The sequence below is a fragment of the Ceratosolen solmsi genome, unplaced genomic scaffold (assembly GCF_000503995.2).
Source record: "Ceratosolen solmsi marchali unplaced genomic scaffold, CerSol_1.0 scaffold47, whole genome shotgun sequence".
NCBI classification, from domain to species: Eukaryota; Metazoa; Arthropoda; class Insecta; order Hymenoptera; family Agaonidae; genus Ceratosolen; species Ceratosolen solmsi.
In genome coordinates this window covers 3528599-3600687 of record NW_011948419.1, presented here as the reverse complement: position 1 = coordinate 3600687, position 72089 = coordinate 3528599, and the positions used below count along the sequence as shown (strand labels likewise).

Here is a 72089-nt window from a genome sequence, read left to right as displayed (position 1 = left end):
AATAAATGAACTTGGTTGTATCCGGTCCCACTATAAATGCTTTCGCGGCTACATTTGCGCACGCAAACGCACTCGTCAAAAACTCACCTTCCACGCTTTCTTCGTTCTAACCGAGTGTGCTGTACTTTTGGATTCCTCGAAATTGTAAATTGCATCTCGCTCAGTCGACTGTAGAATTAAATACAATTACGGCAATAAGTTGAAGAGAAAATAAAGGACTTCCGATAAATTGTAAAAGAATTTTTGTAATTTTTCAGTTGTCTTCAAAACATAATGACAATAGAGAAATAGAGGGAGAGAGAGAGAGAGAGAGAGAGTCAGCCAAGTGATGATGATGGACGTAACAAGACGATGAAGTTCCATGCTTTTACTCTGTAATTTTTAAGATTTTCATTCGAATATTCATTGCAACTAGCCATTCAAAATATATAGTTCAGTTGATTCATAATTAAATCACTTTAAATATACGATGAAATTATTCGTTTAAAGTTCTCCAGGCATATTTCACATACCTAGCAGAAACTCCCCGTACGTGTATATTAAATTTCAACTTCAAGGTAATTAAAATTTTTTTAGAAATACTAAGTATAATAGTAACGACTACTCATTTTAATAATACACGGACTTTCAGCAATTGTTATAATTAAACATTTAAACTTATTTTCTTAAAAAACGCAGAGTATATTTAAAATGTTATTTCTGCTAATACAAATTAAACAAACGAATGTTTGTATTATCTCTCTTTGTCTATTATTCTTACAAGTTACATTCCTCTTAATGAAATATTACTTTTATCACGGTTTTTTACCGTGAATTTGTTTAATAATGAAATATATCTTTAATGTATATCAGACATTACATTTGAAATTTGAGTGATGATAATTTATGAAAATATTTTCATTATATTGATATTTTAAAAGAAGAATTCAAAATGCTAATCGATATATATATATATATATATATATATATATATATATACTGATTAACTTTGACATTATTTGTCTACTGATATATATTACATATTTTTTTCGGATCAATTTTTAAGACATTAAATTCTGATTTTATGGACATAAATGTTGTCTAAGATTAAACTTTATATTAAGCTTTAATAAAACAGCTCCTGAAACGATAACGTAGAATAATTTTTCATACATTATGTTAAACGACGAATTCATAATATTAGTAGGATCGATAAATAAAATATTTTATTCATTATTAATTTTCAATTATATTAGTATTGAATTACGAGTGATATTATGCTAAGAGAAAACTGGACTTATCATCTATTTAACAAATATAAATGATATTGAAATTAGATAAATTTATCTTTAGCCATTAATAGGAAATAAGAAAGCCACTATAGGAAATCACCTTAATTGCTAAAATTATTTATGAAAATATTAATTAATATTTTTTTCATCAAAATTATGTATTTTATTTTTTCAATAAATCAAATAAAATAATATCTAAATCAATTGCCATTAAGACTTAATATTTTAATTTTATGAAATACAAAATATTCTTAATTAAATTGTAGTGACGATACTGTAATTGGAGTTGACGAACTTTTTATTATTAGCGGACGAAAAGAATTGTTACACAATGCTGAATTTCTGGTATATTTGTAGCTAAGTATCGTAAGTAGATGTAATTTACAATATGTCGTAGGTACAATATAAAGGTCTAATTTAATCTTGTGATATGTTATCAGGAGTAACATCGATTTTCTAAATAAAATAGTTTCCGTTATCCAATATCAGAATTGAGATTAAGATAATAATTATATTGTACCGACTACACAGATTCAAATTTATAAACAAAAATTGAACGTCGTCCAAAAAGTAAATGAGATACGTGAAAAGAAAAGAAATGCTTTCATTTTATTGATATTAAGAGATTATGTCGAACAATTATGCATGAGATGGATAGGATTCGTAAAAATATAAAGATTGGAATGTGAATTGAAATGATCGTCGAGGGATCCCATATGCCACAAGCTTCTTGTAAATAGTAAAAATTAAAACATTTTTTAAAAATTCAAACAAACATAAATTTTCGCACGTGCTGTAATTTTTAAATTGATAATTAATAATGTTATTGCTTTCTATTGTTTTAATTAGATATATAAAGATAGATTAGTAATTATACAATTAGTTTAAGAGATAAAATTATAGTAATAATATTTCTTACAATGTTTTTTAAATACACTTTCAACGTTAATATTGAGCTAATATTTATTTGTATGACAGAATCGCATTTACGATATTTTCATATCTACGAATCTAAAAATTCTATTACAATCTCACTCACACATTGATTATCTATGATGTATCGTACAGAAATTTTATACATTTACTAAATATATTTTTAATGCTCTGAATAATGAATAATGCATAAAGAATTACCCATAAACGTAAATGTTTACACTCTATCAATTATTAAATACACTTCCATTCAATTACAACCACTAATTTATTTATTCACACATATACAAGTATAGATTTAATTTTTTATGGAGTGTGCTATATTTTGACAAAAATACATGTTTTATAAATATCTTACAATCTATTTTAAAATTATAAACAAATTATAGAGTTTTATTTTATTAATATAGTTCTTACCTTCCTCTTTTTATATAGAATATAAACATAAATATTAATTAACGAAATAGTGTTTATTTTAAATTTAACTATCAAATCGCACAATTTAAAAGCTTATGTAGAGATTTTCGTGTTCTATGTCATAATTTAGAAAAAATAATATCGTTAAAAATTTAATCAGATCAATGGTAATTGATTAAATAGTTTATTCATAACGAGGATTATGAATTTTTATTAAAATTAATTTCATTAATTATTAATTACATTTTTCAGATATATAATTATCAACTGCAACAATGTTGCTACATTTCATGCTAATACCTAAATTATATATAAAAATTTTTTAATTCATTCCTAATAATTAGAAAATATGTTCATTATTGTATTAAATATTAGAATATTATTATTATACTATTTATTAATAAAACGTGCAAAAAATAATTGTATATTTGTAATAAAAAAAAAGAAATTTCGATAATATTCTGTGCTTCGATAAAAAATAATTGTAGTGAACAGAACGTTTTATGTCGATAAATAAAATTTTTTTCTATTATACAATTTTATACTTAGTTATTATTTTCTATTATTTATTTTAATAAAAATATCAAAATCAGTTCAACCTTTAGGCTCATAATAATTAATTCTTTACCTTAAATTTTATATTAACATATGATACATAATAATTAAAATAAATAAACATTATACTATTAATTTTGTTAATGTTATTATAATGATAAATACAAATTTTGCATATATGTGCACAATATTAACTATTTTTTTTAATTTTGTGATAAATCATTTACTGTAATTCTTAAATAATAGATGATACATATGCACTCATGGGTACGTATCAAAAGAGAGAGATAGAGAGAGAGATAGAGAGATAGAGAGAGAGAGAGAGAGAGAGAGAGAGAGAGAGAGAGAGAGAGAGAGAGAGAGAGAGAGTGGATCGACAATAATAATTTTAAAAATTGCGATTTTGTTTTGGCCAATTTTAGGTTGTTTGTGTAAATGTAACAATAGATTCTGTTTCACACATATATATCGATGCATTCTTTCTCAATTGCTGTACACAAGTAAAACAACCAAAAACAAGTGATAACACGAAACGATCATTTCTGAAAGACGTGCGATCAAACGTAAAATCCTAAATCTTTATTACATAAATGCCTGCCTGTTTGTCACTCTCTCTTTCGCACTCTCTCTCCCTATCTCTTTTACACACACACTCTCTCTCTCTCTCTCTCTCTCTCTCTCTCTCTATTTCTCTCTTTCTATCTCGCTTTTTCTTTCTCTCTCTGAAACAAAAATTAATAAACATAAATATGCTCCTTATGGTATATATTACAGTTAAAAAATTTTTTTGATTAAACTTAAGATACAAATGATTCATGAATAATTGGATTTATAATAAATTTGAATTTTAAACTGCTGTTACTTAATTAGAAATCGTATATACTATGCATTATTGCATCTACAAAACGTTAGCCATTTATTGAATATTATCGAATCGGCATCCAAATTTTTTGTTTAATATGTAATCCTATTTATTTAGAAAAATTTTTTTATTTGAACGTATTATTACTTCAAGCGTTCCTCCAAATTCAAAGTTTTTCAATCTTGTCTGATTTTCCATTTACTATGAATGATACATAATTTAATACTCACACAAATTCTTTTATTTGGATAATAACGATAGTATTAAAGATAATTTCTGAAACATAAAACGAGAGAGAGAGAGAGAGAGAGAGAGAGAGAGAGAGAGATTTCATCAAATAATCCGCTATACTACTATTTGATTTTAATATTCTAAAAAAGAATGTTTTATCTGGAAATCACTTACCTACTACTCCTAATATAGTCAAATATTATTTAAAATAAAAAATATACAATTATAGAATCTATTAATTCTGAATTATTAAGAATATAATATAATCAATATCCGAGTACTAGATAATATTGGATTTTTCAAATATAAAATCTAGTTGTGAAATATATATAGGCGATAGGTTTAATTGATAAAGAAATTTAAGATATGAAATATATTTTTTTTAAGAAATTTTACTTTAAAAGCATCATTAATGCCCATGAATTGGTGAAAAATCTCTAAGGGATTATTATCCCAAACTATATGGACACTTTTCATTAATTGTGTTAAATTAAAAACTGAAAAAAAAAACAAAAAAAATATAGAAATATGTATGTTTTTAATCATATGCATAGTATTTATAATTGTTACGTAATGTTTTTACCGAGAATATATATCCTTATAAAGTTATGATATATTATTTTTGCAGGCTGTTTTCCGAACAAGTTGTATTGGACGAATAAGTCCCATGTAACACGGTAATACATTCACATCTGCATTGCGACTAAAATTTATAAACAATTCAATACGAAATTCCCAGGTTAGTATAAATGAAAAACATCTATCTGACTGATGTCTCGGTAACATACATAGTTAACGGAGGTCGTATGGTACATATCGATATATGCATATACATTACCGTAAGTATTCGCTCTTGCTGGGCTTATCCACGCTGTAACAATATTTTTATCAAATTAAGTTTGAATACTTTCGTGAATATATTATTCATGTCGGAGTTTTTAATAAAGAAGTCAATAATGATAATTGGCATTAATTGTTAAACGACTGAAGTATTTTGTAATGCTGTGGTACTTCAACGATACATCATTCTATTAGTTATGGACAATTCAATGCAATTCTTCATTATTCTTATTAGTGGAAGATTTTTAACGACGTACAGTCTTAATACGTGCATTGATTTATTAATAATTTCAAATCATTCTAACAATAATATTGCTTGCGATTTGTAAGGCAGTTTATTATAGAAATAGAATCCATTAATTATGAAATAACATTTGGCAATACAATATTATTTATTCGAAGTTATTCATTATTTTTCCTTAAAAATTCGTTCAATTTTCGTTTAGAATGATAATGAAATTAATCATGAATTAAAAATTTTAAGGAAAAGATTTCGCTATTTAGCTTAAATAAGAATTTTGTGTTAATTAGTAAATTAATTCATTGGAACAATTTAAGAAGAAATTAATGTTTAAAAGTAGTATTCCCATTCATTAATCCCTTTATATATTATTGAATTTATTTATTCGATATTTTTCGATCTATCACTACTATTAAAATCTATAGAATTTTATGAAATAAATAGATAGATGATTTCCTAAAGGGTTTTATTTTAGGTAGTGTTAATAATTATTAAAAAAAAATCTTTTTATTTATGTAAAATAAATATTTTAAAGGGTTTTATTTTAGGTAGTGTTAATAATTATTAAAAAAAATCTTTTTATTTATGTAAAATAAATATTTTATCGAATATTTATGATAAATACTGTTGATTGTTCATTGAGTCGATCTGGTAAATCATATATAATTTAAATTCCGGTCTTCGTAAAAAAATGACATAAAACAAGTAATGTTGAATAGAATAGAATATTCAGCTCTTAAAAGATAATAATCTATTTTATGTATTATTGATGTAAGATGTTGAAGAGACGAAGACGAAGCGAATAAGTCTCTCTCTCTCTCTCTCTCTCTCTCTATATATATATATATATATATATAATTACCTATAATTACATTCATGTAATCATATAAATATATAATTACCTATCATTTTTATTCCTATTAGATGTATAATATATCAGGCTTATATTCTTACGAATTTATGCTTTTGAATAGTTAGTTGCAAAGTATGAATATTTAGAAAATAATTTTAAAAAATGTTAACTTAAACGGATCTGTATGTGTGAAATTGTTAAGAAAAAACACGAGAAAGAAATTAAATATAATATTTAAATTATTCTTATTACGAGGACAATATTATAAACTTCGACGTTTTTGAATGAAATATAACTTTCAAATTTTAATATCGTTAAGCGATATAAATAATATTTTTCTAAATATTCTAATGAAATCGTAAAGCCGACGCATGAGATGAGACATATTTAATATTTTGTTTATGAAGTTGTAACATTCAAAATGAATTATAGACTAGGATTTTACAGCAGAGAGTGAAAAAAAAAATGGAATAAAAGCCAAAGGCAGTGTTACGCGCGAGTGGACATGAAGTACGCTCGAGGAGTTTTGATTTTCAAGTTTATGTAATAACGAAGTAATTAAAAAAAAACGCCTCACCCAAGGTAATTAATTACTCTGTTGTCACTTTATCAGGCTTTTATGCCTTTCGATTCGCGCCTCGAATTGTCATGCGCAACACTCATCCCCCACCTCGACCTCCTCGACCCCCTCCCCGAGTAAGCTACCCCCAAAGTGCCACGAGTCAACCTTTATGGTTATAATAGGCAAATAGGCCCTCTCTTATAAACAGTCTCCTTCTCCTTCACGTCCTCCTCTTCCTCCTCTTCCTCCACCTCCTCCTCCTTCTCCTCCTCCTTCTCCTCCTCCTCCTTCTGCAGCGCCTCATCAGCTCCGCGAGTCCGCGGCAACCGCCCCAAATAAACGGGCGCCGCCATTCTAGTCGCTTCTATTCGTTTTATCAGCCCGGGTGTCCTGACGCACGATTGGCTTGGCTCGCGGACAGCGACCCCTCCACCGGAGAGAGAGAGAGAGAGAGAGAGAGAGAGAGAGAGAGAGAGTAGCGAACGGCCTGCTAAAAGAGAGGCACAGGCGCTATTTAGAGCTGAAAGGAGGTTAAGGACCGCGCGATCGGTAGCCGATCGGCGTTCACCAGAGGCGGCCCTTCGGAGCAGGAGTGCGCGAAGTAGCCTGCGGGTACGCATTGGCTGGGACAGTTACACATACCTCGGAAGGTGCACGCAGCCGGACGCAGGCTGAACGGCGTCAGCAGGATCAGCGTCGACATGATTCACCGAGGTGCATCCAGTAGTGGCGGCTGCGTTCGCGGCCGCGGCCACGGCGCCCAGGTAGATCTGGCATCGCTGTACGATTATCCACGGCGAGCCTCGCTACATTCTCTCCTCGACGTGCGCTCTCACTCTCTCTCTCTCTCTCTCCCTCCCTCTTCCTCCCTCTTCCTCTCACACACTCTCGCCGTCCCCCTGTCTCACTATATATATATATATATATATATATATATATATATCTCGCTCTTCCACTGTCTCTCTTCCTTTTATCAATCTCCTAGTCAGTTCTCGTCCCTTGCCGCCGTCCACCCTCTAACGACCGAGACGCGCCGCTCGCGTCCACCTATCCGGCCCGTATCATCGTGCGCGACGCCGACACCACGAGGACTACGACAGGGACGAGCGCCGCGCTTCAACGCTCGAAGCCCAACCTAACCTTAAACTCTCGCTCCCACGTTCGCAGCTCGCGCTCGAGCACTGCCGCCGGCGATCCGGTGCACGTCGCACGACGGCTACCGACACCACCACCACCACCACCACCACCACGACCGCTACCACCACCACCACCATCACCACCTCCACCTCCACCTCTAGCACCGCCGCCGCCGCCGCTCGTTCGCTCACTCACTCCCTCACCCTCCCGCTCAGCAAGTCGTGCGTGCGCGCGCGCTCCGATACGTGGGCGGTGCAAACTATGGAGAGAGAGTGAGAAAGGACGACGGGCGCAAAGGCCGCGCGAGCCCACAGAGGCTCTTGTCGGCGAGAGACAACGTGTGGCTGAGAGACACTGGCGGTGTAGTCCCGTCGAAGAGTATCCGCGATCTTAGCCCGACGAACTCCCGCAGTACCGCTGCTGCCGCGCTGCCGTTCGGTAATTCCCGAATGGCCTATGTATCCGCGTGCACGCACCCGTTCACACGTACAAGGCGATTCACGCACACGTGCATTTGCGCGTATATATGCCGGGAGAACGGCAGCGAACAGGTCGCGATCAACGCGCGGCGAATGAGGACGACTCCCCCTTACGCCGCCCGACCCCGCTCGATCGCCTGTCCTTTATATATATATATACTTCTCTCTCTCTCTCTCTCTCTCTCTCTCTCTCTCTCTCTCTATATATATATATATATATATATAATTACCTATAATTACATTCATGTAATCATATAAATATATAATTACCTATCATTTTTATTCCTATTAGATGTATAATATATCAGGCTTATATTCTTACGAATTTATGCTTTTGAATAGTTAGTTGCAAAGTATGAATATTTAGAAAATAATTTTAAAAAATGTTAACTTAAACGGATCTGTATGTGTGAAATTGTTAAGAAAAAACACGAGAAAGAAATTAAATATAATATTTAAATTATTCTTATTACGAGGACAATATTATAAACTTCGACGTTTTTGAATGAAATATAACTTTCAAATTTTAATATCGTTAAGCGATATAAATAATATTTTTCTAAATATTCTAATGAAATCGTAAAGCCGACGCATGAGATGAGACATATTTAATATTTTGTTTATGAAGTTGTAACATTCAAAATGAATTATAGACTAGGATTTTACAGCAGAGAGTGAAAAAAAAAATGGAATAAAAGCCAAAGGCAGTGTTACGCGCGAGTGGACATGAAGTACGCTCGAGGAGTTTTGATTTTCAAGTTTATGTAATAACGAAGTAATTAAAAAAAAACGCCTCACCCAAGGTAATTAATTACTCTGTTGTCACTTTATCAGGCTTTTATGCCTTTCGATTCGCGCCTCGAATTGTCATGCGCAACACTCATCCCCCACCTCGACCTCCTCGACCCCCTCCCCGAGTAAGCTACCCCCAAAGTGCCACGAGTCAACCTTTATGGTTATAATAGGCAAATAGGCCCTCTCTTATAAACAGTCTCCTTCTCCTTCACGTCCTCCTCTTCCTCCTCTTCCTCCACCTCCTCCTCCTTCTCCTCCTCCTTCTCCTCCTCCTCCTTCTGCAGCGCCTCATCAGCTCCGCGAGTCCGCGGCAACCGCCCCAAATAAACGGGCGCCGCCATTCTAGTCGCTTCTATTCGTTTTATCAGCCCGGGTGTCCTGACGCACGATTGGCTTGGCTCGCGGACAGCGACCCCTCCACCGACGCAGGCGCGCGGCTTACTTAAAACCCGGCGACGAGGCACCGAGGAGTGCAAAGTCCGTGCGCCACGTGCCTGATCATGGAGTCAGCGGGGACACGAGCGAGCCCACGTGCGAGGATGCCGCGTATTGTCGGCCTGGCCTGGATGGCAATAACGCTCGTCGCCGGGGCTTGGGGCTACGCCACGCACGAGTGGCTGGGCTCGCGGACAGCGACCCCTCCACCGACGCAGGCGCGCGGCTTACTTAAAACCCGGCGACGAGGCACCGAGGAGTGCAAAGTCCGTGCGCCACGTGCCTGATCATGGAGTCAGCGGGGACACGAGCGAGCCCACGTGCGAGGATGCCGCGTATTGTCGGCCTGGCCTGGATGGCAATAACGCTCGTCGCCGGGGCTTGGGGCTACGCCATCGGCGGCTCCAGTGACGGTTACTGGGAGCGGAGGGCGAGCATCCTGCTCGAGGAGGAGAGCGCGATGATCGGCGGCGATCTCGTGTTCGAGGAGAAGGAGAGGCTGGTCAACCAGATGCTCATGAAGGCCAAGCACAAGGAGATCGATGACGGTTCGTCAGCATTGATTTTTCGATTACGCTCCTCGACAGCGCATCACGGGAGCCAGCCAAATCTCGAAGCCGGCCAAAGGTTCGGCGGTGCGCGCGCGCGAATCCCCAGGACAGTCCCAACAATTGGGCCCTTAAAATTCATAAAAGTTTGACGGGCCGCGGAGCTTCGCCTCTATGATTCTCGAGGAAATTAACAAACACTACCGGCATTTCGCCATTTTTCATCTAAATACCCAATTGCCGATGTTATTATTCGACCACTGGTTCGCGCAAATTCGTGTTTTGATTCAACGTGCGCGACATAATAATCTTCCTACAAGACGATGCGAGATGTGACGACGCTTTGACCGCTTAATGACCGCAGCAAGCGTGACGTCACGTGCACGCGAATGTACATTATTAAATGAACATTTTGTTATATTGCCCGACTATGTTTCCCCAGTTTCCTCTACGTCCTGTCAAAAGCTTCCCAATTATTTTATTGCTTTATTGGTAAAATAGTTGCCTCCGTTATTTCAACATTGCCAGCAAACAATCAATTAATTCAATCAACTAGTTCAATCGATTAATAATTTAAAACTACGCACATTACTAGTAATTAATTAAATACTTTCGAATAGCAAAGAATTTCTTTCCAATATTTTTTTTTCCTGCCATTTGTCTTGTTTTGTTTTGTCTAGCTTTGTTTATGTTTAACGTAGTAGAAATATTTGAAAGTTAATTTTAAAACATAAACAATATTGTGCTCGGAAGAAGACTCTCTTAGACGTATTTTTAATCATAGTTTGATTTTAATGTTGCATTGCCATTATTTCGGAGTCATCGATCAATGTTCTCATACAATTTAAGCATACTTATCTCCTAATTCTCAAATTATTTAATTAGCCTTGATTGCAAAATACATGGGAAAATTTGATTGATACTTAAACAGTGATTACAGAAAGTTATCAAATACAATTTATCCATATAATAGAAGATGAATCTTGGTTATTATGAAATTAAAGTATTCCTACATTGATATTCAATATTATAATGCATAAAGTTGTATCGATAGGATTGAAAGTGCCGATATTATTTATTACATATTGCGTCCGTACTAGTTGGAAAGACAATTTGAAAATTGTTTGAATATTTCAATCAGACACTAGTCTCTATAAACGAATTGAAATATAATTTTCACTTAATTATAAAGTTTTGGCAGACAATCACGAATGTTATTTAAAGCAAGATTGTATTTTAACGATTGGTGAATTATAATTGTTATTATACGCGGGACAAAAATATAATAATTAAAAATGTATTGAGGGTAATTATATAGTTCATTTGAATGTTAAACTGACAATTAAAGTCTATACGCGTAATGCAATGTTAAGGTGTAAAGTAGCACGAAGACACAACAGATATAAATAAGAGAACATAGAATGTAACATTTACATTATGGATCAATTGTAACAGCAGCGATTTCACTTATTGTACAAGAAGTTTGGCAAACCGCCGCGCACTCGGATTCCCACGTAATCTAAAAAAACTTTATGAGAAGAGTGACAGTTGTAATTTACCGGCGTTATATTACACTAGTAGAAAGTAAATTAAACAAGTTTCGTAAAAATAGAGTATTATTATTTGCAACGTAAATCGAACAATATTCTTCAATTAGCAAATTTTAAATTAAATGGAACAAGGGTATTTTTATCTGTGTATGTAATTATCAGAACGCGAGAATGCTTACGAAATTTCTATTTTAGTAATGATTAGTTACATAAAAGTTTTAAATTTCTATTTGTTAGAGAAAGTAACATAAAAAGTAAATAAAAAAAAATTGTAAAAGCTAACATCGATGATTGTAGAGAACATGTAGAGACAAAAATTATAGTACAACGCAATTATGCAAGATGTTATCCCATAATAACTGTATGCATAAAATTTTCCGCCATATTCATACTATCAACAAGTAATTATCAGAACATATTAATGTGTATTAACCACAATGCACGAACGCAATGCACATTGCTTCATAAATATAATTGTATGTTATTAGTATTAGATATAGATAAAGAAATTATATAATTAGAATTCTAAATCTTCACAACGCCTTGTGATTATATTGAAGTGATTGACCAATTTTTCGTTAACCAATTATCAATATTATTAAATATGATTTTCTTTTTAAATATCAAAATTATAATCCATTAAATACATAACTACAAAATATCGAATACCCCTTTAAATACATCATTGATAATATGTTTGGCCTGAAAAACTTAGCACTTTTAAATATATTTGAGTACTAATTTGTGCGTAATAATTCGAGTACTAAATGATTGCGTAAAAATTTGCAGAAAAAAAGGAGAAGAAAAAAAACCCGCACATTTCAATTTTCCTTTAAATCTATTCTGCCTTGAACAAAGCTTTATTATTTTTTCTTCGTAATAATATTTTAACCTTCTTAATTAAATAATTCTTAATAATAATATTGCAATTAATTTTCAAAACATTTTATTGATTTTTTCTTTAACGCGCTATTAAAATAGATTGAAATGAAGATAAACAACATTTTCTTTGGTCTTCACATATGTATTTACATTTATATGCTTATGTTTTATCGTTATTCTAATCTTATAACTTTGTGGAAAAAATAAAAAAAATGCCAGCCAATTGTTTTACCAATTCCCATAATATGTTATACTTAGTGTGTACTTAGCAAATATCCACGTCTGCGCAACGTATTACGTACATTCATGCAGAATTGATTAAATTACATTTGCAATTGATTCGTCAATTTTGTTCCAACACATTTTTTATCACATTCTAGCTGCCATATTTAATAAAAAAAAAAAATTTCTATCGTAAATATAATAAACAATTTGCAATATGTTATCTTCGCCTCTAAATGTATTAACATATCGATAAACTCCCACATGCTCGATCATCTTCTTCTCTTAAAGTTACGCATTACTAATCATTTCGAATGACTATATTTTTGCCGATATCCATGCAAATGCTAAGCCCCGTCGCTAAATTCTATTTTCCATGTTTTTACAAATAATAAAATTAAGTTTTTAACTTATTTATACAAATTTACGCGTAATTATAAATATCGTAAGTAGCTGGTAATATCTATTGCGTATAATCCTAAGATCCTAATTTTATACGGATCCACGAACATCTATATTGAGCCCAAGCCCATGAATCATCCGGATTCTATTTTTTGATTCTTTTGTAAATGTCGCAGATGTTGCTTTCCATAAGTCACTCATATTTTATAACTTTTACTGAAATCTTTAATGTCATCCTCATTTTGTGTTAGTCATTTACTGCATTCGAGTCTGTACAATTAAAGCATCTGTGTGACGCGTGATTGTTGTTTTCACTATACCGATATTTATAGCTAGCTATACCGATCGTGTTTGCGTCCTTTATCTTTAGCTTAACAATAGCCAATACAGAAGTTAATCAGTACTTGTGGTTATTAGTTTTTTACGATAGGAATACGACATCCTGTAGACTTTACTAATTTGACAAAATTAATCCCACATTCGACTGTATGTTTTATGAAGCTTTAATTGTTATCTTTCGTATTGAAAATTTTTGAAAATAAGCTTTAAGTTGTAATTAGTATTATACAATGGATTTTATTACTAAGAAATTTGCATTCTTTAATAATATTTTTAAGCTGACAAGTTTAACACTTAAAATATTAAACATTCCAGTTTTCCCCCTTTATTTCATGAAGCCTAAGTTTTCATTCAATGCAATGTCAATAATTAAAAGATGATAATGAATAGCGTTTGAAATGAAAACAAACATCCATTTCTATTCATTAACTTTAATATAAAGGATGAAACAAAACAAAAAAAAAACCAAGCAATTTTATATTATAATTGACCGTTATTTGTAAAATAAAGTTCGTGTTATGCCATTCATTTTACACTTTTTTAATTTTTTTATTTACATGTTGAAATTGTAATATTAAACACGCACACTATTTGTTTTCTTCATACGAATAAATCTAGAGAAATTAGTTTTATATGCGGGAAAAATATGCAGTCATATCACAATAGAGAAAGTTTTACATCTTCCATATAGAAACTAATATCCTGAAATTCAAGCAGAAAATGGAAATTTATATTCTTATTTATAATTTGCCCATTTCATTGTAGATACCCGAAGATGAGTAAAAATAATAATAATAATAATAATAATAATAATAATAATAATAATAATAATAATAAACAACCTAATACTTACTCTGACTAACGATAGTTGGCGATTATCGAAAATATAATAAATGTAATAAATTTACATTAAAAATTCTGCTTAAATTTCTCTCCCGCCATTAAAATTATTATAGTTGAGCATAATGTAACATAATGAAACGTTCGAGCGCAGCTTTTATCCATAAGGCAACCTTCCTGCCATCGCAGAGCTTCCTCCTAGTATCAGACAAGATTCGCGAGTCCCCTGTCTTCAAAATAATCGAGCAGATGCCAAAAGGAGCTGTGCTACATACCCATGACACGGCAATCGGCTCCTCGGATTATCTTTTCTCCAACGTAACTTTCCGGCCAAATCTCTACATGTGCGACCTCAATGGCCAACTCTGGTTCCAATTCTTCGACAAACCCGATAGAAAGGATTGCAACTGGCAGCTCCTGAGCGAGCTCAGGAAGAAAGACACGAATAATCTGATCGATCAAAGAATATCGAGGCAGCTAACGATGGTTACAGAGCAACCGGAGAAAACCTATCCTGACTCGACAATCGCCTGGACCAAATTCATTGATATTTTTCGACTCATTACGCCGATGTTGACGTATAGGTAACAATGTCCTTTCGGCGCTTTAGGCCATTTCTATTATAAAAAAAAATAAATTGCCATCTTAATTGTTAAGCCAATGTTCAATCAATTATTCCAGACCAGTCTATGAAGATTATTTCTATCACGGGCTTTTAGATCTTTACAACGACAATGTTTTCTATATAGAATTACGTTCGACTTTACCGACGCTGTACGAACTGGATGGAACAAAGTACGGTCCGATCGAAGTGGCTCTTATTTACAAAAAAGTTACCGAAAGGTATTAATATTTATTGGGTATTAATTATTTAGGTATTAATAATTATTATTTATTGTTGTTTGATAAATATTATAGATATGATTAATTACAAGTAAGATGCTTCTTCACACCCTAGTTTCATATATTTTTTAATAAACTATTGTCATTTGGAAAATTGCTATTTAATATTCTTACTGAATGTTAATGTAAAATTTGTAAATTGTCAGTCAGGAGTTAATTTTAATAATGATGATGTCGATGCCTGTAATTTAGTAATAAAAAAAATAGTAAAGAGACGATTCAAGTAAGAGTCAAATATTAAAAATTCTCTTAAGAATAAAATTGTATTAATTGTAAACGATAAATTTTTTCCTTAATTATCAAACAAATAATTATTAAGTAAATATTTAAACATCTTAAAATAGAGTATTTTATTCAATAGATCGTTAAAGCAAATAAAAACGAAGATTTGTAATATATCAACGTAGATAAGTACAAAGCTATTTTTCTTTTGATAACGAAAAAATCAAGTAAAACAGTTTACTGCTCAAATAATTATCATAATTAAATTAAATAATCGAATTCAATACTTCAATAAATAAAACGTCCACTTTGTTCAATGTATCTTTATTAAATCTGTGACTGTGTTACATTACGAAAGTATTTAATTCAATTTTTAGTGCTAAAGCAGAAAGTGATTAGTAAACTTTCATATAAATATATTATAATAGCTTTCGCTTGGCAATTTATTCTAATTAATTTATAATCATCACTGCTTTTGTATAATTTTTTCTTAACCTCCATTCAGACTTTATCTTTCAAGTATTTAACACGTATTCCGTAAAATTGAATATTTTGTAAAAGCTCGTTATACATTATATCTGCACTATGATTATTAATTTGAATCGCATAATCCATATTATTTAAGCTAATTGAAGCATTTTTTTATTGAAAATATCGACGAGTAAATTAATTGTATTTGCATAAGTACGTTACCATTAATTTCCAGTCTTTGGCTAATCTCGTTATATACAACAAATAGTAAATGTTTCTCTCAAATACGGTTGACATTAAAAGCATAGGATATAAAAACAAAATGATTGAAATGTAAATCAGCCGAAGCTATATTTTGTTCAAAGTCCCGTTCACATTATAAGCTTATCATCTTTCTAGGTTCATGCAGGATTATCCCCACTTTCTTGGCATGAAGTTAATTTATGCCCCAATTCGAAGCATGGAGACGGCACAATTTAACGAAAGTTTGAAGGTGGCACTCGAGCTTAAAAGAACAATGCCCAACTTCTTCGCGGGTTTCGATTTGGTGGGTTTTGAGGAACAGGGGCCACCCCTAATAAATTTTGCAGATCAGATACGAACTCTCGACGATGGGATATTCAGGTTTTTTCACGCAGGCGAGACGGATTGGTATGGTACAAACACCGATGAAAACCTTGTCGACGCTCTCATGCTGAACACGAAGAGGATCGGCCATGGGTAATTACAGATTTTTAATTATCTTCCGATTCACAAGCACGAATATTTAATGCGAGGATACATTCCAAATATAATTAAATTCAACGTTTTTCCAATTGCCATCCTAAGGTCTAAATGTTCTGCTAAATATTTTTAATCTCTACGTATAGCGACGGATGGTAAAACCAAAAATGAAACGTAATACTGTAAACGCATGAATTGAAGTAGTCGATTATCAAATGAGATTTTAATATTGGCTCTTTAGACTAACATAAATAGTTACATAACATCTTTAATATTTAATTAATTTATTGTATTTAAATGCAGTTGCGAACGGTAAATTTTATAAATTAATCTTCTCATATTATTATAGTTTTTATTATTATTTAATATTACATATAATTAGGGATATTAAGGGTAAAAAGTTCCATTTTATATTGCACCTCAAGATTGATAAATTACGTTTCTTAGGGTTGTTTGTGATTAGACATTTTACTAAAATAAATATAGTAATCAGTTTGTTGTCGGTAATTAATGTATGTGTCTCTGTCTGTCTGTTTGCCTTCCTATGGGTGCGCGCGTTCGTGACGCGAGTGTGTATGTGCGTGCGTGCGTGCATGCGTGCGTGCGTGTGTGTTTGTCTATAGAAAGCATATTATGCGATACTAAAATATTCAGTATATAAAGAGTACGCAATTGAAGTTATAAATTTTATCTGAAAACTGTCAAGGAGAGAAAATGTTAAATAAACCGATGGATTTGAAACTTCTGCGTCCGAGATCTGACAAATTTGAAAATTAAGCACTGAGTAGGCTAGCAAAAGTACTACGAGAAGGTGCTTTTGGAAAATTGTGAAACTTGATCGGCATTTGTAAGGATACTAAGTATATTAAGCTGAAGTTGGGTGGCAAATATGTTAAAAATTACCGACTATTTTCGGCGAATCGTGGCAGATTGTTTAAAATTAATTATCCATAAAATATTGTTCACCAGGTATGCCATATTGAAGCACCCGGAGCTGCTGAAATATGCACGAAATAAGAAAGTCGCCATCGAGATATCGCCCATCTCCAATCAAGTGCTTGTTCTCGTTAAGGATTTGCGCAATCATCCGGCTTCTGTGCTTTTCGCGGAGAACTATCCCGTGATCATATCTAATGACGACCCGGGCTTATGGGGCTCTCGAGGTTTAAGTTACGACTTCTACGAGGCCTTTGTCGGCATGATGTCACGTAACGCCGACCTGAGGGCGCTGAAGCAGCTCGCCATGAACTCGATCCTTTACTCGGCAATGAGCGATAAGGAGAAAAACCGCGCCATGGAGATATGGAAAAATCGCTGGGACGAATTTATTGAAAAGATGAATGACGATGTGTTGTGCAAATATTCGCGATTGTAGGATAATTGTTTGAAATTCGACGTTGGAATTTTCTTGAGAGTAATTTATACGAACGTTTTAACGCTCGCAAACTGACTTGCGATTTAGAAATATTATAAATCAGTGATTTAGTGAAGGACCAACGATTTTTGTATTCAATATATATTTCAGCTTTCAGGGAAATTTTATTGGACATAGTCGGATTCGTGAAAATAAAAAGAAAGTAATGAGAAACATGTATTAAGTATTATTTTCAGTTAGAAATACATATGGAATAGTTGGAGAAATTCGAATAATATTTAGACCATAAGCAGATTATTTTTAATTAATAAATGCCATAAAATTTTCCATGAGCATTAATATTATATTTTTTCTAACTGCTGATAAATGAAAGAATCTATATATATATATATATATATATATATATATATATGTGTGTGTGTGTATGGAAAACGTTTTCTCTATTTCTGACTGATGAATTTTTATGAACACATCATGTATGTAAATAAACTTTCTATTAACAATTAATCTTAATATTTAATAATTTTAACTCGAAATATATATTAAACGATCGACATTTTCGATCGACGTAAAGATGGTCTTTATTTTGTACGAATATTATTATCTTAAACCGGCAATTCATAAATTTTGCCTTAATTTCCGAATGTATGCATTAAAAATTTTCATACGATCGCTTTAAGTAATAAGAATTTAATTTCTTTTACAAGAGAATTTTAACATAAGTATTATTATTTATTATTAAAATACAATTTCTTCTTCTTGTTAATTTTTTAATCAATTTGAATATTTATTTGTTATGTTGATTGAGCATTGGATAGACGATTATATTATCGTTTTATTGCAAATGCGTATGTAACATATTTTTATTGTATGTACTTATAAATATTGCGGATATATTACATTTAGGTTAATCAAGCCTTTCTTCCAATCGCAATTAAATTTTTCGTTAATGCATAATTAAAAAAGATTTTATTATTTTTTTATTAAAAAACTGCATTAAATTTGTATTGTATATATATATATATATATATATATATATATATATATATATATATGTATGTATATATATGCACGTCTCTGTGTGTTGTACACGTGCATCTGTTGCGTGTGTTTGTGTATATATATATATATATATATATATATATATATATATATATATATATATTAATGGACAAGTTTTATATGAATAATTTTTATTTAATTAAAAAAAAAAATTAAATGTTTAAAATTATGTATTAATAATAAATATAATTGAAGTTATAAGGAGTATTAAACTAAAATTAATTATATTTTAATGTAATACATGAGATAAAACTTTTTGTCAATACATATACAGACGCTAACAGGCATGCACGCCCACCTGCAAACACAAAACACGAATAATAACTATAATAGGATTTGAATTTTTATCACTTGCGCGCAGTTATTTAATTCATCGATTTTACTTTAATATATTTCTGAAAATCAATTATAATTCCAATAATAATTTTTATCTTTCTTTTAATTTACATATTTTATTAGAATAGATTTACGTAGATAATGTTAAAAAAATTCACAATTTCTCATTTTCTTCTATCTTACTAATAATTATTTAGAATTAGTTTTATGTTCATTTAATTTCCTTTACTTCTCAATCATATATTTAACTTCAAAATATATAATTTCTATAATTCGAAATTATATTCCTATAATGTCATATTAATTTAAATATGAAATAGGTTATAATGAAAGTATAGGATGTTTTTGAGAGTGGATTTGAAGCAGGATATGAAAGAATAACACAAGTAATTATTGTTATGACACAGAAAAATTTTATTCCACTTTTTGTTACCAGCCGAAGTCCAAAGGTCTGTCGAAATGTGTGATCACAGATGAGGGTGAGGAGTCGTGCGGTTGTCCTCGTTAGGTGCTAATTTTGTATCAAAGCTGTTGAGATCTCAGCAAGTATTCCATCATTCCTAATTTCAATTCTCTAAGATTCAAGATTTAAACATCAAAAAGATGGTCAATTCGTTAATATGATTGGTTAATATGACGGTTTTTGGCGCATAAATTTCATCATACCATACACGAACTAATTCTTTTTTTTTTTTCATAAATTTTATTCCTAGTTGACGCGATATCGTTAATTTACAGCAAACGCGAATGAACACCATTCGACATAATTTGATAGCGATCGTTGCATTGAAAAGATAAAAAAATTTTGATGTGACTTTTCATCATCACCGTTCTAAAATACCAGAATTTAAATTGGATAAATAAATAATTCATAATAATTAAGATTTAAGATAATTAAAGCTTTTATATATAATTCATACACTAATGGCTTTCTTGTGTTGTTTTCCATTAGAAATGCCTCCTTCTTGAAATGGTAAAAAAATAATCGAAATTATATTTAATGCCACTCAAATCGTAAATTGCTAGTTCCCGAATCCGCGACATACGAAGTCAATGCGAAATGTATCATGCGTGACCACCGCGACGAAGTTAATAATTAACTCAACGAATTTACCTCGGAACATTACCCGAGGGGTCAACGCCCCGTCTTTTTCTCCTTTCCGGTGTGACGCTGCTTCCGTCACTTAATACTAGCTTCGATGCAAGAGCTGTTGATTTTCCGGGCGGACTGGTGGTTCCTGACGGCACGTTCGTCAATAATTGTTTGCCCTGGCGATTCTCTTTTGATTTCCGCCGGACACTTAGGTCAGACGATACGACGATTTCATCGAAAGCCTGACCGACGAATTCTGTAAGGGCAAAGCCTCGATCATAAATCCTTTTTCTTCTATTCTAATCCATCTTTGAAATTAAATTCTCATAAAAGAGTCATAGATGTTGTATTTATTGTCAAATTTTCATCAGTGGTCGTCGTCGTCGTCGTCGTCGTCGTCTTCGTACGCGTGTGACTCGACTATTCATGGCAATCCGTAAATTATCCTAATCTTTACTTAACGTCTGCTACACAAGATTAAGAAAATGCGTGATTCATGTGACTATGTGTTTTTCAAATTAATCTCTATATTATAAAAACAGAGATAGTTCTTGAAGAATGTAATATAATAAATTATTTTAATCTTTCTAGATATTTTTAACGTTATCGCGTCTACTGTTGTAAAATCTGCTTTAATATTTTTTCATTTACACGAGTTACCTAAGCATAAACGAACGATAATTAATGTTCGTATAAATGAGAGTATCATTTTATTTTATTCGAGTTACTTGCTAATGCAGATCGATTAGCAGTTCCGGAATTTCCATTTACGCAGGATCTTACTTATATAAATATAATAACATTTAATTACCGTTAAAATTATTCGTAAGTTAAAAAGCCAACAAATAATTAACTAATATTGTTGTTGTTGTTGTTGTTGTTGTTGTTGTTGTTGTTGTTGTTGTTGTTGTTGTTGTTATTATTATTATTATTATTGTTATTATTATTATTATTATTATTACTATTATTATGAGAATTATGATAATTATAAATGTGGTTTTAAATATTAACGAGCGCGCGCGCGCGTGTGTGTATGGATTACATGTTTTAAAATAATATATGAAAGTAAATGAAAATGTTGAAATTTCGTTTATAATAGAACTATACATGCGTATTAAAGTATAAAATAAGATAACTTACGATTACGATTTGTGGCTTGATTTTGAGCATTGACAGTTACAGCAGCCAAAACGAGAATGATGAAAGCCAAAAGTTTAGTCATTTTTGCGACCGAATCGGAATTTAGCATTTATGCTTTTCTTTACCAAACAACAATTTCTGAAAGCAAAAAGGTTGAAAAACAATGATAATGGCGGTGCGGCTTGGTGCAATTATCCACACAGACAAAAGAAATGCACTCGATTAATCCATAAGGATCTCTGCCAAGACGTAAAATGCCACGGTCTCCAGACGTCTCGGATTGCCCAGTCTATTGCTCAATTAAAGTGCCTTTTATATCTCCCGATAGAAAGTCTCCTGCGGCGTCGGTCATGTCGCCTTTCAATCGCAATGTGTAATGCGCGTGCGCCACGCCAAGTCGCTACGTTTTACTTTATAGGGACAAAGGACATTGTTTCGCGGTCGCTCGTGAAGTTATTATACTCGATTGCAATAATCTATAAGCTTAATTTTTGTTGTTGTAATTCTAAATTCTATTGGGAATTGTATGAGAAAAAATAACTCGTAAGTTTTTCTTCTTCTTTTTTTCAGATTTTGTCGATGATCGAGTGATTATTTAATATTGACGATCGCGAGAACATTCATTAGCGCATCTAATTATATAATTCTATTTTAGTGTTAATAATCAGTAGCCGAAATAACTATTTTTTTTTTCACTTATCAAAAGCATAATACATAAACCGTATGTTCTTTTTATACGAATACGAAAATTGCCCGAAGATTACTCATCTTATAAAACGAATATTACTTTATTTTAATACTTGACTAGACACTATAATTTGTATATAGCTTTATTTATCTAAATAAGAAAAAAAAAACAGTTAAAACATTCTCTCGAATAATATTTTTCTTCAACATTTTCTCTCTTAATTTTATCGAAATTAAAATTATGCAATTTTATTGTGCGTATTAATTTAATAAATAGTGGAAACAATTTATCTCAATATATCAATAAAAAGTATCGTTAAGTTATCATACACAATCATATTAATATGTATATATTAATTTGTTAATTTACAATTAGTATCTACCGTAACTTGGTGCTTATTTTGATAAAGAATTAATTGAATCGTGGCAAGTAACTTGGCACAACTTTCTATTATTTACAAAAAAAGAATTTTTAATACAAGAATGGAATATTCTTGCAAAAAATAAAAACAACAACCAATGACTATGTTTCTTGGTCCAAACCGAAACAAACATATTCGTGCTCCAACTTTAAAATTACAAATCGATGTATGAATCTCGATGATAAGCCTCGATTGTGCGCTGAGATACATTAATCATAGATTCGTAGCGCTAGCCGAGCTAATCAACAATAATCGAATCACTCGCATGTAATGATTCGTTTCGCTTTTGCAAACGAGGCGAGGAGCAATGAGCCGCGTAATTGGCGTTAAGTGAATGAGTCGTTGTTTAAAATCGCCTGTCGGATATGCCTTATTTGCGCTTTGAAACAAAGACGCAAAGATGTCGTTAAAGAGAAGGGATCTATCGAAGCGATTATAAGCGCCAACTTGAATCACGAGAAACTTGTATATATTATAACTGGGATTACAAGTTCATTGAACATCGAGCAATGCCTGCCCTCCTGAAATGCATTTAAGCATTTTGTATTTTTGATTGTTGTGCAGTTATATTTGTGTTTTATATGCAATTTTAAAGCTAATTAGAAAGAAACGCAGATAATTTTTAATTTACTGTAACCGGGCTAGCGAATTTTTGCCGTTGTATATAATAATATACAAATGAATTATGAAATCAAATGATCAAATGGAGTCAAAGATTTATGGAATGATACTTTAGTTACTTATGGTTTCTTAATCATGATGAATGAAACTTCTACCTAAAGCCTCGTGTCCAAAAAGCGAATTACAACACAAAAATCATATATATATATATATATATATATATATATGTACGTTATATTTTGGCGCTAATTAATGGGTATTATACGCTTAGACTGAGTTTTACAACCGATGGAACCGTTCGCTACTAAGTGACAGAACTTTTAAAGTTCAAGTCCTTAAAGTCTAAGCCCATCAATTATATAGGAATATCGAAGGAGCAGAAAACGAACGAAATCTTACAAACTAAGAATAACACATACAATGGAGAATATTGATAGAAGTAAAGAGCGAATAAATAAGGCAACGAAGAAAGCGAACGAGTGACAAGGAGACTGACTAGCATGGTAGAAGAGATGAAAAAATTAAAAAAAAAAAAAAAAAAAAAAAAAAAAAAAATAAAATAAAATAAAGTAAAAATCGTGCAGAAGTTACCGATAAGGCTTGAACGGTATCACGCAGCACCGGCGGTCCCTTCACCCCTTTCATACCCACCGTAATATATGCCCACCGTTAAATATAATCGCGCTCGCTCATGTGAATACGTAAAGACGCGAGGCAAAGCGGTGGCAGCGCAAAGGGCATCGACCCGCGGCTAAAGCTTTTACTGAGGCGAGCGAGCGTGCAACCGTGGCGGCCCTGAGACTCTGAAGACTGTGAGAGCGTGATGATGCGCAGAGTGTGGAGTCAGTCGCGGAGCACTTACCGACGATATCCTGAGGATACTTTCCGAGCCGACAACCGCACGAGAAATGCGAGCTGGACGGCCGCGCAGTCTTCGAGCGAGCCAGGCTCCTCTCCTCCGTCTCCCGCCCTCCCTCGTTCGACTCGCGCCTCTCCTCGCGGGGACGAAGGGTGGGATGGCCAGCGGCTGGTGGGGTCTGTCCGAGTACCATGCCCGTAGGGCAGGGCCCATTGAACGGGGTGGGGGTGGGGGATCCCTTCGACTCGTCGTCGCCCACGGGGTTCGGACGGAGCTTGGAGCTCGTTGGTGCACTCCGGGGGCCCCCGACGTTCTCCCGGCAAAAGTAGCCTCGTTGGCAAAAAGGAAGGACGACGCCCTCGATGGACAGCCCTGGCGCGCGGCGAGCCGGGTGGACGGCTTCCCTCTTCCTCCGCTGCCCTCGCGATCCGTGAAGCGCTTTCTTTCTGCGTTGGCCGGCACCGCCACCATCGCCGCCGTCGGTTTCTCCCCTACCACCCTTCCCCATCCCCTTCCCCGTCCCCTTCCCCATCCCCTCAACGTCCCCACCCCGCCCGACCCCCTCAAAACCGCCGCGCGGACAAACGACGATCCGTAACCCGTGTCCCGCCGCGAGACTGGTTTCTCGGTACGGTAACGAGAGGTTGGTGGACGCTGGGGATGAGGAAAGCCCGGCTCGGCGGTCCCGCTCAAATTGCTTTGCATTATGCTAATAGACCGGACAAAGGGACGAGCCGTGGAAAAACAATCGCTCTTTTTTATCACGGACGTGTGAACGATTCCGACACACCTCCTCCCCGTACCCCGTGTCCGGTTCACCACCCGCGGATGCGACGAAACCAGCGAGCGCGAACCCTCGCGCCCACCCCGCCGCGGCTGTAACGAGCCTTTTTTCGCGATAAATGGTCTCTTTTCCTTCCACGGCTTTCATTTCAGCTGCGCCACGAAACGCCTCGAAACGGCTCCAAGCTGCTCCAAGCTGCTCCAAGCTGCTCGAAGCGGCTCGAAGCGGCTCGAAGCGGCTCGAAGAGGCTCGAAGAGGCTCGAAGAGGCTCGAAGCCGTAGCCTCGGAGAGGGCACGAGAGAGGGCCGGGACAAACAAAGCACGGACCAGCCAACTGGTTTCCGCGGGGTGGGCGGGGGCGCGGCCGAGGAAGGGCCCGAGCGCCGATGCCTCCGTGCGAAATCCCATTCCTCCCGTTCCTCCTGTCGCGCGTCCTTCCTGCGGCGGTGCAACGTGAATAACCCTTTGTGCCTCTCGCGGTCGATGGTCATTTTTCGGGCGGAAGGCTCGCACGGTCGCTCGCTCGACTTCGGTAACTTCATTGGCTCGAGATAAACTTTCGAGAGCCGTGCTTTCATGATTGATGCCTCTTCGAGGGCGCGGCACTGCGGTCCCGACAGCGAATAATAAATAAGAGTAAGCGCGATGCGAGGATGCCAGCTCGATACGAGGAGCATCGATTGGTTCTTTATTCGAAAATCCGAGCCACTTTCCCACTTGCGGTCACTCGCTATTTTAAGAAAGGTTATAGGAAATCCGAGGAGTCGTCGGTAGCACGTTATTTTATCCTTTTTTTAAGTACGCGGAGCTATTTGCCGAGACAAAGCATATTGGCGGCTCGAGATTCGGCATATCCGGCGGTAAGAAGAGCGGAAAAATGAAAAGATTTCGTCTTTTATTCTTAAGAATAAGAATTGCCGTTTATTCCATTTGACTTTAATGCAGCGAGGAATATTCGGGAACGACGGCTTTTCTGCGTAATTTACGCCTCCAACGAAATTCGCGTATAAAAATGTTCGGCTTTGCTTTTCTCTCGACTTGCATTTATTTTATACTTTGCTACATTCGTTTTCGTCCTTATTCTTAACATTATAGGCATAGGTTAAGGTCAAGTTTCTTAAAAAGAAAAAAGCAGCGAGGGAGAAGGACGAGAGTATGTAAAGAAACAGAGCATAAATTTTTTTTTCTCTTTTCTTCTTTTATTCTTGTTCTTTATTTTTTTTTTTTTTTTTGTTAAGAGAAACACAAGCTTATATAAATATAAATATACCTCTATGTATTCATAAACGAAGGAATAAAGAGTGGTGATTGGGCTTTGAAATTCTTCTTTCGTTATGCTAAACGCAGAATTATTATAATAATTTGCATAGAGCTATTTATATGCTTATTTTACATTCGTAATTTTAATACCAATTCATAACGATGAAAGGAGGTTAATTAACCCAAATAAATAATCCCCGTATGTTATACTACAATGACTCTTTATGTGGCCTACGCTACGCACTATCGTCGATTACTACTGTCGTCTCTATTTTTTCCCTCTTGGCTTTTTAATTCGACCAATCACATTATGCTTGAAGACGATGATTCGTATTTGTGAAGAAACACGAGCAACGAAGAATTTGGTATTTTCCCCTCGTACAATGTTCGATGCGTTTTATAATTGTTTATCAATCAAATGTGATCAAGTTTAAGCTAAGGCTGAGCTCGAAGTAACGCAAAGTCACGAATAATGGAAATTTCTATTCATTCGAAGGCAGAATAATTGCAAGTTCGTTAAGAAATATTTTAGTGATCCCGGCTTAATATATACAAGGTATTAATATATTTATTATTATAATTTGTCCATTGAAATAGTGATTTAAAACGAGTTGCGTCTATTTTTAAATTGAAGACAAAAACGTCACTCTTCAATTCTACTCGAGCCGAGAGGGAGAAGAAAACGTCTCATTATATAGCATTCATTGACCCGAGATTTATTTGCTCAGCTCCTATTGTGTCGACTCGCGAAGTTAAACTCGTTCGAGTCCCAGTCATATGTGTGTGTGTGCGTGCGTGCGTGCACGAATAGTGCACACGTGTATGCGCGTATATATCAGGAAATCTTTACGGCAACCCGAACAATCTCTTTTTCATTAAAATCTATTTATGAGCGGATGGCCCGTTGGTGCGAGGCGACTCCGTAAACGGGTTCGCGCCGCCATTAGAATCGTATTTGCCAGGAGAGACAGAGGCTCGATCTCCTGGTGCGCGCCGGGCATTTAACTCGCCGTCCTCGGGCCAAGGCCCCGGTCAACGGCACCGCGCTTTTCGGCTCTCGCGATTTTGCTCTTTTTGCCTACGCCCAGAAGCGCCATCGACCCTCCCTTTCACCCTCCCTTCGAGCACCGTCATCGCTAACCTCCTCGTTCCCTCCTCAACGCCCCCCCCCCACCGCCATTCAACTATCAGACCCCATTACACCTCACCCGCCGCCACCCTCGCCTTATCCCCACTCCGCAAGTCTTTTTACTCGATATCCCTCGTTCGAGGATCTGTTGCGAGGTGGTCTTGTTGCGTCTTGTTTCCTATTGCCAAAAGGCCCTCTGGAAATCGAAATTATTTTTTATTGACCGATACGGTTTTCGGGGAAAAGGGGAAAAGGCGTGGGGAGGAAATCGGCGTCTTTACGATTTTACGCCACGCTCGAGTGATTTATAAGATGGACGCCCAGAAATCGGGAATACTCGCTAGCTTTTAGTTTTGCCTTCCCTTTCTCTTCAATTGCCTCGCGAGATTTCAGCTGAGCTTGCCCGTAAATTTACTATAGCTTGCGCTCCTTTGCTCTTCTTTTCATTTTAATTAGATACCGAGCATAATGAGTAATAAAATAATTGCAAAATGAGTGACGCAAGCTCTGTATTGGATTTTTACTATCAGCTTTTCTACCTCTTACACGGAACATTGCAGACTCTGAGGAATAATTTGTAAAATCCGTAACGGCAATCCCGTCAATTTTCACGAATATAATACCGTAATATTACCGTATTCTATACCGTAAGTATCTATTTATAGTCAATAAAATAATACCTCAAGAAGATTAAAAAGGAAAATTACATACGAAATAACAAAGTATATTTATTAAATAATTACCTATTAAATCTATGCGATATTTCATCGTCAAATTATATGAGATTTAAAATTACTCTATCTAAAATTACGCGAATTAAGTTAAAAATATTAAATGATGAATAACAAAGTGCATACGAATGTATGTGTAGTAGAATAAGATCTTTATTTTATAAAATTTTTACCTCTTTACAGAATTCATACATTACACTATATTATAGTATATCACTTTACAGTATATTATATTTGCAATATAATATATTGTAATAATAATGTGATATAATGTGATATAAGTGATAATAATCTACACAGAGAAATTTTTAAAACTTAATCGATAATTATGATTGAATTTTATCAAAATCTTAATTTTGTCTTTAATTATCTTTGCGAAAAAGCATAAGTAATATATAAGCAAGAGTTTATATATTATTAACTGTAATCTCAAATCAAAACGTAAAAGGGATTGAATAAAATGTAATTAAAATTTCTAAATTTATAAAATATTTCGCGTATACTAATAATATAATAATAAAATTTAAATAACGTTTATGTTTAAATGAAGGTGTTCAAGAACCAATGGAAATAACGAAATGTTTGTTGCTCTGATCTCAACACTTGGTTATTTTCATTCCTGAATATGGCTTTCATTACCTCGCGCTTCTCATAAACTCTTGCTTCCCTCTCTCTCTCTCACACACACACACACTCTCTCTCTCTCTCTCTCTCTCTCTCTCTCTCTCTCTCTCTCTCTTTCTCGCAAACCTACACGCAAAAAGTATATACGTATATGTGCGTCCGTGCATGCGTGCATAAATATATGTATATAGGTGCACGCGCACGCGTGCACACACAAATGTATATAAACATTCATGCATTTCTCGAGCATAATTCCACCGCACTCTCTTCGCTCTTTTCCACTCTCTTTAATTCCTCCTTTGTTTCTTTCTGGCACTTCTTCTTTGCGGTGCGGCCGGTTCGCGAATTATTACCGGTTTTGCCCTTTGAGGAACATCTGGTGGCTGGCACGCGGACAATGAGAAGAACCGAGCATACCCGCATGAAGCTGTGTATTGAGGAAGCGTAAGAGAGAGAGAGAGAGAGAGAGAGAGAGAGAGAGAGAGAGAAAGAAGTCTCGAGAAAATCTTCCGACGAAGGTTGTCGGGGGTGACGCAGTTCCTTCCTCTTCATCTTCCTTCCTCATTTCTTAGTCCTTCCTCTTTCATACTCTTTGATTGCTTGATCGCGTTTCAGTATGATGTAGTACTGGATCATTATTTATAAATATCAATCGTATCAGTTTTAGTTTATAAATTCTATTAAGACATTCCATTATTATAAATTCTATTATGGCATTCCATCTTGCGACGTACGTACATTTAGTTTTATGCACTAATCCAGACTCATAACGTTATTATTTATATTTCGGTTGGCCCGTTTCTATTATATCACAATGATCTCCGTAATAACAATATTTGAATAATGTACAGTCAAATCTTATAATTTTTTTATTATATATATAATAATCACATGCGTAAAAGCAATTGTATATTATTTTGTTACAACAGAACAAAATACATTATAATGTTGCATTGTACACTTGAGAAGTATAGCTTTGTTGTAATAAGAAAAACTTACATAACAATATTGGTATTAATATTATTGTTGCAATTAAACTTTTTTATTATATAATGCAATAATCATGTTTTAGATAAAGACCATTATTTATGATCTTTTTATATTAAACATCGTATGAAAAATTTATGTAATCTACGCATGATGAAAATATTTAAGAAACAGATTAAAGCATTCATTTCTGTGGTGAAATGAAATTATTAATTATAAAGTCATTTAATAATAACAGCTTCTCATAATACTGTTTATATAGTGAATCCATGTTTTTTTTTTGTTGAAATTTTATGCCAATGTTCTTCAGTTTCTTAATTAATGAAATATATATAAACTTCATTCTGCATGAATCATATTTTTATTTTCAATAAATGTTGAACTTATTTTAAATATAAATTGCTATAAAATGAACGTGGTTAAAATTTTCTGTACTTATATTTTATAGGATTCCTGTGTCCTATATGCGTGTAAAATATGAAAATATCACAAGAAAAAAGAATGAATTTTTACAGGTAAAATGCGTCAATTTTAAATTATAAAAGTTTGAAAAGAGCTACGAGGGAAGACAAAAAGTTAACTAAGAGAAAGAAGAAACGAGAGCAAAAGTGCAACCGGTTTGTCTTTTCTCTGCAGACTCAATCCCTTCAATTTCGGTTCCCAAGTTGGGGGATAACAGATAATTAGAAGATTGTGAACGAGGATCTGGAGTTAACTCAAATAGATACAACAACTTTCTAAATTGTTTGCACCAAGAAAACCGAATCTTTGCTCTTATACGACTAAGACAAAGAGGACAGAGAGAGAGAGAGAGAGAGAGAGAGAGAGAGAGAGAGAGAGAGAGAGAGAGGACTATTATAATGTAAATAATAATAATACTAGCTAATGACGATGATTAATGAATTTAAAGCGCATGCTCTAAAGTATTTGACGTGCAATATAAATAGGTGGATGCTTAAAAACATGAGACTTATCGAAAATTTAAATCTAAAAAATGTCTTTCAAAACAAAGATAACCATTGTCTTCATAAGCGATGGAAACTTTGTTACGCGACAAGTGGCCTCTGAAATTATACGAAATTTTAACATCCACATTTATATGAAAATTGTGAAAATTTAAATATTATTTTATAGACTTACGTTATCACAGCCTTGCAATTATAATAGGAAGCAAATATAATCTTTAAGGCTTTTTCTTTTATTATTATTCATGGTAATATCGAAATGACGTTTTACAGCATTGTTGTTAATAAACTCTTTATCTCGTCATAATACGAAAATCACGAAAGTTTTATGCACATTAAAGAAACTTTAATATATACCGTAATACCGTATAATGATTTGATGTAAGTTAAATGTTTGATAGTTTTAGAATGAATTTTTCAGTTGTAGTACGTCGAATATACAAGCATAATAAATGTCTTCTTAAATTTCCAAAATAAATTGTTATCATAGCAAATAATAGTAGATAGTAAAAGTAAATGGTATACATGTTAAATTAGTAATATGTAATTGATGGGTCGAATAGTATTTATCCTTGTTTTATTTATTATTGAATGGAGATCTTAATAATTTCACGTGATTCTGTTAGAAGATCCGGGAGTGCAAAGAAATTGTTCACACTTGACTATATTCCTAGACAGTCAGCCTCTGATTGATCGTCATTTTACCGCAGGTAAAAGAATGGAAAACTTATGAAAAAAATGAAAAAACTTAGGGAGAGGAGCAAGGGTCGTAGGGGTGTGAAACGATAGTTGACGCTTCGAGGTTGTATGATACTACTCAGCTGGTGTAGTGGCACCTCTAGAAGCCGCTTAACAAAACAAATGAACAATCCTCGCGAAGCTGCCGCAAAGAAGAACAAAAAAAAAAAAAAAAAAAAAAAAAAAAAAAAAAAACTTCTAAGAAAGGCGCGGAAGCGGTGAAAACGATTGGTCTACGAGCCAAATAACCTCTTCCACACGGCGACAATACGCGATTTCACATCCAATAGCCAGATCGGCACTCTCCCTCCAACCCCTCACTACGTCCCCTATTTAATCGTGTTGGCATTTGCATTTGCCGTCCGTTCGAGCGCTTTCCCACCGTAATATATTGGCTCTGGCGATTGGCGACTCCATGGGCGAAACAAATTCGAGACAAACTCCCGCCAATGACGAAATCGGAGATCCGCGAATACGTGCGACAACGAGACGTCTCTATTTAATCTATTTGTCCTTAAATGAGATCGCTTGGGCGTACAAAATGCTAATGCTTACCTTGTAGTAGCGCGTCGCGACAATTGTGTTTGTCAGTCGCAGCCCCAATCATTGCTATCTTAAGCTTGTTATCTATCAATGTCGAGGTCGCGGCACAATGTTATAGTTAAAAACCGTTGGCCATGAGACTTTGCGCCCTCGATAATCAGCACGTTCAAGGACCACCGGCTCTCCTCCATATACACTATCATTAATTAATGATATTGTGAGATGAATATCCGAATAAGCACTCCACCAAGCACCAGCCTCATTTATCTCAAATGTTAATGTATGCAACGACATAGACACCCTAAACATTATAATGCGTAAAGACGGTAGATTAAAACGACCGTGGAGAAGAATATCAATCTCGTATTATTAGACGCTGACTGAAGTTCTGAAGTGAAGGATTCTAAACAATTAATTGGTGTGGTGTGGCGTATGGGATGCTTAAACGCAACCGTAAAAATGAATTTTACTCATAATTTTCAGGATAATTCGAAGGATTGCCGCGCGTCGATAACAGCGATAGCGCAGCTCGTGCGCAGAATGGAAATATTGCCGATCAGTATGGTCGATGGTCAAAGCAACGGCGCTCATTAGATTCGAAATAAGCGCTCGATGCTGAGTTGGTGCCTGTCATACGAATCCGCGAACGGGGCGTGCGTCTGGCGGTGTAGGAGTGCGCGCGCGCGCGAATAATCTCGTTACCTTCGATAAAGGCAGTACTAGCGAACGGTATTGTCGTAGAGAGAAGGATAGCGAGAAGGATAGGGAGGATATTGAAAATCGAAGAGGCTGAGCCAGTGTGTTCTGAAAAAGAGCGTAAGAATGAGAGGAAGGAAGAGTGGCGGAGTGGAGCGGTGTGGCGCGGTGAGGAAAGGAATGGAGAGGAGAGAGGCAAAGAGTATCGGATGGCGGCCCATCTGTTATCGCGCCGGACGTTCACCCGTTAAAGTACCGGGGGAACGAGGTGGAGGCTGGTCGTTTGGTGGGATGGTGGGATGGTGGGATGGCGGTGGCCAGGTGGGATGGTGGTGGTGGTGGTGGTGGTGGTGGTGGTGGTGGTGGTGGTGGTGGTGGTGGTGGTGGTGGTGGTGGTGGTGGTGGTGGTGGTGGTGGTGGTGGTGGTGGTGGTGGTGGTGGTGGTGGTGGTGGTGGTGGTGGTGGTGGTGGTGGTGGTGGTGGTGGTGGTGGTGGTGGTGGTGGTGGTGGTGGTGGTGGTGGTGGTGGTGGTGGTGGTGGTGGTGGTGGTGGTGGTGGTGGTGGTGGTGGTGGTGGTGGTGGTGGTGGTGGTGGTGGTGGTGGTGGTGGTGGTGGTGGTGGTGGTGGTGGTGGTGGTGGTGGTGGTGGTGGTGGTGGTGGTGGTGGTGGTGGTGGTGGTGGTGGTGGTGGTGGTGGTGGTGGTGGTGGTGGTGGTGGTGGTGGTGGTGGTGGTGGTGGTGGTGGTGGTGGTGGTGGTGGTGGTGGTGGTGGTGGTGGTGGTGGTGGTGGTGGTGGTGGTGGTGGTGGTGGTGGTGGTGGTGGTGGTGGTGGTGGTGGTGGTGGTGGTGGTGGTGGTGGTGGTGGTGGTGGTGGTGGTGGTGGTGGTGGTGGTGGTGGTGAAGAGGGCGAGTCCCGCGATTTATCGGACGAGACGTACGCAGCACAAAGGCAAGCGGCGACGATCACTTCCGTTCGTCTCGCGGACCAAACTCCCTTCCCACCCGTATGCCCGTCTCGCGTTCACAAACGGCGCAAAAGGGCCCCGAGGGTGCAATGCACCTAAATTATTATAACGAAGCCCGGAGTCTCGGGGCCTCGCTGCCCCCCTATGTCTATTTAAAATGTCGCGCCGGAGACGAAGAACCTGCTGGCGGTTCTCGCTCCGCGCAGCCTCCGAGGTGCACCGAGTTTCGCATCGGTAAAGGGTTGCATCTCTCGGAATATTTTCGTCGGTAGGTGCGTGCATGAGCGATAGAACGCACACACAGAGGCAAGGGCCATTGTACCAGGGACTGCCCTTCTCAGCGGAGCCGAGGTGAATGCCTCGCTCGCATCGTCGTCGTCCAAGAAGGGGGAGAACGTGTGAAAAGGAAAGGACAAAAGAGAGGAGTCGAAGAGAGAGAGAGAGAGAGAGAGAGAGAGAGAGAGAGTGAGAGAGGGTGTACGGCCCCGGGAAGGATTGGGTGGAGGGAGGGGTGGAGACAAGAGAGAGAGAGAGAGAGGGGGAGAGAGAGAGAGAGAGAGAGAGGGAGGGAGAGAGAGCGAGCGATACGGGGGTAGAGGAAGCAAAAAAAGGCAAAGAATCTTCTGCCCCTCGCGATCTCGGTTCTCAGCGGCGAGCTCCAGACGGTCGGGCGTAGAGAGACCAAGGATACCTCCGCGGCTTTTAAAGCCCCGCCGGGTGGGAGAAGGTGGAGTAGGGCCCACCTACAGGGTGTCCTCGCGGTACAGCTCCAATCTCTTCGTGGGAGATTATGCGGGCGATTGTCTTTGGATTATGGACTAACGGTCTCATAACAAATAGTGAATAACAGCGAGGCCTGGAAAAGTGGTTGGGAAATTTGTTTTCTTGCAAAAAAAAAAATAAACAAATAAAACAATAAATAAAACATAGTAACATAATAACGAGCGGAAGTGGGCGTAACGCCGAGGTTTCTTGCAATGCGCATCCATCCAATTTTAATTGCGATAAATTCTCTTTGGCAAGTCGCACGTACGCGTGTCTTACTCATTTTTTAAGAGGACGATAAATTCTTAATCCAACACAGATTTATAATGTATCGAGTAAATTAAACTGGCCAAGGTAAAATGCCAAAATTATTAAAGCATGAAACTTTAGTTTGGAACCTTCTTCTTACACTCAATTTCAAATAAAACATCGAATGCACGGAAATTTAGTGAATAGATAGAGCTTTTAGATAATTTCATTCGTTAGGCGTAACGAGTTATTATTAGCTCGTGAAAAATTACAGCGTATTACAAATCTTCTAATTATGAAGAATTTCAACAATCACTTACGCTCCTAATATGCGATTATTATATTTATTCACGCTATCACACGATATTGCAATAACGCATACAAATAAATCTGTTGATTTCTGCAAAAAATGAAGACGAGATTCAAGTAGTAGAATTTTTAATTTTACTAAAATAACTAGCCTCTTGACAAATAATTTTAAATTTTCGCAATTACATTATATGGCTTAATATTGAGTGAATGTATGACAAGAAATTGAGTTGATGAGTCAAATTATGTTTGTAGCTAATTCAAACAATTGATGTTTAAACGGCCGTGAACATTCTGTACATAACCTCACTCGCCGAGGTTTAATTTCTTCATCTTTATTCTGTCTCATTATCTCAACAAGAATTTCACTTCTTGACCAGATGAGGCAGTATAGAAAGAACAAGGGGGTGTGCGGTGAAAGTTTGAGAAACCTAACGGTTTCACACTCCTCGCAAAATTTTGTTCCCAATGCATAAGAACACGAGAATACATTCGACGTATTATTCAAGTTCATTTTTAAGTCTTACGAAGAGTAGATTTTTGCAAATTTTAACAACTTCTTCGTACTGTAAAAAATATTAAATGCTTAAAATGATCAAACTATTAGCATAAGATTGGCTCTAATATTTCAGTTATTTTATTATCAATGACAATTTATAATAATTTAAAGCTATTAAAGATCAGTATTCCTCATTATGTACAATAATTCAATCGAGTTGCAAATAATATAAATTATAGCCTTATAACACTATACATGTATTAATTAGAATAAAATTCTTCTTTTTTCTATTCATGTCTACTTTCATTGAAAGTATAAACACAGCCAAAGGTGAATTAATAGTAACAATACTGAAAAATCGAATATTTCGAAACATACATACATACATACATATATATATATATTCATACATTACTATTAAAGATTAAAACATATTAAATAGCTTTTAAAGTGTCAAATAATAAACAAACTATTTGCTCATATTTATTGCGTTTTTCATTTAAATAAAAAATATTTTTTGAAAAAGATTGTAATTTTAAATTCAGATCATCTTCAGGGTAATATTAACTCTATAACGTTTGAAGTATATTAAAAAAAATTCTAATTATTCGGATTTGAAGTATTTATGTTCAACTTTTTGTTTTATATACGAACGTTTTGTTTGTATTTTTATATTGATATATGTAAATTAAATATTTTTCTATCTTTAGACTTTTTTTTACAAACAAAATTATATGCCACATTTTAAAAAGTATTCAAAATCCACAATAAGTTGAGATTGAAACAAATTTATTTATAATTGTTTCTTAAATTGAAATTGTAAATAAATGAATAAATAATAAATTCATTATTTACTATAATTCATAGAATTAATAACTACATTTGAGAAAAAATCTCACAATTTACATATACGTACATTTCTCTAATTTACGGCGCAATATGAGTAATAATTTTATCGTGTTTTCGCTGGATTTGTGCATAATTACTCCAATTATACGTGCTTCCATAAGCGATTAAAAAGAAATTTATTAATTTGAGATGAAATAATTTTAATAATATTTATAATCATAAGTTAATAAAAATCATATGATAAAGAGGATTATATGATGTTTTTACAGAGGGCTTATATAATCTGCTTAGATGTTTCCATCAAAATTCAGTAAATTAGTTAGTCAGAAGTATATGAACAGGATTTATTTAAAATTTTTACTACTCAACTAAGTCAAGTGCAAGCTTTTGTGTCTTACAAATCTTACAAAATCCACATAAACCTGCACGTATCGAATAATCAATCCATCCTGCTGTTTTCTTCCTCCCGTTAGACGAACGCAAACTCATTCTGACACGTAATATAATTTTCCCTTCGTCCTAAAATCCAACTAAATAGCAAATGGCATATTTTCCAGACAAATGCAGTCGACATTACAGATACTACTGGAATATCATATGGCTTTGAGGCTGACGAAGTCCGGACTTAATATTTGCGAAGAGGTTGGATCCCGCGTCCTGGAAACACCCTGTATAAGAAGAGGGCATATTGTAAATCGACGGTCAAACCGGTCGTGAGGCACATATACGCGCGCATGCCAAGCGTATCAATGTGTTGCGCTCGTCGGGATCGACGGCCAGACTGCATTATATGAATCGCGTCTGTTTTGATTTTCATTCCACTGCGGAAGCGTCGATCTTTCTTTGTCTTGTCACTTTCATCTGCGTGCAGAATGCACGCACAGGAAGGTGCAAAATGTGCCATGTAATGCATGCAAATCGGCGAGTGTTGCAATACCCGAGAGAGAAGGAGAAAAAATCGCTCCATAACGGCTTGAACGGGGGAGAGCGACGCAACGGGTTTCGCTTACGACGATTCAAGTGCAATGGTAAGGAAAGTGTGTTGTCGCGACGGCTTTCCATCCCCATTGGAGACTGGCGAATTGTCACTGCGAATGGAATCGTGCACTTTCACACCAATTCCTGTTGGCGTTTCGTGTAATCAACGTCAAATTATTTAGCCGAGCTGTGGGTACACATATATTAAGAGCTTTTCGTGTCTCGGCACTTTTCAACTACGCCGCTGATTGCCCCGGCATTTGCAATTATTCGCTTTTGTTGCTCGTTTATCGCGGCCGTTGGTGCATCGAATTTGCACATAATGAGAAGGGCCATGCGTATGTTGCCGAGAAGATTCGCAATAAAAATAAGCGTGTTCGTGGCTATGAAACGCGGCATTCGATTATATTTTCATAGACCCGATATCATTGAGTTGATACGTCTTTAATCGCACTTAATAAGCTCGTTTCGGCACGGCATGAAACCATATGCTTATGAGTAATTAATGTTCGTTCATGGCAATAAATTGATTGGAAGTAATTGTCCACGAAAGAAGAGAATACGTTGCTTATTATCGGAGGGATAGCTTATCACCCAAGATGGAACTTAAAATGTAAATGCATTAGTTAATTTGTATTAAAACTAAATAAAATTACTTTTAACTTTTAAAATACGTAATATATGCAGCGATAATTATTAAAGAAATTTTTTGCATACGGAGATAAATGTAATAACACGATTTTTCGAAATACCGTGATAAAAAATTTGATAGTAATGATTGTAGTAACTTGTGAAATAAAAATTGTAGTAATAACAGCTTTGTTAAAAATAAAATTATTTTTATTATATCAATATTTCGATACAACATTCTAAAATAAAAATGAGGTAATAATTATTTTAAAATAGTGAAAAATTTATTAATAAGCTTAATATTTTGTAGAAATAATTAGTAGAATAATTAGTAGAATAATTATTTGTAGAATAATTTGTAGAAATTAATCCGTAATGAGAACGAGATTAGTATATTTGTCTATGTCGATAACAGATTTTTTATTTATTTATTTATTTTTTCATTATTATTAATTTTTATACAAAGATGAATAACAAAGTGTTTCAGTAATACAAATAAACGCATTAAACTAATGATTCTATTATCGCCTATTCTGAATATATTCAGAATATCACACCTTAACAATGAATAGACAAAGAATTAGTATATAATGCTCTAACTTTAATAAATTTGGTCTAAAATAAAAATACTCTTACATTAATAGAGCTTATAGCAATATTTATAACATCACGTGCTATATGTTTAAAATTTTTTTCTAGCAATGACTGTAAATTTCTTATAAATAAATATATATACACAGACATAATATTAAACATCCTATTGTATTTCAAAAGTATATCTTTGCTTAAGAATGAATTTGTAAAAAGTGTTAATTGCTATTGGTAGAGTCAGGCATGGTCTTTAAAAGGCAAAAGTCACGTCTCAAAGTCATATTAAATACTAACCGAACGAAAGAGAAATCCGTAATATTTGCACGTAAAAAGCAGCAGTCGGGATATTACGTTATATCTCTTGTACAGATTTTTCGATTCGCTAAATTCGCAATGTAGCACATTAAAGTTCGGAAATTCGGAGGAGCCGAGGAAATGAGATGATTATTTTTTTTTCTTTTTGTTCACCATTATTTTAAAAGCAAGGGTGAACGGTAAAAGCAGACTGCGATATGCATTATCATGGTTGTGACTTAACCGGCGTGGGCATAACCGAATGCACCCTGGAAGGGCCCGATATTCCAACTCGCCACCTGGGAGTGGGGTCCGGGTCTGCCAAATCCGCCACCGAGACCGCCGCCATAATTCCAGCCGGGATTCCAGCCTCCGTAATGTCCTCCGTAGCCGTGTCCTGAACCTGCGAATGCAGCTGCGACCGGCCCACCTCCATAATGCGGCTGATGCCACCTTTAACCGTACAGATCGAACAAATGCCTTGTTTATTCATAATTTATTCCGAATTTGTTTAACTTAATCTATTATATTTGCTTTTTCGATTATATAATTGCGTTTATACCGACTAGCATTGCCCAATAGGAATAGGGTTTTTACGTAAGAAAGTCGTAATTAATCGTTGTATTACCGAAGACGGATATTATTAAACAAAAGGAATATATATATTTTTTTTTGTTTCAGACAGATGAAAGATGTGAATTTTGCAAATAATCATAAAACATGCATCTCGATTCCTTTACTATAAATTTAATTCAAGCGTTTCGTAAAATTATGTCACTGCATGTAATATTTACATCATATTCTAAATATAAATAAGATATTTTGTTACGATAAGTTTCTTAAACGATAATAATTTACAGAAAGCTATTATTATATATTATACATATGAATGAATACTTGGTATTTGTTTAGACATCGCTCGGTTATAAACAATAATAATTTTCTATATGTAACGGATAATAATGGAGTGTTATAAATGGCAGATTATACAACGGTCAATTTACAAAGACATTTAGAAAGACATTTTTCAAGAGACTTTACACTGTACAAGAAACAAAATGATTTTAACTTCATTTAATCAGTTGCTTTGAACGATGGTTTTAATTAATTTTAATAAATAATCATTATTCTTGTTGTATTGATATAGTTACGAAGGTACTAAAACTTTTAAAGTATATTGAAATAATTTAAATATCATTTTAGTATTTGAAAGTTTCGATATGTAAATATGCAAATAATTCTCTAGGGGATAGAAGACAAATGGTAAATTATCATTTTACGTCAAACTATTAACTGATTATAAGTCTTTTTATTATTTTCCCTTAAAGTGTCGATTGCCAATAAGATACCTAATTTTTTTTATTTTACGGCAGAGATCAAACTATCCGAATGAATTATTATTTTAATAAATTAGTGTAAAAATATTGTCTGTCTAGGGCGGTGCCACATTATACGTTTAAATATAATTATTAGCTCTTTGAATTTTAAGTTACTAAAGCAATAGTTTAGAATTCTAGGTTTCCCATTATTTAAAATATAGTTAGCACCTATGCTGAAATTTAATTTGTTTTTTGCCTCGTAAATGAGGCTGCGGCTTCTAAAATGTTATTCAGCCTCGTGTGGGCCCGTCTCTTTCGGTTGTTAATACGCGAAATGTTGTAAAGTATTGACAAAAAAAAAAAAAAAAAAAAAAAAAAAAAAAGAAAAAGAAACAGAACAAATAAGATTACATAATTATGTCGGCTTGGGTAAAAATATTCGTATATTATATAAAACGTGACGTTGTCTTGTTTTCATTTAGAGATTGAACCATTCCCCAATGATATTTTATTAACAATTGCATTAGATCGATCAAAGCATTGGTCTTACCCTCCGAAGCCTCCGCAGCCATGCAACTTACGACATCCAAAACCACCGTATCCTAGACCGTAATTGTTAGGACGAAATTTGTACTTGAGCTTGCGCTTGAAATGCCGGGCTTCGGGACCACCGTCGTCTCCATAATCCTCGTAATCGTTATTTACGGAGCGCTGCTTACGTCTCAGGACTGCGATGGTAAAAGAAAGAAATGTATATGTTCTTCTTCGTAATAGCCATTGTCTTGCTAAACCAGCATTTTAGCGAAAGACAAAGGAATTGCTTCAAATTATCTATTTGAGCTTGATTTTTTATTATTATGCTATTTCGATCTTATTTTTTATGTTTACGTAAATATATTTGAAAATACTTGATCAGAGATACTCAACCAGAGAACAGGGATTGCGAATTAGAGGTGTAAAAATACGAACTTGGACAAAGGTGATGACTGGGGATAGTAAACGCACACTGTGACTTATGATGGATTAGTAACGATAGCTTGATAACTTCTGTCTTCCAAGTATTGAAACAGAGGTGTCGGAGAGTATGGTGGGCAGGCGAATGAGTTGAACGAATGTTGCGAAAGCGTGCAAAATCGTGCATCAATGTGAGAAAGTCGAATGAAACGGATGAGAGCGGACCGATGAGAAGGAGAATTAAAATTTCTCCTGTTAGTTCGTTGTATTTTGGCTACTCTCTCGTTGCGTTGATGTGTGATTTTTTTTTTTTTTTTTTTTTTTTTTTTTTTTTAATACGATCTCGTGAATGACTCGATGATGCAATGTTGACGGTAAAGTTTCTCATTTTTCATAAGTTGACGATATGTTGAAGTTTCGTTTGATCTAGCACTTACTTCTCATAATATACACGATAATTCATAATATATTAATTTTGTTAAAAATGGATAATTTAATCAGGATATTAATGAAGATGGCATATAAATTGACTAAATCGAATGACTTATAATATCGAATGCACTTTTTAGTCGACACTTTGATCACTTTGATCGACTATAAAATGACAAATCGCTACTAGACAATATACAGAAATTATTGAAAATAATGCTTTTTCAAATAAGTTTTTGTTTTTTGTATTTTTTTTTTGTTTTTTTTTGTTTTTGTTTTGTTTTTTAATAAATCTAAAGACAGTAGTGTAATTTTTCTATTATAAATAATTTATATTATAAACATAATAAAATATTAATGTTTTTCATCAATATCTTTATTTGTCATATAAGAAAATTTCAATTACATTAATCTTGCGGTAGTAATTTTAAATCGCGTCGTTTGATAAGTAAATATTCAAAACTATCAATAATCACATTGACTATTAAAGTAATAAAATATTGTTTCTTTCCTAATAATTTTCACCAAACATTAACGTTTAAAACTAAACTAATTTCCAATCTGTAAAACAATACTGTAACTGCGAAATTTCAGAACAGTACACAGAGCAATAGCAGTTAATACTGAATAATAATAAGTAATAGGAATTCATATCACTTTACATTAAACAAAATATTTAACAAACAGACACACTATAAATAATTTACGTAATACGAATATTTTATTAGAAAATACTAGAGTTTTTAAGAAAGTGATTATTATTATATATTAAATCGTTAAAGCGTAATATAAGAATAAAAATAGAATATACATTAGATTTTAATCTAAAGAGTTAATTGAATATATATTAAAGTATTCGTTCAACTGAGAATTTTTCATTATATTATATTACTACTTGTCTGTATTTTTCCATTAGGCATTCTGCTGCTCATTAACTGGTTTTTAATAATACTTTTATAATAATTCAAACCGTGCATGAAAGATCGTAAATCGTAAAGGGCATAGCATTCGTCGTGGATGCAATTAAGTTTTATTAAGTGAAAAAATAGCTGGAATTTAATGAGAACCTACAATATCGAATAATCCAAATTTAAGTAAATATTTAAACAATCATCGTACAAAAATTATGTCTTACTGTTCATTAATTTTAAAAAATTACGTATCTCCTTGGTTGCTAAAGCTTTTACTAATCATTAAATCGTACAACTTATCCGACAATTTTAGCAAGGATTTTAATAAAATTTTCATTACGCTTAATAATTTATTTTATTTTATCTTTAAGGAATATCTTATTTGAAAATAAGACTGCTGCATTTATAAAATTATAGTAGGTGATAAAACATTCTGTAAAAGAACAACACTGTACTACGATATTCTATGGGTTAATAAACATTTTTAACATTATACTAGAAATTGTTTTCTCAATTTTTATAGTTACGCGGAGAAAATATTATGGGATGGTTGGGTATGGAAAAGTGTCGGCGAATCATCTTAAATGGGGAAATGAAAAAAGTGACTTATGCAATATTAAATACCAATAGCTTAGCTAGCTAGACCTTTTTAAATAAAAAATTATTCGTAAATTAAATCATTAGAATTGCAAATAATAATGACATTTTAAAGAAATATTTTGAAGGTAAGAATTTTATCGATATGCCTTCGATTTTTTAAATATTACAATAATTTTATATGTTACGTATGGTATATGATTTATAACTCAGTATAAATAGAAATAATATGGATTTTTCCTCTTTGAGTAATTCAAGATATGTTAATATTATGTAAAAGCAAACTATTTTTGAAAGAATGCCATATTTTACTTTAGTTCTTCAACTTAATAATATCATTAAAATATTCACTGTAAAAGACAACAAACATGCCTAAATTAAGTTCTTTAAACGCATCGATATTCCGATATCTTTCAATACTTATAAGCCGAATTGGAAATTCGTGAATTCCCCAATCAACTGTAATAGCAGCGTAAATAATCTGTGATGTTACCGTTTTACGTTTAAGTTTATCTCTAAACGAAGATAATCTATTGAATTAATTTAATCTAAATCCAATATAACGGCGAAGCAACGTGTTGAAATTTCCGAAAGCAATGTAACGAAATAACTATTTCTACGTCAACGTAAATACATTCGTAAGGCTCCAGTTAGCGGCCATTGTTAGTTAAAAGTGTAAAGCAAAAGCACACTCGTCTCGATGATTATTAAACCGAAGTTCCCCGCTTTTCGCAACGAATCCTTGTTTACTTTCATAATGGGCCCACCGTCACGCGGAAAGTGCAACGATTGCGCAACGGTATTCCCTAGCACCTCCGCCACCGTCACCGCCACCGTCTCGCCGACAACCGCCGCCGGCCCCTTCAGCCGCGCCGCTCCATTTCACTTCCAGGGCAGCGCGCCAGGCAAAAACGTACCCGTGTCCCGAAGGCCTCTGGTCGATTTCGGGAAGACGACGACGACTCCGGAGTCGGGCAGTCCAGGTCGGCCGAGTCCCCAACCACCGGCCAGAAACGCCAGGAACATCGCCACCAGTGCCGACCACTTCATCCTCGCAGTCTTGCCCGAAAATGTCTACCTGGAGTCCTATCGACGGAAGGCTGCTGCAAAGTCGCGCCTCGACGCACTCGCCGACACTCTTATACCACCGCCTCCCTTCACCCGGGCGCTCTCGCGCCCGTATTTCGTAAACGTCGGGGAGCCGATGAGCCGCACACAACCGACCGACCTTTTCCTATTAGCAAACGTCCCCGGAAGCACCCATCCTCTTTTTTATCTTTTCTCTTCCGAGGCTCGCCCGGGCGATTATTCATTTAAGCGTAACGCCTGGCCAAGGTATATTAGGCCTACACCGAGGCCCATGAGCTCTTTGTCGCGAAACTCGAGCGGCAAGACCACGTGTCTCCCGAAGACCAGGTCGCCTGAATTTTTCTTGAATTTCATAGTATGTTTTTGGATTTATCGAGTTTTAAATTATCGAGGAATGCGGCGGTAACGTGTCAAGTTTCCACGAATGTAAGTTCGTTTTATGAAAAATGAAATTATCTGTATAGTTGCATGGGAATTTGAATTGCGAGTAGAATTTTGGTCTGAATTCGTCATAGAAGATTGTCGAGTCGACATGAAGCAATTGTTTATTCCACTTTTATGGGAAAATTGCATTTTGCAATGTGTATACGTACAACTCGGTACTTCCCCTCTTGATATTTATAAAAAATTAAGGTTATTTCGTAGAGATCTGTTAAATCCATAACAAATTTGTTCGATGGGGGAGAGCGCTGTTTTTTTTTCTCCGTCAGTACTCATCCGATTACTAACTCTCCATAAAAATACGCATTTCAGAATTTTTACATATATTTTACATTGAAAATTACGTCCGTTGAGTATACATACACAGCGCGCGACTTATTTTGCAGCAATTAGAAATTTATTTAGCGGAGTCGCTCACTCTCAAGGTCAAGTCAACTGTGTGTTTCAACCTCCCGCGTCTCATCATTAGAGCGTCAACACGAATTTGTGAAACATTTGACGAATAACATATATATATATATATATATATATATATATAATATGAAAGAATAGACGGGAAGAATAGACTGCGATACTCGAGCGTATCGATCGATAGGAAAATGTTAGCAGTCGCCAGGTGAAAATTAAGTGGACAGGCGAATCTTTCGAAACGCTCTTTTTAATTTTCACCAACGTAGAAGCGAGGTCGAGCCGATTATACGAGATCGGGTCATTAAAGGTCTATTTTTTGAAAAGTACTTATCGCCAAATTCAACGGCAAATGATCATCGTCGAGACATGTCGAATTTCGCTCGCGGAGACGTAAACCGACACTTCGAGATGTGACACGCGAGGCCGAGTGCTACACGCCCGCGCACTGGGAATCCCGCGATGAATATTCAAGAGCTGGGAGGCTTTCGCGGCATTTCGACGCAACAAGGACGACGACTCGGCGAGTCGAAGGTCGCGCGAAATTCCCACCTAAGCGGCCCTCGGGCGCTAAATATCCATCGCTGGGTGCCGACCAACCATAGCCATTCCTTTGCTCTCTAACGGATACTCGAGGGCCATCCTCCTCTAAGGCTCAAGACGACGATATTAATTTAAACAGGCGCAACTTTGACACTTGAGAAATGCTTATGGATAACGCGTCCCTCTCTCTCTCTCTCTCTCTCTCTCTCTCTCTCTCTCTCTCTTTCTGCGTTCCGGCGTACGTGTCTTAACGCCAACTGGTTATGCGTAATGCAATGTATGAATTATGCCGACAGACAATGACCGAAGAGGTGAGCATGATTTAAAAGCCTCGAGTGAAATTATTTCTTTTTCGTGGTATTTTTAAGTGCTCTCGCTCGCTACGCCAATACGCTGATCCCACGAGTGAGCTTTGCGTTTTTGCAAAACTGTCTCACGGAGCTTCACCGATACGCTTAATCATCGGTAATGCAACGTCAATTTCAAATGAAACTGGCCAATACCTCGGCACGATATTTTAAGTCTCGTTTTCCTTCTACGACTAATTTCACGAAATCTCAAATTATTATTTACTATATTAATATATCCGAATATGTTTATGCGCCCTCTTCTATTGATATTAGACGCTTATATTCATTTCGGCGTGCTTTCCTTCTGTCTTTTCGCTGAAATGAATGCCGATTTTTGATATTCTAACTTTTGATATAACGCTCGACAAGTAAACCAATACTTACGCAATAATATGAAGAAAAAAAAAGGAAATTTAATAAATTACAAGTGTTTACTTCTAAATTAAAGAATATCGGATAATCTTCGGGGAAATTTGAAGCATTGTAAGCCCTAGGTAAGTATAGTATTACGTAAAACTATATGCCGTTATTACATAAAAGCATTGCCTTTTATGAATTTGACGAGTCTTCGCTTCACTAACAATTTAATGTTTGCTTAAAATTAAATTTTTTACCATGATAACGATAATTTATACTTTCTTACCATTATTCTGTAAAACAATAGGCCATAGACACTCGGTTTTACTATTTTATGAGCAAAGACTCTATCTACTAATATATGAAAAGTCAAAGCTTTTAAAATTGATAAACTAAGCACGTCGGATAATTGTTTATAAACTTTACGCTTTGCTACGTTATATCGAATCGAGTTCGAAGCAATCATCCATGTTCTTGATAATGGTGCAATAAGTCCAGCTGTGTTTTATTATTTTAGAACCGAAGGTGTGATATTTTCTCGAATTTGGTGTACGTTGAGTGTCAGAAATATAGCTTAGGCGTACAAAATTGTATTATTTTTTGTTTTTTTTTTTTTTTTCACAAATTCAATTTTAATTCAAAAATGCATCAACTGCATAAATCCAATCTTAAAGTTACGAAAAATACAAACAACTAATTATGTGTATGGATAATGCAAATATAAACCCAGGACTGAGGCTGTAAAGAAATCAGTGAATTTTAACAAAATATGTATAAATTCGTTTGATGAGGTGCGCTCCTCATTACTCATTATTACATATCGATATCTAATTACAATAAAATGCTCCTGGCTCGTACTTAAGACACAAACTTATTAAATACATTTGACTAAGAATAAAACTAATAACTTTTGTCAAGCAACGATAAAACAACATTACAAAATATAAAATACATAAAAGGATTTGCGCTAAAAATAATTGAATGCAACAACAACGTTACATTAATGGGCTGAGTGCAAAGGTGAAAAGGGACAGGCGAGGCAAGGTGCCAGCATACAGATTCAATTAAAAGGCAAAACAATGAAATATTGAACGCTCGTGTACGCATTCTACTATATTATTGTGTAATTTATAGTCATCGAGACATAACGTGTCTGATAAAACGCGCGATAACCGTCGCTCCCTAGCCCTGCCTCCCGGGACAGCAGGGCCCGGTCGGGCAGCAGGGGGGGCCTATTTTCTTCTTGCTGGCGATCGCCCTCACAATGTCGGATATCTTCTTTAGGAAGAGGATCTTTTTGAACTTGAGAGCCTTCTTATAGCCAAGGAGGATAGCCTTTTTATGACTGGCGAGGAGAGCCTTCTTCTGGTTGCTGAGTTGATGGTTTTTGGGGGCAGGGTGGGGGTGCGCGAAATCGCTCTTGTTGTGAATACCGGGGATGGGGTGATCGACGGAGTCCTCGTGCACCAGCGGTCGGCTCGGCTGCTTCTTATGCTTGGAATGAAGTTTGTCCGTGACTTTCTTTAGTCCGCCCCCGTCGCTATACGTGATGGTCTTCGATACTTTCAGCATCGTGCCCAGTTTGGTTTTCAGCTCGAATCTGAAATTTCAGAAGGGACGGCGCACGCGCCCATCCCAAAAGCCGTTTGATTACTCATTAGCCATCCGTTTGCTCATGGCAAATAGCTCGCAAGGTAGCAAGGGGCTTCGGGAAGAGATCGAATGTCGAAGGTAATCTCAGCCTAACCTAACCACTGCACTTCAACTTTTATGCGCATCAGCTTTATCTGAATAATAATTGTAAGTATAAAAATGGTCGAATCCATGTATCATCCCATTAATGAGCCAGTCTCTACTAATAAGATTTGTTAATATTTCATAAATTTTTCGGGGAACTGGGGTAGGATACATTGAACGTACATAAAGTATTTGCTTATGGTAATTTAGCGGTTAAAAATATTTTTACGGTAATTTATAGAGATACATATTCATTATCCACATCCGTATTACGTAAAGAACTGCGCGTATTTGATATTGGATGTAATATATCATCATTCGTTTACAGATTTGGATTTCATATTAGAAAATTTGTAAAATATAGTCTATGCTTGAGCACTTAAATCACAAACAATTATTGTCTACGTGTATTCTACTTATGGTCTTCGATTAAGCTTATAAAAATTGAATTAGATTTTTTAATATCTCTACACGTTTGTTTAACAGTCGGCTTGTTACATAAAGGGCATTTACGGCTTCATTGTCAAAATAATAAATAAATAAAATTAAATGACTTACTCTTTCTTAATATTTTTGTCAATTCCTAAAGATTTTTTATCCCTTAGAGGGATCTTATGCAATAATGGCTCCTTGATATCTACAATAAACATTATATAATTAATAGTCTATTCATCATTATTATTTATAAATGAAATATTAATACATTTGAAGAAAATTTTTTTTACTAAATACAAAAAAATTCACCACATTAATTGTAGTGAATTTGTAGTTCATGGTGCTATAAATAAAAAATAAATTCTCTCAAATAGTAACATATATCGTTCAATACCAAGCAAACTTGTTATTTGCCATTGCACTAAATTTTTTGGTAAGAAGACGAAAATATCGCTTAATTTAAGTTCTTAGAAACGAAGGTTTTGCCTTTAAACCTTTAAATAGTTCATTTTTCGGTAAATTTTTTTCTCCCCACACGTATAAAACAAATTAACATTTATCTTTTGCCTCTCGAAAGTCCAAAGTAAAATAATATTTCTGCCATATTTATGAAATAATTAATCATATTTAATCAAATTAAACAATTTTTAAATTATATATAGTCATACTAAATTGCACTACATAACAATAATCATTAATTTAATAAATGAAATGCTCATTTCCAAAAACGTATAGCAAATGATAATGGATTACATTTTTTAATACTTTTATAATATGTTTTATCATTTATAATATATATATATATATATATATATATATATATATATATATATTAAGCTTTGAGATAACTAAGCTTTTTAAGATAGCTAATGCAATCTTTTAATATAGTTCGTTGGTTACGAATATGTGAGTAAATATTATAATTTTGGACTTTTTATTTATTTACTTATCATTCAGATTTTCTTGACGATTTATTGAAAGTCATTAAAATTAACTATCAAAAATTCAATCTTAATATAAGAATGCATCTTTTATATAATTTAAATTTTTCAAGTTATGCTATTAATATACCTAAAAATTACCTAGTTTAAATCCATCACCATCCAAAGAATCTGCTGTGGTTGTAGTGAAAATATAGGCAAATAAAATTATTGCGAGAATCTTCATTTTACTGGATAAGAGATACTAAAAACAACTTGGGCGTTAATCGAGAAAATCTAGTATTAGTTTCTTCAAATACAAGTTCCAATTTCTTAATATCGAATACTGATAATTATTGTGAGTTTTGATGTTACGAGATACATTGTCATTAAACGCGGCTCTCTATGTGCTAAGTATGTTAATTTTTCGTGGAAATGAATGAATTACTTCGTCAAAGCTTGATTGTAAAATATTCTTAGAAGATACTTTTGAAAGTGATATTATTTTAGGAATTTTTCAGACAACGTAGTTATCATTATAAATGATTGACAGAGCGTATATAATGAAAAATATGTCATTCGTTTTAGTTCAATTTTAAAGATGAGTACGAATAATTTTAATAAACTGTTAAAAAAATAATTTTTAAAAAAATATGATTTTACAATAATCATATTATATACGAAAGCATTTGTTTAGAAGAATTATTAATTTAAAAACTGATCGTGCACTCAAAATAAGCCAAAATTAAATTTGAATATAATTTACATTTCTATAAAAATATTGTACACGTTCTATATTTCAATAATATTTTTTTTTTTTTTAATATTTTTATAATCCATCAAATGCTAAAATTCATATGTTAAAAACTTATGTAAATTTGAATTACGTAAAGAAAATTTCACTCGATTAAAATTATCGAACATAACTACATTATAATAAATAAGCATAAACAATACTAAAACTTGTTTCCGTTGGATTTCCTTCCCTTTCTTTTCTTCTACAATGTAATTTTAAATTTATAAACAAATGAAAAATTAACAACAATTTTCTCATTGAATTAGAATACTCAAACATTGGTAAAAAAAAAAAAAAAAAAAATATCAAAAAATAATTAATTAGACACAGAAATAATGTTTCTTTCTGAAAATTTTTGTAAAAGTTCTGTAAAAGTTTTATGTCTTTAAATCCTTTAATAATTGTATAAGTTCGATTTATAAATTTGATATTAAAACTACAATATTTTAAAATTGCTATTACGATATTTTTACCACAAACTTAACACTATAAAAGAAGATCCGTAGCTACCCGATAATTATATATGATGCGAAAAATTAAATGTTTCATATCAAAATGTAAACCAAGATTTTCTTATGTCTAATACGTAAAATGTCGTTTCGAGCGCCATCTAGTAATAACTATGCTAAATACTATAAATCTCTAGATATGTTTTTCAACATTTAATATTAAAATTTTTAAGCTTTCATTAATGAGGAAAGAAGATAGATCGCAATATGTATAAAACTAAAGCCCATATATGTGTACGCAATATTAATTCCAATATAACGAAGTATAGTACATTTTACTCTTTCTCCAATTGAAATCCGATATTATGTTTGAATATGTTGTCTTGCCGGTAGTGTGATAATAACTTGTAATTTAAATACTTTAAATACTTTAAATGCGCGCGCGCGCACGCACGCGCACACACACACACACACACATATATATATATATATATATATAGCATTCAATTTAATTTACATGATTAACAATTATGAAATAATTTTATTTCTGTAGGATTTTAGAATCTTAGAAAAAAAGAAAAAAACATCGAGAAAATGAGAAAACGAAATATTACATATCAGAGTTGGTATTCTTTAGAAAAAGTATTTATTTTATATTTAGTAATCTCTATTATTAGAAATTATGTAATTAAAATTTAATATGATCACGCGTAATAAAATTTGATGTATATACAATAGAAATGAATTTGAAGAATAGTCGAGGCAAGTGTACACATAATAAAATAATCAATAAAATGCTAATTTATCGTAATATTTAGTATTTATATATATATATATATATATATATATATATATATATATATTTTTTTTTTACTATGTTTTATGTAAATTTATTGTAATTATTATTCTCAAATTATTTTTTGACAATGCCAATGCTTACAGAACGAAAGATAGAGCTCGAGCGCTCAGCCAGTTTGCTTTATTCAAATTGACGATTAAAATGTATATCGAGAGAAAGGATACGAGGGCTTAACATAATTATCGCTCATTTAAGCACAACGATGATATAAGAAATTTTATTGATGATTATCTATCGAGTACATTATGTAATTGCGCAATAAGTAAAGTCACAGATCTGACAAATAACAAAATTAAGTGAAAACGATGATGTTTTATGTGAATACATGTATAATCGATATATTATTAATGATAATGTTCATTTGTCAGTTAATGCTGGAATATGTGTCGGAGGACACATGCAGGACACAACGATTATTTACTTGAAATATTGAGAAAATGATATAACGATAAAGTAACGAGATACGATATACGTCGTCTCCTAGTGTCGATCTTGTTCACTTTCTTGGCGGTCGATTGCAGGAAAAATTGTAACTTGGGAGAAAAATACATCGTCGCTCGCTTGTATTTTTCACGGCTTCGAGATCCGCGTCTTATTCTATAGATAAGAAAAGATAAGAAATAAAAGTCACAACGAATTTGACAAGTTTTACAACATCGTTAATAACAATACTTTCACTTTCTTACGCTAATTATAACATTCATTTGAACATTAGAACATTCTCGCCATATACATGATGCTTATCAAATAAAGAGAGCTGTTAAAATAGATATCTATGTTGTTGTAATCCATTTAACGACACTGAATAGCAAAGAAATTGGAGAAAATTTCGTAATGAGATTCAGGCCCCGACCTATAGTGGCATTACTTCGTTATCGGTGCAAGCGTTTTATTTTTTTTTTTTTTTTTTTTTTTTTTTTTTTTTTTTTTTTTTTTTTTTTTTTTTTTATAGCAAATTCTTGCATGAAATGAAAGTGACGATTCTTTGACCAATAATAGATAAAATGCTCGAGGATAGCGCTTCATCGATCAAATATATTTCGCTAAAAGCCACCGAACAATATGTCAAGATGAAACACACACGCGGTCGTCCATATTTACACAATGCAACATTTATCTAAAGTTCGAGTGCACTAGCCCAGCGATAAAGCCAATTAGCTCGTCTTGTCCCAGGCCTGAAGTGCTGCACTACCAATTGCCGTATAATCCTTGGCGCCCTCTCCTCCTTAACCAATAAAAATGGCCTCGAAGTGGAAAAATTTGTCGACGTCCTGGTAGTGGCAGCCTCGGTTTGCCAGGTGACGCGTTTTCCCGGCACGGCGCAACGTCGCAATTGGGGTAACGTGGCATCGGTCCTCAGTTACTGAAGATTAGCCCGTCCTGGGTGTTTGATCTGGCGAACGCCGAGACGTCCGCGGCGCTTTTTAAGCCAAAATTGAGACCGCCGAAGGTGGGTAGCCCCGAGGAAGCCGTGGCTGATGCCGAGGCCGTCGCCGAGGCTGAGGCCGACGCACCCCCAAAGCTTTTGGAGACGGCGTTGGCGTGGGCGTCGGCGTGGGCGTCGGCGTGGGCGTCGGCGTGGGCGTCGGCGGTGGTGCTCGAAAGCGCATTGCTCTGGGCATTAGCGCTCGCACTTGCTTTGGCATTGGCATTCGAGGCTGGAATAACATAATTCACGTACGTTAATGTGAACGTTCGACAGGTTAGGTTATTATTAATGGGATCGCGGAAACGTAAGTATTCGTGACAGTTCGGTATTAGGCCGTGAGGCAGCGGAATTACGCATCCCATCGGTACGAGGACTCATCGATGGCTCAAAGTGACTTAAATTCCCGATAAAAAAAAGTCATCCACGCATGCAATTTTCAACCAATTTAATCGACATGGCTATATTTTTACAAAATAGTCGTATGGCAAATACTTTTAAAGAAAGATAATTCTCCGTTGAGCTGTAAATGATAATTAAAAAATTTATTACTATAACTGGCCATCCTTTCTATGTCATATAAATTTATTTTACATTACTATCCTACTAAATTGCATAATTCCTTGAGCTATTTACTTCATAGTCTGTGTCCTCCAGAAATGTGTTATTGAATTAATTAAAGTTTAATAATTTTTTATTAGTATCGTAAAATTTGTATTACATTTGCAAGCTATGCGATTTTATTAATTTTGCTCACCATTGATGAAAAATAAATAGATCGGGAAGAAAAAGGACATGCTCTCATAATGATTACTTACCAGCATTGCCCAGTTGGCCGGGACCTCCATAGTTGGGTAAAGGATATAGACCGGAATTGATATTGGCTTGGGCGTTTGTATTAGCAATGTTAGCGACAGCCTTAGCGTCGGCACTGGCTGATGCTTCAACAGCAGCATTTGCGTTCGACGAAGCCGATCCACCTAATCCAGTGTTTTGTTGTGGCCCGCCAACTATTATTAAGCCGCTAGAATCGTTAGTATCATCGGTCAAAGCTCCGTATCCACCCTGACCGAGATAATCAGCTTGGGAGGCGGCATTTGCATTGGCATTAGCGTTCGCTTGCGAGCTAAGACCGAAAGATCCGTCGGCAATTCCTGGCACCTGAGTATGATGCCCCAGATGTTGAATTGGCTGCTGCGGGCTCGTTGGTCCATATACATTGATTGGTGGAAGTAAGTTGGCAGTTGTATCAGATGTTACAGAATTGGCGTTGGCACTCGCAGCGGCATTAGCGTTTGCATTGGAAATGCCACTGCCAGATAAGAAGGGGTTGTTATTGTAAGGTGATTGAAGTTGAACGACGGGTTGAGGTTGAGGTCTGTACTCGCAATTGTACGCGCACTCGTCATCTATAATTGAATAGATATTTATATATATGTGTGTGTGTGTGCGTGTGTGTGTGTGTGAGCGTGCGCGCGTACTTGCGTGCATGCGTAACAGTATTATAACCTTTTATTACAATTGATGCACCTATAAATAAGTCATAACAATTTTCAACTCAAACATGAGGAAATATAAATTATAGATCCGTAACGATATTTACAAGGGCTTACTTGCTTTCTCCCTTGTTATAAAACTAGAAAGTAATTTAAAACCAATAATTCATTGTATCTAATAGTATTGCTCGATATATTTACCAAACTAACCATTTACATGGCACATCTGATCTATGAAATTATCAGGAAACGAATATTTTTAATGACTCATATTCATCTAAGCCAACAAACTGTTATAATGATACTATAGAAATTAATCAGCATCTAGTAGTCTAATCAAGATACTTAATGAAAGAAAATATTATCAACCCGATTCATCGACAAATTAAATTCAACAATAAAACGAACTAATTCAAAATGACTGAAACAATTGTCTCACCTCTACTCGGTATTTTCTTGTTTGTGTCGGCGATCGCTACATCTGTTTTGTATGTCGGTGAAAGTGGAGCTGGTCTTCCTGGAGATGGAAATGGGACTAGGTCTCTTTCCGGAAGTGAATCGTATATTGGATTAGGGGGTGGCGGAGGGCCGTACATGTGATGATCGGGAGGTGGAGGCATGTGATCTGGAGGTGGTGGGCCGTGTACTGGGCCATGATGACGAGGAGGGAGACCGTGATGACGGGGACGAGGAGGACCGCGTCTATAATGACCATGTGGGGGAGGACGTCGCGGAGGAGGAGGACCATACATTTCGTCATCGGCAAACACATGAGGTGGAAGACCGTTGTGGTGGTGCTTATGGTGTTTCGGACGTGGTAAAAGACCGACTGGTACCTTTTCACTTGGTTGTTGAAAGGAAACACCTATTGTATTTGCGTTATCATTCGTATTAGCATTCGCATTCGCATTCGCAATACTATTTACATTGGTAAATACATTTATATTTGTATAAGTATTTGCATTTGCATTTACGTTAGTATGGGCATTTGCATTTACGTTAGTATTTGCATTTGTATTTACGTTAGTATTTACATTAGCGTTTACGTTAGTATTTGCATTAGCGTTTGAATTAACGAAAGCAATTGCATTTGAGTTAGTATTGGCATTCTTAAAAACGTTTGAATTTGTATTAGAATTTGCATTAGAAAATGCATTTGCATTTGCATTCACATTAGAATTGGTATTTGATAATATGTTTGCATTTGCATTAGTGTTAGAATTTAAATGTGCATTAGAATTTGTAAAAGTATTTGCATTAGTATTTGTATTCGTGTGTGTATTAGCATTCTTAAAAACGTTTGTATGCGTATTAGAATTTGAATTCGAAAATGCATTTGCGTTTGCATTTGCATTTGTATTGACGTTTTCATTCGCGTTTGCATTTGTATTTGTATTTACGATTACATTAGTGTTTGCATCACTATTTGCATTCGCGTATGCATTTGCATTCTTAAAAACGTTTGTATGCATATTAGAATTTGAATTCGAAAACGCATTTGTGTTTGCATTTGCATTTGTATTGGCGTTTGCATTTGCATTCACATTAGAATTGGTATTTGATAATATGTTTGCATTTGCATTAGTGTTAGAATTTAAATGTGCATTAGAATTTGTAAAAGTATTTGCATTAGTATTTGTATTCGTGTGTGTATTAGCATTCTTAAAAACGTTTGTATGCGTATTAGAATTTGAATTCGAAAACGCATTTGCGTTTGCATTTGCATTTGTATTGACGTTTTCATTCGCGTTTACATTTGTATTTGTATTTACGATTACATTAGTGTTTGCATCACTATTTGCATTCGCGTATGCATTTGCATTCTTAAAAACGTTTGTATGCGTATTAGAATTTGAATTCGAAAACGCATTTGCGTTTGCATTTGCATTTGTATTGACGTTTTCATTCGCGTTTACATTTGTATTTGTATTTACGATTACATTAGTGTTTGCATCACTATTTGCATTCGCGTATGCATTTGCATTCTTAAAAACGTTTGTATGCGTATTAGAATTTGAATTCGAAAACGCATTTGCGTTTGCATTTGCATTTGTATTGACGTTTTCATTCGCGTTTACATTTGTATTTGTATTTACGATTACATTAGTGTTTGCATCACTATTTGCATTCGCGTATGCATTTGCATTCTTAAAAACGTTTGTATGCGTATTAGAATTTGAATTCGAAAACGCATTTGCGTTTGCATTTGCATTTGTATTGGCGTTTGCATTTGTATTTGTATTGGCGTTTGCATTTGTATTTGTATTGGCGTTTGCATTTGTATTTGTATTGACGTTTGCATTGGCATTTGCATTAGCAAATGCATTCGCGTATGCATTTGCATTCTTAAAAACGTTTGTATGCGTATTAGAATTTGAATTCGAAAACGCATTTGCGTTTGCATTTGCATTTGTATTACCGTTTGCATTTGTATTTGTATTTACGATTACATTAGTGTTTGCATCACTATTTGCATTCGCGTATGCATTTGCATTCTTAAAAACGTTTGTATGCGTATTAGAATTTGAATTCGAAAACGCATTTGCGTTTGCATTTGCATTTGTATTACCGTTTGCATTTGTATTTGTATTGGCGTTTGCATTTGTATTTGTTTTGACGTTTTCATTCGCGTATGCATTTGCATTCTTAAAAACGTTTGTATGCGTATTAGAATTTGAATTCGAAAATGCATTAGCGTTTGCATTTGTATTAGTATTTGTATTCATGTGTGCCTTTGCATGTTGAAATATGTTTATATTTGCATTAGAATTTGCGTTCGAAAATACATTTGCATTTGTGTTAGCATTTGTATTTGCACTGGCGTTGTCATTCGTATGTGTTTGTGCATTTTTAAAAACGTCTGCTTTCATATTAGAATTGGCATTAGAAAATATTTGTGCAATTGCATTATCGTTGGTATTTACATTTGTATTAGCATATATATGCGTAAAAGCGTTTGCATTAGTGTTGGAATTTGCATTAGTATTGGTATTTGAATTAGTGTTGGCATTTGTATTAGAATTTACGTTCGTGTTAGTGGTTGTGCTCGCAAAGGCATTTGCATTTGCGTTGGAATTTACATTAGAGTTTACATTTGTGTTGATATTTGCAGTTGTATCGGCATTTGCTTTTGCATTGACATTTGCATTCCCATAATCGTTTACATGAACATTGGGAATTTCATCGAAGTTCACTTTCGCATGAATATTGGTATTCTTAAAAGTATTTGCATTCGCGTTGACATTTGTATTCGCATTAGAAATTGCATTCGTAACTACGTTTTCATTCGCGTCGATATTTGTGCTCGTAAAGGTCTTTGCATTTGCATTTGCATTTGCATTTTCATTGATATTTTCATCCAGATTGTCGCTTGTATTAGCGTTCGCACTGGATTGAACAAAACCGTCACTTGCTACTAGCAATGGAGCCCCATATTTTAAACTGTTACTATTTTGAAACTGTTTTCCTTGAGAAATGACGTTTTCCACCGAGCCTAATGATCCGACACCGACATTTGCATCTTCAGCTGCGCTGGCTGTAGATACAGTTTTAGAACCTTGGAGGGGGTGGTGCAGTTTGGACGATCCAAGGGCTTCAATGCTACCAGAAGACGGTCCATTTCCAAAAGAATTTGTATGCCCTGTCATATTTGGACATTTAACGATGAAAATGAATAATATAAATATGTGGACATGAGGAGCAATTGACGATTTGAAGCAATGAGATCGACGATGAAGAAGCAACGAATAGTCTCGAACAACTGTGCAATGGATGCAGAAACCTTGTTTAATGGTCGGTAAAGAAGGACAAAAATTTTACATTCGGATAGACTCGTGTGAATTTTAATGGGCCGAAGTCGTTGGATGTTTATAAAACTTAAACGACACAGCAGGCCATGCCAATTTAACTCATAATGTACCTTACGAATGCATAATGTAACTTATGAACGAACTATGAATTGATTAACAAAGTGAAATTACTTTCAAGGCTTTCAAAGGGTTAATTTACTTTTCGTAACAATTTTTGTGTTAATTATATTCTTTGAGGCGTGGAGTATAAAAAAGATCGTGTGTAGGCGATTGCGAAAATGTATCGTTATATATCATCTTGCTCGTGAACTCTAATACATTGAATATTTAAAAAAATTAAAAAATAAAAAAATAAAAAAATTTAATAATAAATAAATGTCAATCGCAGAAGGATAAATCCATAAATTGAGACGAGATTCGAAGAACATTGACTTATCAACGATTAATATGTAATAATTTATGCTAATGATTTCAAGTCCCCCTGATAATGAAAGAAATCAAAGATGTCTTAAACGGAGATAAACGACAAGGCATTTTATAGTGGAGAAAAAGAAAAACGAAGAAAATGAAAAGAAAAAAGAAAAAAGAGAAAAAAAATGGATTTATCGTTTCGATAAATGAGTCGACTACGAATACAATGAATAATGAAAATCGGCCAAATGAATACGATAAATTAAATCATAAACACTGAGCACGTAATTGAAAAGCATACTTTAATAGTAGAACATGAAAAATTCACAGCTTCTGATTTTGTACAGAGTAATTATCCCATTTGATAACATCAACACAATAAATACACAGTCACATAAACACAACGATTGTTCTTCCTCTTAGCATTAAAATCCTCGACTTTAATAACTACCTTGGACGTTGGCACTAGCGGTAGCTTGAGCCTGAGCATTGACTTTTTGGAATCCACCACCATTGCCTCCGAAATTACCTCCGAAATTTGGTCCATATCCGTTCCCGTTGGCGTTGGTCGCAACATTGGCATTGGCGTTGGCGTTGGCGTTGGCGTTGGCGTTGGCGTTGGCGTTGGCAGCACCGTAACCGTTGCCGTTGTGGCCTCCGTAATGGTTGGCGCCGGGGTTGGCAAAGGCGTTGCCACCACCGTATCCGTTCACGTTGCCGAAATTGTTGGCATCACCGTGGCCGCCAAGTTGGTTGACGTAAGGGCCGGGATTGGTCCAGGTGTTGCCTTGATCGTAACCGTTGCTACCACCGTATCCGCCCACTCCACCGTTGGCGTTTGCATTGGCGGCGGCGTTGGCAGCGGCGTTGGCGGCGGAGTTGCCTACACCGTAACCATTACCAGCGCCGTAGCCATTGTCATGCCCGTATCCATTGGGTCCACCGAATCCATTGGCTCCGTTGTAACCGGTCGATCCTCCGTAGGAGTTGGCGCCGGTGTTGGCACCGGCACTGGCAGCGGCGTTAGCGTTGGCGTTGGCGTTGGCACCGCTGTAGCCGTTAGCGTTCGGTCCACCAAAACCGTGAGGAGCGACATTGCTATTGACATTGGCATTGGCATTGGCACTGGCAGCGGCGTTGGCATTGGCGCCGGCGCCACCGTGACCAGAACCACTGCCATAGGCATTGGCATGGGAATTGGCCTCGGCTCTGTTGATGCTGCCCGAGACGCCGATGAGACCAAGGTTGAGATTGCCAGTGAGGGAGGTGGCCTTGCTGTTCGCCGAAGCTTCGGCGCCACTTTGGGGTCGGTGGAAGAGCCCGAGAGGATCCAGCAAAGTCGATCCCTCGTGGTGATTGTGCTCAAGGATGTGGCCAAGAAGACCTGTTGTTAGAGCGTTATTTATTGCTTATCGATATTCAATTTTAAAGTAGACCTGAATGATTTGGCAATGCACGTGTTATCGTAATTAATGTAATAGCTGAGCAATATTTTAGAGTAAACTCTATCCATTTAGTCGTAATTCATGAACGAGCAATATTACATTCAATTATTTCCTTTAGCATGAAATTTAGAGGACAAGTACTGTGGAAATCAACCTTGCATGTAATAAAGAACTTGGACTGTTGATATTGAAAAAATTTTAATAAAAAATTTAGATGCTTTCGTTTATACAATGAAATCATTTTTAACGAGATACGCGTATGCGTATTCCTTTTAAGTATAATATTTAAAAGAGAAAAGAAACTTAAAGTATTCTATACAGTAATTTTGATTTTAATTAAGCCAACCCTTGAAGTCCTTTAATTTCATGACAAAAAAAAAAAAAAAAAAAAAAAAAAAAATTAATAAAAAGAAGAAAAAATTTATTCAACATCAATCAATCAATACTAAACATTCTATTTTAATATAACTTTTAAATTTTTGTTACTTTTTAATATGTTTGAGAAACTAATAAACGTTAGCAATTAGCAAGATTGATATTTATCTCCTTTTTCGTTCAACAGGTATAAAAAAAGTGATCTTTTCTCAAATACTTAGATTTATCGAAAAATATTCGATCTATCTTTTCACGTATTTTTAATCACCACTTTCTAACACATTGCGTGTTACATTTATTCGCAATAAAATTTCACTTAACATATTAATATATAATAATGGGATTTTGGCGCTTATTATAAGAACTTGCACTTTTCTTTAAAAAAAAAAAAAAAAAAAAAAAAAAAAAAAAAAAAAAAAAAAAAAATCATTTATAATATTAAATATATATTTTAATATATGTAAAATACAAGGCTACTAAAATTGTAGATTAAAAATATTGAAATATTAAAGCATTCGAAAGGAATTTTGTACTACGTACTGGCATTACTATCAAATAATAATTCAATTATCAAGAACAATAATCAAGAAAAATTTGCACTTTTTATAGGCTCCTAAAGTGCATTTATCAACGGGATTTAATGGTAATAATTACAACCCTTAATTCCTACAATTAGGACCTTTCTGCGTTGATTACGCAGGATAACAACGCGTAGTAGACGAATTTTTCATAAAAAAAAAGCATACATTGAGAGCTCAAACAATGGGCTAAAAACATTAAATGCTATCGATGTAATCACCGGGAAAACGAGAAGTAACAAAACTTACCAGGTCGGGCCGAGGTGAGGTTCAAAAGAGCCAGGAGCACCACCACGGGCACTAAGCACTTGAAGAAGTTCCTCATGTCGTCGGGGCACTGTTACGCGAAGTGAGAGAAAATTCGATTTCGTACTCTCAGACTGTCAGTCCTACAGTTTTCGGCCCGGACAGTAAAGTAAGACTGTCGGCTCCCCGACTGGACACCATCTTTTTATACGAGAGGTTGGCGACGCGATCGCCTCGCAAGTTATGACCTAGTGGCCGTCTCCGTTCATCCCTTCTCCCCCCCTCCCCCGCCCTCCCCCGCACGCAATCATTCTTTCCCTCCCTCCCACGCCCCCCCCCCCTCTCATACGTTTCTCAAGCAGATTCGTGTAACCAAAGTCGACGATTACCATGACTTGAGGAAAAGATCGTGGTGGTACCGCGAGTTGGGAAAATCGGTGCGACTATGTCGACTAGACGCCGTCCGACACAGTGTCAAGGCCGCGCGGTCACGGACTCGACGATGAGCGTGGACTCGTGTGTCGACGAGATGGAAACTCGCCAGGATCGCGATTCGCGGGACGTATTATCACCGCTTTTCCAAGCAATTCACTTTCCCATTCAACCGGCAGTCAATGCCTTTTAAACGGATATGTGAGCATTTTGTCTTTGCCGATACTTTTTGTTTTTGCTCAATAGCAGGTTTCTTTTTCATCCGATTGCGACGATAATGTTAATTATATGTTTGCAATTTTATTTTATTTTTCAATACCAACAATAACGACAAATTTCCATTCGAATTTACTGTTGGCTTACTAGTCCAGCCATAATTTTGTGATAGTCCATCTAGTTTGTAGTTTCCGACATTTTTTCATTTTCAACACTTTAAACAGAGTTCAAATGACACGTAATAATACAATCTCATTATTTGCGTCATTCGTTTTATTGAAAATTCCGATTACTATGCTTATCTTCTAAATAAATTAAGAAAAAATAAAAGAAAATGTATACTTGAGTATCTGCATTGAAATCTTTAAAATTGTCTTTGACGGTTAAAAAAATTGAATCGACAGTTTTATGAATAATGCGAGTACAATTATTTATTTGTATAAAAATGTAAATGTAAATACATATGGATGCGAATGGTTCGTATATTTTGGATGAATAATTTTCATGACACACGGTCGAATATAATAGACGCGCTAGTTGATCGAGATAATTTCTCTTCATAATCGACAATTTAGATTTTATGCTTCACGAGCCTCGGCTATGATAAACGCGGATAGTCGTTCGTTGCATATAAGGAAAATGCCTCGTGCTTATCATACTTCTTTTTTTTTTTTTTCTTTTTTCTAAATAAATTTGATTTTAAATTTGATTTTTTGCTTTATGCAACTATAAACATCAGGTCAAAGTGTCAAAATAGACATTATAAATTTATCTAATTGGTTAAAATGTTAAAAATTTCCATTATTTGTAGAGACCGTAAATATTTTGAAAATAAAAACATTCTTTATTAATTTAATGTTAATGCCCGACCTTTCTAAGATAATAGCATCTGAAATATCAATGACTAGTTTATGAAATTACAATATAGTTTTTAAATTTTGAAACACTCTTTAATGTCACTAATGTCCGATTTCTATATATATCAAAGAAAGAAACTTTACATTAAATATACAATTAAGAATCATTTTACTTATCGAGTTGATCTAATAATTTGCTTCATAAAAAGAAAAACATAAACAATCACGAAATTGTGAAAAAATATTATTAAACTGTATTACTATAATAAATTTTTAGTTCTTTTGCCTCAGCCTTTTAAAAATAACATAATATACAAATTATTAATAATTTTGACATAAATTCATTATATCAAGCGAAAATACATTTATCAATACTTAACAGTAATATACTAAATAATATTAAGACAATACGTGCAAACACACCTTTACTGCGTAAAATGATAATTTCCTATATTTCCAATTAAGATATATTTATCTAATAAACATAAAATTTATGATTCACTATTAATCCCGTTATTGATTTGCATTATCCACGGATTAACGGTAAAATTTTATAATAATTATAATAACATTTCGTCTCAAAATAATAATAATACGTATGCTCATTAAATTATGTTTTTATCTTAATTATGTTTATTTATTGCTTATTAAATTATGCTATATTTATATGCTTATTAAATTATGTTTTTATCTTTAAGTAATCGTGAACGATACATTGAGTTTTAGTTATTGATTTGATCATAGATAAAATTTATTCACAGATACCTACGTATATTTTTGTTGTTGTTGCGTGTGTTTTTATACATGTTAATCGTTAATTATTCATTATAACAAAAAAAATATGTGATCGATATTAAACTAAGAATTAAATTGATAGATTATGTAGATCAGATGTCTGCTTCCTTGACTTTAAGATTACAAAAGTGCTTGAAATAATACTTATTAATGGTGTAATTTTTATAAAATGAAAATCCACCTTAAATATCATATTGAAACATTATTAAACAATCATAAAAATACATAAATAAAATTTTCGAATAATTGTAATTTTGTAATTATTCGTTTTTTCGTTCGTATTATCATATTAAAAGCTAATTAATTACATTATGATCATTATGACTGTTTAGTCTTTCGTAACATGTTTTCAATAAGAATAAGCAATGGTTTTCTATATTATTCAAATTTCAAAATAGAATTTAAATTTAGATACATCTCGAGCAAAAAAAATCCGTTAAATTAATATTTAATAATTATTTCAACACTCCTTTAGGGTATATTTATATTTTATGCATATAAAATATGCATGAATTTGGATGAATTTCAGTTGAAGAAATGCCCTCACAGACTGAATTTTAACTGAGTTTTAACTGAATTTTAACTGAGTGTTTTAAAAAATTAAAAAAAAAAAAAAAAAAAAAAAAAAAAATCTTTTCTTTTAATCTCTGAATAAGAGAACTAAATAAATGTTGAAAAATATGTTCACTTTCACGCCCGTTGATCAGTAGTACCGAGTAAAATAAATTGAAGACTTTACAACAATAAAAAAAAGGCGTGGAGAGAATAATCGATGCCTTCGTGCTTTTAGCAAAAATGATAGAGACATAATACGCTTCCACTATTCGTGGTGGAACAAAAATATAAAGCATGAAAAATGAACGAATTCGTAGAATCTCGAATTTTTAACTATAAAGAGGCTCTTTCATAGCTAATCTTAAGTTCATCGTAGGATTACAGAATTTTACGAAGCATAATCAAACACTTATACATTCGTTTCGTCGATGAATAAAGTGGAAGATCTTCAAATTGTACTCGCATGCTCATCTCCGATTTCATCCGATGATTATTTCTCATAGACGAGTCTTCTTAGGCTTGGAAATGATGACCAGTCAACGACAACGCCATATCCGGTTTTTTTCAAGGTTAAGTTCAACGTTTATCGATCCATTCGCGCTCAACACACGTGCTTCTGTTGATGGATTAAAACATGCTAATTCTTTATAGTTTTTATATCGAATACTATATGGCTGTAAGAAATCTTTAAATGATTCGAGGCTAATTGTTTTGTATCAAATTAAGAAAAAAACCAACAGATTTGTATACTGATACGCGTTAATTTTACTTTCAAATTTCTGGTAGTCTCTGACGTAAGTTATTAATTAGAAAAATTTTAAGTCGTTCTCCAAGTATAAATACTATCTCCGTGTAAATAAATTTGTAGAAATGAATGGCGGTATACGTTACCAAAAAAAAAAAAAAAAAAAAATAATAATAATAATAATAATAATAATAATAACAATAATAATAATAATAATAATAATAATACATAAAAGTGAGAGAAGAAAAAGGAAAAAAAAAACCGCTAAATTTAATATTAAGACCTTTTGATATATGTCTGTAATTTTTCGTTTCCACAATAAACATTTGATCGATTTGGTAGATTTGGTTTTTCCAATTATGAAAGACTTTTTCATATTATTATATTGTTCTTTTTTTTTTTTTTTTTTGAATTACAATAGCAAGAAAAGAGTCAAATTGATAATTATATACCAATTTAGCATTAAATAATTGTGAAATATATAGATGAAATATGTAAGCGATCGTTTTGGAATAGCCCATAACATTGAGAATGATTCATAATTATCAAGAGATTGCATTTTGCACCCATGAGCAGCTTAAAAGTAGTCCAACCGGTCGAAAATCTTATATTGGGTAAAGGCCTTTTAATTTTTATTTTGTTGTTATGTGAAGGTATAGAGTCTGGAGTCGAAGTATAAGCGAGAAAAATGATTTAAAATTAATGAAAATTTTCGTCAAATTACATAATTAAATAATAAAACGAAATTCATTCAATAAAATATTTACTTCTATTTTTACATGTTAAATTCATTTTTATGTAACTTAGAAAATTTTTCTATTTATTATATTTGAAGATATCTTGGTATTGTGAATAAAAAAGATTATTAGATTTGATATCCCTAAAAATTTACTTTTGATATTCTTTACATAAATCTATAGAATAAATATACAATATATATATATATATATATATATATATATGATAAAATCTATTGAGAAATTTTATAAGTATAATTTATAGAATTTATATTGACAAAATATAATTAAGAGTAGTAAATTATTTTAATGCCCATAAATATACATATTGAAGGTGCATATTTACGAATATATTCGTAGTGCATTTGGTTTTTGTCAGTCCTCGTTTAGTGTGTTTCGTCCTTAATAGTTTTGAATACTGGATAATCGTCGATTAAAATTATCCAAATATAGTTACAAACACCATAATAATATTGTTACGTATTTTCATTAAAATTTTGATCATATAATATTGTTTATAAAGAATATATATGATTTTTCAAACTTTCATCTCATTTCAATTTTCATCATTCATACAGTCGCTTAACATTGCATAATTTAATTAATGCGTATTATGTTGGACAAACTTTTAAAGGCAAAATCATTTAATGAAAGCCAATCTAGCTTATAATATTTATTAGCTTTCGCTCCGCACCAATTAGTTTACATTCACAAAATGTCCCTGCTATTTTTCGAATATATTCCAATTATTTTAAGATAATATTATCAGAATTTATGAAAAATTAACAAATGAATTTTTAACTGCATCAGTGATTAGTCGTCGTATAAATTAATAATGTATGCAACTGCATAATGAAATGTTAAGAGATAATAAGTCTTGCGATAACCATAGTTAATAGATTGTTGTGTGCAACTGCACTTAAAATGTATTGATGGTTTTAGAAAGTGAATTTAGCCGTAAGTGTACAGTTCATACTGAAACTGTATATAGTCATTTCTAATTAGTGATCCGATGGACTAGTAATATACTTAAATCTATGCAATTAGCTAAAAATGTATACGCATTCCGGTATGAAAATAATTCATAATTTTCGTTAATATCGATCGTCGAGGAATTGTACTATACTAAAATACTTTAACCCTCGGTCGCATTTATACTTAGATAATTAAATAATTATGGTTGTCGAATAGTGTATACAAATTAATTTAATATCCATTGCATTAAATGTAATTAGTAATAACATTGATTCTTATATGCAAGTATTTGTATATATACCGATGCATTGTTTTCGCAGCTCAAAATGAGATTTATCCTATGAAATCTACTATACGTCAACGATATCCTTTAACCGGTTACGTAAATATTTGAAAACAATAAATTAATTTCATCATTCATCTAATGTACGCTGATAAAACGTGTTTATTTTATCGCGCGCGGGCGCATTATGTATTATTAGAACGTCTAAATAAACCGTTATTCACGTATGCGGCACCTCCAGCAACTATTTTGTAATGTCAAAACAGATTTTCCAATTAATTTAACGCAAATCACCGCGCTCGCTTAGCTCAATAAAACAATAATAAAATAATTTACATCCACAGCACCACAGGTAAATAAAAGAAAAAAACATGGCTTTATTGACAAAAAATTTAATTTCGACTTCCTCGAAATCTTCACCAAACCTTATAATTTCTATGAAAATCAAGCCGACCACTCGAATCTTGCGAATCACCGAAAAATAGAATGCGATGAAAGTGCAGGTGGGAGATGATTGCGCGCGCGGCCACGGTTTGTCCCGTAACGTATCGCAACTTAAAGATAAATTCGTCTCACGGCCGCACCTCCTGGGAATTCCTACGGTCTTGGGAATCCCCACGCTTTCGTGTGTCCGGGGTGCAAACCTGGAAAAACCGCTGTGCAACCATCGCCCGTAGCGCGATTCTTGATCTCGGACGCATCATCGCGTATAAAGAACCAACCATTCCCCGATGAATCATTGGCCTTAACAATAAAACGCTAAGACGACAGTTGGACACTTATGCTTAACGTGAATTTTATTGGACGGCACGTTGTTCGTGGAATCCGTTGATGATATATTATATTTTTCATAGCCACGTGTAGGTTAATGCTTCTAAACAAAAAGAGTTGTGACCGTTTAGGCCAGCATTTCTAGTTTAATTTGTTAATATAATGTCTATATTATAATTTGCGGGGCTCGCTCATCGTCAGTCAATTTTATTGCAATAAATTGTTCTTGTAATCGGCTCCTCGCTAATTATGGAAAACGTAATTATCCGTAAAGGATGGGTTTGAATATGTACATGACAGTTGATGATAAAAAGTAATTTAGAAAAATAATTGTACGAATATATATGAGTTATTATTTCATTAATCTATCAGCGTCGCTCATAACTAATAACTGTAATTATTTTCCAATAAACACATGTCATTGGAAATTTAAGGCTGTTCATCATCATCTGGCTTACCTTGAAACTTTAATCTGTAAACTATTTAATTTAAATATTTCAAAATTGATTCATCATATTACCACTACCTATAGCTCATAAAAAATAAAAAATAATTATCCATAATTTCCAGTATAAATAAATTTTACAATCATTTATCAGCCAGAATTAAAAAATAATTTTCAACCTTGAAACGTTAAATTTTTTAAAGGTTTTACATTGATTTTAAAGCAAAGTACAAAACTTTATCCGTTGAATTTGTAATAAATAGATGTCGTTAACTAGCTTAATCGAGAAATTAAGAACTTACGATAAAGCAGTATTATTTTATCTCCATATACTTTGCATAAAATGACTAATTAAAAAAACCTATATATATATAGAACGACAATAAAATTTTAATGTTATTTGCTTATTAGGTTACAGGTCATTTAATTCGGCTACTATCTAAATTATTTTAAAAACTACTCTTTTTTTCTTTATTTTTTTGTAAAATAACAGTCATATTAAGAACGAATTCCGATAATTTATTATTACATTATTTTGTAATTTTTACGATAATAAAGTCGATCGATACAATGGATAGTATATGATAATTTATAAGGAAGTTCTTCACTTACCTTCTATATAGCTTCTATAATTCCGCAACGTAAAACATCATCCAATGTGTTGATCGTTCATCGTATTTCAATATTTTGCACCGCTAACGTCAACAGCTACCAGACGAGCAAAGATACATATCACCAAACCATCAGAACCGATACTTGGAATTCGATAAATGTTCTTACGCGAGCTGATAATGCAATGGATATATATATATATATATATATATATATATATATATATATATATATATTGTCAGTTTGAATTATAATGTAATAATTCAGAATTTCATTTCTTTTCAATTGCTGCCTTCCTGTAAAAATCTTATCATTTTAAAGAAAAACCGGAAATAATCTCATTTGTTTGGATTTATCCTCCTTAATTTAGAGCAATGTCGTCTTTAATGCACTTCATGACCTTAAGATAAAAATTTGTTTATTTTATGATATCATTATTAATCAGGTTTACTCAACTCGTTGTGTATAAAGCCGATTAAACATAATTTTTAATGTATATTAACATTTTTTCATAATAACAATTTGCAAAATACATCATAATTATTGTATAAATGTTGCATTTTACTTTTAAAACTTAAAATTTTCATTACTTCTGTTTGCTTGACTATGTTGTTACTTTTTTATTTTTTACTTTAAGCTACTTTTCTCATTTTTCTTCGATCCTATTATTATTTATTTCTAATTACTCGTTTGTGCGGTATTAAATTGCAATTTTCCAAATAATTTCCAACAGATCACAGGTTTAGTCCTATGTAATTCCAATCAAACTAATAAAAATGTAAATAAAATTGGTAAATTTGCTCCAAATTCTTATATTGACTGAGACGAAAAATAATGTAGTAATTGTCAAACTAATTGTCAAATCGTTATAATTATATGTAATAATAATAAATGCTCGTGCAATAATACATATACAGATCTATATGAAAGCATATGTGTTAGGGTATATTTATTAAATGATAGCAATTATAGTTCTTAATTAAAGTCCGATACAATTCAACGATGATAATATTCAATTTTTAAGAATTTAAAAAATTATTTAAAAAAATCTCTTGAAAAATATTTTGACATCCAATTACTGGCTTAGTATTATTGTAATTTATCCCTTAATTATACTTTATTATGATTGTAAGTGTTAATGTTATCGATATCGGTGTCATAAATTATTCAAATCTCTTTATTCTAAGCTAAATATAAACCTTAATGTATCAATTATGTGAAATATATAAATTAATTCGCATCATAAAATTTTACTTTATTACTGGTTACTTTGATAAAATGCAGCTCTTCTAGAAATACATATTGTATATATGTATTGTAAATTTTTCTAATAATCATATATAATTCTTATCTTTTGATATGTCTTTGCAAATTAAATAGATATATTATAAAATATAAGTTTATTGAACAAAATTCACTCGTCCTCGCGTCTGATGTTATGTATTGCGAGTTCTAGTTTCAAATTGAATATTTTATCGCTTTAAAAGCTACGAATGTATACAAAAATTGTTCATAAATATATACAATCTAATGAATAATTTTCTCTATAATATACTCAATCAGTTCAATTATTATGAGTGCATTTTAGTGATAATTTAAAAGGCGCTCGAACATTTAATTAATAAATTAACTTTTTCAGAAAGTCGCTTTAGACTGCGTTAAAAGATTAAAGATTATGTATATGTGATTTCACAGTAAATTTCAGAAGCGAAAGAAAATGATGCATATAAATATTCAATTTTCAAAATTACTATGTTTTCTCAAAAATTATGTGCTCACGTTTATGTGTGTGCGCGCGCACTCCAGCCTTTGCAATATACATACGACGTTGCGGCGAAGGGAGGCACATGCATAGCTAAAAATCTCATTGTAAATTCATTTAACTAATGATAATTGCAATTTCACTTTCCCTATAATGAGGCATTTAAAATCAATTATAATGACGCACAAATGTGATTTTTCCATGCTGGTTACAATATTGCAGCAAAGCTGTAAAAGCAAATAATGTTTACATAAAATGTGATATATTTCATCGTAAACGATTAGTAAGAAACTGAATTCGAAATCAATTTATGTCAAGGCTAATTTATGATCTTAGAATTTTAATTTACGAACAAATATATACAATTCTCAGGCGCTACAAAGGCAGGAAATCCAATGTTAAGGATGAATTGTCTTAAAATAATTACTAAACCTAATTGAGTTAAATTGCGTAGCCTTATAAGAATAATATATTACATAATTCTAATATTTTTTTTTTTAAGAATCATCAAATTTCAAAAACAAAAAAAAAAAATACAATTTATGCAAGTAAATCAATAATTAAATATATTTCTAAAGTTATGGATTATGAAGTTTAATAGTTTCATAGATTTTAATGTATTAGTGACAATTTTAAATCTCACGTGCATAAAAATCTAAACTATATACATTTCTTTTTAGAATAACAATCTTTATACCATTCAATAAATAGTTATATTTTTGGAAATATTAAAAAAAATAAGAAAAGATTATTTCATAAAAATATAATTTTTCTTTAATAAAAACAATACATGATATATATATATTTTTTTAACTTGCATATCAATTATTGAAAATCAATAACATTATTTTTATTTCTTAAAAAAAAAAAAAACAAAAAAAAAAACAAAAACCTTACATATTAATTAATAATTCATTTACAATTAAAAGTTGACCATAGATCTGATTACAGAATATTTATTTAATAAAGAATAATTCGTTCAGAATAAAACGATGCATCCTTTGATAACTGATAGTTTGTGTTCAATTTTAGTATTTTATAATCTATTTGACATTGTATAAAATGATATTATTCTCTCATTTTTAAATTGATATTTAGATATATATATATATATATATATATTATAACAATATTTGTTTTTCAAACTTGCACACATGATAAATTAGTTATTACAAATTATTAAAGTTTTCATTTTAAAACTTTTATTCAATTTTAAGATTCATTATCTCTACGTCCGATAATAATTGCATAAAACGCTCATATTTATTATAGAGATAATAATTTTGCGCAAACTAAAATGTTTAATGGATAAGAGTTTGTAAAATATTAAGTGGAGTAACTTAGCGAGAGAATTGAGTTTTGTGTTTTCTAATATTTCATTTTGAAGATTAAAAAATATTTCAATCACATTTAATTGATTATCTGTTATAAAATTGATGTAAAAAACAATAAACACTATTTCTTTTAGAATTGAATGCTCTAGTGATATAATTGTGTAAGCGTAAAAAGTTGATATTTTTGTTCAAGTAAAAAGAGTGATTGAATTATTACTCAATAGTCCATTAATTTTACTTTGTATAATGCTAATATTAACTAAACCTTAATCCATATTTCGCGCATTTTTTGTAATT

At 33.8% G+C, this 72089-nt stretch overlaps 4 protein-coding genes across 4 annotated transcripts; 1 reads left to right on the top strand and 3 right to left on the bottom strand.

Moving 5' to 3' along the window:
* Nucleotides 1-9836: 9836 nt before the first annotated feature.
* On the top strand, nucleotides 9837-18335 carry LOC105360559 (adenosine deaminase CECR1). The gene is made up of 5 exons (XM_011497492.1): nucleotides 9837-10159; nucleotides 14549-14978; nucleotides 15076-15237; nucleotides 16390-16710; nucleotides 17683-18335. The coding sequence occupies exons 1-5, from the start codon at nucleotides 9901-9903 to the stop codon at nucleotides 18086-18088; spliced, it is 1578 nt and encodes a 525-aa protein (XP_011495794.1). The 5' UTR covers nucleotides 9837-9900; the 3' UTR covers nucleotides 18089-18335.
* Nucleotides 18336-19886: 1551 nt separating this feature from the next.
* Nucleotides 19887-24408, bottom strand: LOC105360558 (uncharacterized). The gene is made up of 4 exons (XM_011497491.1): nucleotides 24312-24408; nucleotides 21720-21857; nucleotides 20601-20835; nucleotides 19887-20060 (listed from the first exon to the last, which is right to left on the bottom strand). Exons 2-4 carry the CDS (start codon nucleotides 21826-21828, stop codon nucleotides 20009-20011), a joined length of 396 nt encoding a protein of 131 aa, XP_011495793.1. The 5' UTR covers nucleotides 21829-21857; nucleotides 24312-24408; the 3' UTR covers nucleotides 19887-20008.
* Nucleotides 24409-37013: 12605 nt separating this feature from the next.
* On the bottom strand, nucleotides 37014-44232 carry LOC105360556 (heterogeneous nuclear ribonucleoprotein A3 homolog 1-like). Its single transcript, XM_011497490.1, has 4 exons — nucleotides 44021-44232; nucleotides 40763-40940; nucleotides 39121-39346; nucleotides 37014-37068 (listed from the first exon to the last, which is right to left on the bottom strand). The coding sequence occupies exons 1-3, from the start codon at nucleotides 44151-44153 to the stop codon at nucleotides 39133-39135; spliced, it is 525 nt and encodes a 174-aa protein (XP_011495792.1). The 5' UTR covers nucleotides 44154-44232; the 3' UTR covers nucleotides 37014-37068; nucleotides 39121-39132.
* Nucleotides 44233-52843: 8611 nt separating this feature from the next.
* LOC105360776 (uncharacterized) lies at nucleotides 52844-61513 on the bottom strand. The gene is made up of 5 exons (XM_011497777.1): nucleotides 61277-61513; nucleotides 59159-60013; nucleotides 54849-55274; nucleotides 53732-54322; nucleotides 52844-53145 (listed from the first exon to the last, which is right to left on the bottom strand). The coding sequence occupies exons 1-5, from the start codon at nucleotides 61350-61352 to the stop codon at nucleotides 52844-52846; spliced, it is 2250 nt and encodes a 749-aa protein (XP_011496079.1). The 5' UTR covers nucleotides 61353-61513.
* Between the last annotated feature and the right edge of the window lie 10576 nt (nucleotides 61514-72089).

Coding starts and splice junctions, on each gene's coding strand:
- LOC105360559 (XM_011497492.1), top strand. CDS start 9,901: ATGGAGTCAGCGGGGACACGAGCGAGCCCACGTGCGAGGATGCCGCGT. Junction 10,160..14,548: donor GCACAAGGAGATCGATGACG/GTTCGTCAGCAT, acceptor GTTCGAGCGCAG/CTTTTATCCATAAGGCAACC. Junction 14,979..15,075: donor ACGCCGATGTTGACGTATAG/GTAACAATGTCC, acceptor CAATTATTCCAG/ACCAGTCTATGAAGATTATT.
- LOC105360558 (XM_011497491.1), bottom strand. CDS start 21,828: ATGCTAAATTCCGATTCGGTCGCAAAAATGACTAAACTTTTGGCTTTC. Junction 20,836..21,719: donor TCAAGCCACAAATCGTAATC/GTAAGTTATCTT, acceptor TTGCCCTTACAG/AATTCGTCGGTCAGGCTTTC. Junction 20,061..20,600: donor CCCTCGGGTAATGTTCCGAG/GTAAATTCGTTG, acceptor CTTGAATCTTAG/AGAATTGAAATTAGGAATGA.
- LOC105360556 (XM_011497490.1), bottom strand. CDS start 44,153: ATGAAGTGGTCGGCACTGGTGGCGATGTTCCTGGCGTTTCTGGCCGGT. Junction 40,941..44,020: donor CAGAGGCCTTCGGGACACGG/GTACGTTTTTGC, acceptor TTACCATCGCAG/TCCTGAGACGTAAGCAGCGC. Junction 39,347..40,762: donor GGCTGCGGAGGCTTCGGAGG/GTAAGACCAATG, acceptor GTACGGTTAAAG/GTGGCATCAGCCGCATTATG.
- LOC105360776 (XM_011497777.1), bottom strand. CDS start 61,352: ATGAGGAACTTCTTCAAGTGCTTAGTGCCCGTGGTGGTGCTCCTGGCT. Junction 60,014..61,276: donor CCTCACCTCGGCCCGACCTG/GTAAGTTTTGTT, acceptor CTCTAACAACAG/GTCTTCTTGGCCACATCCTT. Junction 54,323..54,848: donor CAAGAAAATACCGAGTAGAG/GTGAGACAATTG, acceptor ATTCAATTATAG/ATGACGAGTGCGCGTACAAT.